The sequence below is a fragment of the Mercurialis annua genome, linkage group LG6, assembly GCF_937616625.2.
Source record: "Mercurialis annua linkage group LG6, ddMerAnnu1.2, whole genome shotgun sequence".
NCBI lineage: Eukaryota > Viridiplantae > Streptophyta > Magnoliopsida > Malpighiales > Euphorbiaceae > Mercurialis > Mercurialis annua.
Window position 1 is genome coordinate 33,258,425 of NC_065575.1, and position 72,089 is coordinate 33,330,513.

Sequence of the window (72,089 nt, forward strand, 5' to 3'; positions counted from 1 at the left end):
AACTAATAATTTACAATGACATGATTAGTCGTTGTAAAATAATTATCTTTAAAAACGATACAATTAAGTCGTTGCTAAAAGTATAACTTTTAATAACGATTTTATTAGGCGTTGTAAAATACTTATATTTAGAAACGACATTAAAATAATCGTTATAAAAGGTATATGTATTGTAACGATTTTAATGATCGTTGTAATAGACCGTTGCTAAAACTCACTTTTCTTGTAGTGACAGTATTTTTATAAGGGTTAATTACATATAAAATCACCGCCTTTACACGATTTTTCAAAAATAACTCGACCTTTAAAACATCTCAATTCATATCATCACCTTTCATTTCTTTTCAAAAACAACATGCGCACATTTTTAGGTAAAATTTCGCTGACTTGGACACCTGATGGGTCTGTCACGTGTCCTGCCATGTCATCAAAAATGCTACCGATGTTGTTTTTGAAAAGAAATGAAAAGGTGATGCCCTGAATTGACACGTTTTAAAAGTCGAGTTACTTTAAAAATTCGTATAAAAATGGTGATTCTATATATAATTAACTCTTTTTATAAATATTGTTTTCTGGATAATTTAAAAATAATTTTTCAGTACCGCCATTTTTGTAAATATTTCTGGATACCTGCATTAGACTTTCTAAATGTACAACATAAATATAACATTAGTTAAATAAGGACATACAAATATGGTATTTTTTACAAATTGAGAAATTTTATTTAAATAAACTAAACTTGTTAATACAAGTATTTGCCCTAAGTCGTTATCAATTTGAGACCAATGGAATATTTCCGATGTAAATTTTGTCAAAGGAAATAATTAAAAAAATTAATTATTGTGGTGGTGGATGATAAGAGATGCACTATGTAATTAATCCATCTATCTGTCTTTTCAAGTTTCAACATAAAAGCTTTTACGAGGATTAAGGGTTTGTGCCAATCGTCCGCATGCAGTCACTTGAGCGTTTCTTGATAGTATCTTTGAGAATATAAATCAAATTAATATAGTACACTAATTTCAAAGAATTATGAGTCTATAAATCTCAATCCAGTAATCGACAAAGATTCCATTCTTATTTTCTCACTACAACAATTAATCCCATAGTCTGTAGCTTCCATGATTTGTCTGGTTAATCCCCAGTTCGAGTACTCTCTTTTGTCAGACCTTGAAATACTAGGAGTTGCTCCTAGAAAGATCCGACTGCCATCAAATCTTTCAAAGCTTGCTGGTATGTCACTTGAGTTCGAAGTGGAGTTTGATTGGCCCACTATTCTTCTTTGCTTCGGCTGTATCGTGCTACTACTGTTCGAAATGGAATCTTTTATGAGTATATATGACACATTGTACTTGTGCAAATCACCTATACTTAATGATTACCGCATCAAGCATGAGGTTATCAATCTTTACTTTGCATTCGAGAAGATACGCGAAGCTAAATATCCGCAATTTTACATGTACATGGAAGGATTGAACAAGCAGTGTATTTTGGAAAGAACAAAATTTCCGATCCTGTTGGCTGTGGCACAAAAGATCGAGAGAGATAGACAGAGTTCCGGGACCCGTAAAAAGTTTGTTGATAACCAAGGTGATGATGAGAATGAGTTAGTAACTGCCCTATACAATGATCACATTGGTGCTGCTGCCAACGAACCTGTGTTACGGGTTAGATATAACTGAGAAGCACCATGAAAATGTGACCCTAATATTGGAGTATAATGAAGTTGATCTGTGTTTTTTTTTTCTTTACCTATGATTTAGAAGATATCGTTTAATATGTCACTTAGAGCTCTAGCAAGCTTTTCTATCAGTTATTATTAAAATTTTAAAACGAAATCTCTTTGGATTTTCATTAATTTTTGTAGAGATGCAATATATTCACCATTGATTACTTTTCTGGCTAAAGATAACTGGATAGATTCTATCAGATAGAATCATCAATGCTATAATTAGTGGTTGTGAAAAGATTAATTTATTGGTTTTTTTACACATAATTATTTTTACATTTCATTTAGTAACTTTATAATTTTAAAACTTTAAATCTATTTGGAGGAAAGAAATTGTTGTGGGTCCATAATCAACGATTTAGAAACTTCAGGTTTTAGTAATGATACGGTATGCAATTTTTTCGCTGTTTTAATTTGATTTTGTTTTTGCTTTTTACTGTTAATAACATTAATACTAATAATGATAATGACCATACAGTTAGATTCAATTTTTCAAAACTTATCTGATTTCTTTCTGAGTTTTACAAATGTTTTGATTGAACAATTTTAAATTTTAATGGAAATATTTGCTACACATATCAATCACCATTTCTAACTAAATAATAAATGTCATTATTATCAAAGAAAAAACCGTTTTCATCATCATGTATCATCGTTCCGGTAATACTCACCAAACTATCCTTCTCTTTTTAATTGTTGAACGGTTTATTAATAAGTGTTCTTGATTATTTTGTTGATAAGATATTGATTTGATTTATTCAGCTGTTGAATTTTTCATATTAGGTGTTGGGTTTTATGCTTGTATGTGAATTTCTATTAAAATTTTGAAGTGATATTAATTGTTAATGCATTTAGAAGTGAGATGTTCAAATTTGTAACAAATTTGAGAGATAATATTATGGAACTACAAAGACAACAATTGATCGTTTGGTTCGCAATAAAAAATTATAATTATTAATAATTATGAATAACTATATTGTTATAGTGTTGATTTATGTTGATTCTGTGTTGATATTTTGTCGATTTTTGCATTAGCAGAAAAGACAATTATGATGTTGAATTATTTTAATTTTATAGTGTCGATTTTGTGTTTAATTTCGATTAATATTTTGTTGATTTTAGCATTGGTGAATAAGATGATAATAATGCTAAATTATTGTAATATTACATTGTTGATATTTTATTGACATTTTGTTGATATTGTGTTGATATTTGTTTTTTTTTTAACAGAGATATATTAGATGAAAAAACTTATACATAATACAGAGAAACAAAAGTAATATAATTAAGGTACGGTACTATGTTTGACTTACTGAACCCAGTTGTGTGTTTCAAAATTTTGTATACGAGGAACAGATTGGAATATACAAGCGTCGAAGGAATTTTGGAGATGCCAGATATCTTCACAAATACCCTGAAGTCCCGCCACAGTACAATTTTTTGTGGTTATCATACTGGTAACTTGTAGAGCATCACCTCCGAATATTGTTTTCTTCCAACCTTTTGAATTTGCCCAATTCATCGCTTCACGAAGAGCCATCATTTCCAAAATACCCGGGTCCCAAATAAATCTAAAGATAGCCGAAAATTTTCCTTTCAAAGTTGCACACAATTCCAACAAATCCTCTCTTCCTTGCAATGTCTACAGCAGCGTCATAATTTAGCTTTATAAATCTTGCTGGAACTCCATGAATATTAGATTGGTAAGGCCGATTCACTGGAGTGTGAGGCGGATCCATCATTGTTGGTATCTTAGACTGCTTGATGATATTCGGTTGATATCTGGATGATTTTAACATTAGTAAAAAACGATATTGCACGTGAAATAAAAAAATAAAAATTAAACTAAAATAATGCTGAAAAAATAAAAACTAAAAATAAAAACTAGTGTAAAAAATTTAAATTAATTAGTTTATTACATGTTGATTATTGGTTGATCTTGTGTTGATTTTATGTTGATATATGAAAAATAAATATGGTAAATAACAAATAGTGGTTAAAAATGAGCAAAAAATAAAAAATAAAAAATATTTAAAAATAAAAATCAATAAAAAAGATTTACAAATTAATGTTAATCAGTTTAATAAAAAAATCTAAAATTAAATATTTAATAAATATTAAGTGCAGAAATATAATGGTGAAAAAAATAATTAAAAATAATGAAAGAAAATGGTGGAAAATGAAAGTTATTATAGAAAGTAAAATTTTTATAAAAAAACATTATAAAAGAAAAAGAGGTTGGTATGAAAAGTAAAAATTTAAAAAAGGTGGTATAAAAGTAAGTATTGTAGAAAAATAGTATTTTGCATAAAAAGTCCAAAAACAAAACTGCATGTGTCAATCCAATCGGTATATAATTAAATTTCTTTTCATATACTCCCTCTGTTTCCTTTTAATTGTCCTTTTTAAAAAAAAATTGTTCCAAAATATTTATCAATTATAAATTTCAATGAAAAATTTTATATTTTTTTTTATTGTTGTCTTTTAATTTAGTTAGTGAAGTAGATATAGGATTTATCAACATGTGAACTTTTAGTATATCAATGTAAGGTTATTTAGTCATTTACATAAAATATTAATAATTTTTTTAATATGTGTGTTTTGTTAAAAATGAACAAATAAAAGGGACAGAGGAAGTATACTACTCCCTTCGTCTAATTTAGAGACGTATCATATTTTTAGATGTCTCATGTGAAAAGTCCATATTGTGTTTTTTATTTTAATTTACATTTAATTTTTATTTTCTTTTATTTCTCTTTTTTAAATTAATGACTATATAATTTTAAACACAACTTTCAAAACCACTATTAATAAGAATAAAATGAAAAAACACAATATTTAATAATGTTTTTTAATCAATGTGAAACAAACATGTATTTTTTAAACAGGACAGATGGATGGAATAATTTTTAATGATTGTCATATTTAAATTGGCTTTTATTGATAAATCATATTATAAATTAACAAATATTTTCAAATGATTGTCAAATATAATAAGTTGGCTTTTTTAAAAATATATTAATTAAATTAAATTTAAAAATGCAATTTTTTTGAAATATATTAATGCCATACTTCTTATATTTTTCTATATATAATTTTTTCCATCCATGCATCATGTATGTATATGAATTTTCCATTCAATTAATTTTTAATAACATTTTCCAACAAAAAATTTGTCATATTGCTTTTACACTAGTTTTCAATAATTTTACAATAAAAAATTAATTTAAACACATTGAAATTTGATTCTTTAAATTTTATCTTATTTATATCTCTTATAATTTTATTAAAAAATTTTATCTTTTTATATTAGATTTATTATAAATTTTATCCTATTAGTCAAAAAAAATTCATAAAATAAGTAGATAAATTATGTGTATCTATGACTATTTATATTTAAATAAATTCTAAAATGACATATCAATTATAATTAAATATAAAAAAAATGAGAAAATTGTAAAAAAAAAATTATTTACCATTTGATTGTTAGCCGTTTGATAAGTTAACAGTTGACTTTATTGAGTGGGCCAAATATTAATATCTATTAAGTGGATTTTAGATAAACTTTAGTTGAATTTAAATGTATAGTACTCACTTGATCATCTTAATTAGACATTACTCCATTTAATCTTAAGATTAACTCTAACTATATTATCATAAAATTAAACAAAAATTACTTTAGTTTTTTTATCGAACATGAATATAATTATTTAAAATTTATTTAGATCCATCTTAAATATACTCTAAAGATTTACTTACAATCCACGTCAAATTGATGTTAGGTGAGCACGATAAGAAATAAATCTACCGAAATCAACGTCAGATCCACCATCCGGCTATATCATATTATCATTAAATTTAAACTACAATAAAGACATAAACAATACACAAAAATCTCGAGAGATGGATGTTTGGTGGGTTTTCAGGTGTTTTTCTTTTGAAAATTTTGGTATTTTAATAAATATTATTTAGGCAATTTAGAAATTATTTTCTCGGGTCCATACTTTTGGATTTTTTTTCCTAATAGTTTTATAATAGGCTATCATCTCTTATCACTTTACGTCAATCACTTATATTTAATGGTCTAAGAATACTAAACTGTTGCGCTAATATAAACTTTGTCACGATTCGATATTTCGGGAAATTTTTACAAAAATGATTTTTAATTTTAAAATCTAAACTTAATTTGATAATTGTTGATTTCTAGCATATAAAAGTTAAAGTTTCATTATTTTTGGAAATAAATTACGATGTTTTAAGTTAGCTCAAGTTTAGGAATTTAAGTTAGTCGTATTCCGACATTAACAACCGGTTTAATGTTTAGATACGACCAGTCAGGAGAATTCGGACATAAGGATAAGAGAGCAATTTAAATATTCAATAAAATAATAATTGAAAAATAAATGTTGACATTATTTAAAGCTCCAATGCTTTAAAAAAACGACCTTTTAACTCCATTTCAATCTTACTCTCTGACGTTGAAAACTGGTTAATCTTATCTTATTTCGCATTTTCTCGTTTCAATTGTACCTCAATTTTTTTAATTTTTTGACGACTATTTTACTTAAAGGATGAAATCTTTGAATTAACTAAGTTTAAAGATAAAATTAGATTCATTTTCATTCAAAAAGTACAAATAAGTCATTTATTTTTAAAAACTAGCTAAAAGCCATAATCCAGTTAAAAATAATTTACATTCTTAATTAATTTAACTAAATCTAAATAAATTTTAAATATATATAATTAATATATATGCTAGACATGGAGAACGTTACGAATTTTTTTCGAATAAAAAAGACATCAATTTAATATTTCAGGGTACAATTGAAACATAAAAATACAAAACAGGATAAAATTGGTAATCTTCCAATGTCGGGGTAGGATTGAAAAAGGGCTAAAAGATCGAAACTTTTTAAAGTATTCGGCCTTATTTATTTATGTCAAATTCATACCCTTTAAAAATATAAGCTTTAATAGTTTATATCTAATTTTAATTTGATTAAATTAAAAATTAATACATATTTTTACACAATTTCTACATTTAAAAGTGCAAGGACCTAAAATTAAAAAAATTAAAAGTGCACTAACAGCGTCAATACTCGCCTTAACAGAGGGATCTCGGGATGATGGAAGTGAAAGTGCATGGATTTTATATAAAATATTTTAGTACAAGAACTTTATGTGTAAAAAGAACAAAGTGCAAGGACACACAAATAGATTAAGCCAAAAATAGAAAAGGACAACGTGACAGCCTCAAAATGTAAGTTGCAGGATATTTTTGTTCTTCATAATTGCTTAATTATCAAAAACCTGCATACCCTTCCTACTACATGCTTGACTTATCACCTATACATATATTTAGTTGTTTGCGTTAAAAATAATCTCATATTGTTTAGAAGAACATATATAAATAAGTTTATAAGTGTAAAAGTCATGGTTGAACCTATTAACTAGTTCAAGTTATTAGATCATGGTTGAAACTAAACACTTTTATAAACATGTGGATAGATTGTCACATTCTCACTAATTAATAATTAATTACTTCCACAAATATTTCTAATATGGTATCAAAGCGGATCTGGCCTGGATTTTTAATTTGCCGGTTGTCCATCTGGATGTTCAGTCTCAGCGGCCCGGTCTGGTGTTGCCGCTGCGTATTAAATCAAAAATTTCAATGAGTCTGGCCCGAATTTTTAATTTGCAGGTTGTACATCTGGATGTTCATTCCCAACGGCCCGGTCTGGTGTTGCCGCTGCTTGTTAAATCAAAAATTTCAGTTTCAGGGGGAGTCAATTTCAAGTGACAACCGGATGTCCAGTCCCGGTTGCACTTGAGGGGGAATGTTAAAGATAATCTCACATTACTTAGGAGAACAAATATAAATGAGTTTATAAGTGTAAAGATTCAACCACCTATTAACTAGTTCTAGTTATTAGGTAATGATAGAACCTAAACACTCTTATAAATATGTGGGTGAATTGTCACATTCTCACCAATTAATAATTAATTACTTCCACCAATATTTCTAATAGTGTGTTGCGAGTAGGATTTAAATATGGCACAAAATTAGGAAACCCAGGAATACAAGGTCCTATTTAATTGTAGAAAATATTTTCTGTTTTCTGTTTTCAATATTTTTTTCATTTTTTGTGTTTTTCAAATTTTTATTTTCCAAACAGAAAACTAGAAACGAAATGTTGTTTGCTTATTGAATGTTTTTATTGTTTTCTAGTTTTTCATTTTCTAAAATTAAACAACAAACTACTTCTTTATAACGAGTTTTAGTATTTTTATTTTTCTTAAATGTTGTACAACCTCTAAAAAATAAAAAATTCAATTTTTAACTATTTAATATTTATTTTAAAATTAAAACTTTTAAATATAAGGAGATAGTATGTGCTAAAACAATTTTTTTATATAATAATAAATGTGTATGAAATAATTTAAAAATAAAATAGTTGGACCATTGATCATTGACTATGTTTAAACTAACATTTACTAAGCGATAATTAACTATTTTTTAAATTATATACTAAATGTTTTTAAATAATTTATTGTTAATAGGTTAATGTCATAAAACTTCAACAACTTTACACGTTTTTTCAATTTAATCACGTCTTTTAAAACTTGTCATAAAAACACCAATTGTTTTTCAAATCGATACACAGTGTCGACGTGGCATTCATTCATTGGTTAAAAATGACCTCTACCTCAACAAATTATACCAACAGATGAGTGCTACCTCAGCACCTTATACGGATTTGAAAAAAAAATAAAAGTTGGTGTATTTTTATGATAAATTTTAGGCTTAATGGCGTAAAAAATCATAAACTTTAGCGTGTTTTGCAAATTTAACATAAACTTTCAAATTTTGGAAAATTAATACACAAACTTTTGATTTTTTGCAATTTTAGCACCAATGAATTTTCCTTCAAAAAAATAGAGAAATATGCTGATGTGGACGCCGAAATAGTGGTTATTCCGCTGTACACATCAGCATTTTTTTCACGAAAAATTGATCGGTGCTAAAGTTGCCAAATATCAAAAATTTGTGTATTAATTTGCCAAAATTGAAAGTTTATGTTAAATTTGCAAAACACGCTAAAGTTTGTAATTTTTTACGCAATTAAGCCAAAATTTTAAAAGGCGTGATTAAATTGAGAAAACGTGTAAAGTTTGTGATTTTTTATGATATTACCCCTTGTTAATATAATTAATTAATTGATTATTAAACTAAATTTTAATTTTAAACATATTTTAAAATATTTAATTTTAAAGTAATTTTTTTTAATTTTTTAAATCGACCGCAGCCGGAATTTATCAGTTTCAAAACGGCACGGAACAATTCAGGGGGCGGTTCAGGATCAGTTTAAGTGTTTCTTGAAATGTGAACAAACAGCAACTGTTGGAACTGTAGTTATGTGAAATGTGGCCATTTGTACATGCACGTGCTTATTAATAGTTAAAACAAGTTTCATCAATAATTAGATTAAATAAATTGTGACTCTCGTTATCGAATTTTTAAATTAAATTTTTTAGTGTTCTTTGAACTCATTAGATAAAACTATTAATCATAAAAGTGTGTTTTCTAAAAGTTACCTTTTATAAAGGAAAAGTTTGAAAACATTTTTTTGGTGTTTTCCAACCATTATTTATAAGGCTTAATTGCACCAAAAATCACCAACTTTTGCGTGTTTTTGGTATTTAACATAATCTTTTTTTCTTGACATAAAAAATCATCAACTTTCATTTTTTGGCATATTCGTCCACATAACCATTTTCTTTGAAAAATTAAACTCAAAATGATGTCGTTTTAGCGCAAAACGGCGCCACTTTACATTCAAAACGGCGCCGTTTCACATCCCGTGGACAAATATGCCAAAAAATGAAAGTTGGTGATTTCTTATGCCAAGAAAAAAAGATTATGTTAAATACCAAAAACACGCGAAAGTTGGTGATTTTTTATGCAATTAAGCCTATTTATAATATGGAAAATTATGAAAATTGTTTTCTAGTTTTCTAAATTAGAAAATATCACAACTAAACACCAAATTCTATTTTTCAATTTTCTTGGAGTAATTTTCTGAAAACAGACATTATTTGGGTTTTTTATGCAAAATACGGGATTTGATAGCCCATTTACTTTTACACTGTTGAACTGTAACTTTTACATTGAGCATCTTAAAAGTTTACAAAACTGACTTTATTTATCAAAAATATATACAGATTTCTCAATTTTTCAATTTTCTTTCATTATTTTTTATTTTCTCTTCACCATTATATTTCTGCACTTAATATTTATCACATCATTTTTTTGATTTTTTTTATTTTTTTGACTCTTTTATGATTTTAATTTTTTTAATTGTTGATGTTTTTCGTCAGTTTAAATCTCAACATGCTATCAACATAATATCAACACAATATCAACAACACTTAATAAATTGGGTAATATTAGATTTTTAAAGCTTTTTATACTAATTTTTATTTTTTTTATCTTTATTTTTTAATTATAATCAACCAATATTTGTTATTTACCATATATTTTATTTTATTTTATTTTCTATAAAGTATTGTTTTTTTAAAAAACATCAACATAAAATTAACATAAAATCAGCCAAAAATTAATGCCTCTTTTTCGACAATTGTTAAAATCAACATAAAATCAACTTAATATCAACATAAAATCACCTATGTAATATTATAATAATTCAACATCATTATTTATATTTTTTACCAATGGTAAAATCAACACAAAATCAACTATATAATATTGTAATAATTCAATATCATTATTTATATTTTTCACAAATGATAAAATCAACACAATGTCAACACAATATCAACAACGATCATCAACCAATCGTGCTACAAAATAAAAAGACGCAGAAATACAATAAAACACAATAAAAATGCAGAAATAACAAAAATTTATTCCATAAAAACATAAAATTATTTTATATAACATGAAATTATCATTATATTCTTTAAAGATAATGTTTATACATGTTTAATTATGAAAAAAACAGTAAATAATGAACATATTATAGATCTGAAAAAAAAAACTTCAGATCTAAAATAAAAACGATAAAGAAAAGATGACGGCGAGACGAAGGAGGAACGACGGAGACAGAACGGCGACAAGAGCGGCATGGTAGGAAAAGAAGAAGAGAAGATGAGAATTGAAACCAGAAAAATAAATGAAGAAGATAAGGAAGAATAAAAAAATCCGTATAAAAGAAAATAATAAACCCGCGTACAGTAGTTTTGCAATATAAAACATGTGTCCGTATAAAAGTAATAATATGACAGATGTAGGTTGTTTATGAAAAAAGCCCATATTATTTCCCACAACTAAACAAGGCCCAAACATTTTTAGATAAACAGAAAGTTTTTTTTTATCAAAAATAGAAAGTTATATGTAAGTGGAGTGAAAATTTTGGCAGATTCCAATGTATTTTAGTAATATATAGGCAGAAGGTATAAAAAAACTCTCGAGTTTTTTTCAAAAATACAGATCAGTCCTTTTATTTTATCTGGGCACAATTAAGCCCCCGTGTTTTTAAAATTGAACAATTAAACTCTTATTATTTTAAAATCGAACAAATAAACTGTTTTAGTTTACTTTTAGGACACTTACCCCCTCAAATTTTTGGTAAATATTTTAAATATTAAAATTATTTTTGAACTTTTTTCTTATATGATTATGAGAGACATGTCAGCCATTAACGAGTGTTTCTAATGATGTTGGATGAAAGAGCTTATTTGTTCTATTTGAAAACAAAGAGGACTTAATTATATTCTAAAAAAATAAAAAGACTGATTGTACTTTTGTGAAAACTATGAGGATTTTTTTTATACTTTTTACCTATTATATATGTAAAACCTAGTGGAAGAATGACACTCGGAAGTAAATAGCCATCATATTTGTAACGTCTTATGTGACTAAAAATTACTCCCTCCGTCCCAATAGAGTTGTCCACTTTGCCTTTATCACATAGTTTAAGAAAAGCAATCATTGTTCATAGTTTTTGTAAAATTTTCCTTACTTTTCTTGTCATACCCCTATTTAATGTAGGGTCCACTTGCAATTTACTTTTATTAGTGGACTTTAAATAGGGGTAATGTAGGAAAATTAATTGTAAAGTTAGTTACTTTTTGAAAGTGGACAAGAGTTTTGGGACAAAAAAAATTCTCAAAGTGAACAACTCTATTGGGACGGAGGGAGTATGATTTAATTTTAAAATGCCCAAACCTATCTAGAGATTCCTGTATTTTATATTTTTTTCAGAGGTTTTTATACTTTATTTTTGTATTATCTGGTCCCTCGATTAATTTATTTTTTATTTTTCAGATTGTTTTTAAATTTTTTCTAGTTCTTTTATGTGACTGGAGGAAAAAATGTAATTAGAGGAACTGGAAAAAAACTCAAAAGGGAGTTGAAAATCGAAAATAGATAAATAGAGAAACCAGATAATACAAAAATAAAATATAAAGATCTTCGGATAGGGGTGTGCACGGATCCTGGATATCTCCAAAACTGAACCGAAAACCGGACCAAAAATATCAAGGACCGAAAAATATTTGTTGACCATTGACTTTCTCCGAACCGAACCGTACCGAAAATTTTATTGGTACGGTTCTGGATCTTTCATAAATAACCGTACTGAGAACTGAACCAAACCGTACCGAACTGAAGTACCGAACTTATACCCGAAGAACCGAAATTTTAATTTGATTACTATATTCGTATTAACTTTTAATTACTAAACATTAAAATTGTTTATTAAATTATATAAATTTGTCAAATATTTAATAATTATTAAAAGTATTTTTTAAAAATTGATATGAACAATTTACATATTCATTATCCAATTATTGACCAAATTATATAGTTTTAACAAAAAGAATATTGTTTAGACTTAAGAATAAATAAAAATACCCTCATCAAATAATCAAAAATTTAATATTAAATCGAACGATAATATACATGTTGTGCCCTTTTATTTTATTAATGATTATTTATTTGTGATAGTTGAAAATATAAAAAAAATGAATGAGTAGCTAATTAATTTTAAAAGTCAGAATAGTATATTATAATATAGTAGAGATCATATTTTAAATAAAATAATATCCGTGGTTTTAGTGATATCCGTACCGAACCATACTGAACTATTAGGACCGAGTCCCCGTACTGAACCGTACCGAAAAATAAAATCTCCGAACCGAACCGAACTGTTTATTGGTACGGATCTGGAGATACAATTTTCGATATCCCCGACTTTTGGTTTGGTTCTGGAGATTTGCCAATACCCGGATTTCCCCGAACCGTACTCACCGCTATCTCCGGAAAGAAAAAGTGTAAAGTATACGGACCTCTAGATAAATTAAGCCTTTGAAAATCTTATATATAACATTAATTGAAATCCTTCTTATCATTCCAGTTTAGTTAAAGAATGGAAGGTTTGGTTGTAGGTTCCCTCCTCTGTGTGGCAGTAGATGATCCCTTGAATGGAGGTATAATATTTAACGATTATTGTGAGATTCATTTCGTATTAGCTGCTTTATTTTATTTTATTTTAATTTCAATGTTCTTTCTGTAATAATTTGTCATATTACAATTGGTATTTCTTGTTTTTTCTTTTCTGAATTCTAGGTTCAGACTTGTTAATATTCTGGGTAAAAAACATTAGGGGTTACTATATTTTGCCCTAATTTTGAAAAGACCTAGCAATACAAAAATACTCCACCTTTTTCAACTTTCTAGTTTATGTCTTGAACTTTTAAAATCGTAAATTTTATTCGGTTCTCAATTTTTCATTTCAATTGTACCCATATTTTAAATTAGAGTCTTTTTTTTCTGAAAAAATTCCCATATATTCATATACGACACTTAGTATATACGTCCTTAATATTTTAAAAAGTACCAAAATTAGAACTATGTGCCAAATCTGAAAGACATTTGAAAATCTTTTTTCAAGTGAAAAAATTCCAATTCAAATAAAATTGGAACTGAAAATTTAAAAATGAAATCAAATTTAAGATATAAAAGTTTGGGATATAGATAAAAAAATTGAAAAAAAAAATGATTTTTTCGAATGATTAAACCTTTCAAAAATAATACTCAATATTGGTTTATTTCATTAAGGCTATCAAAGTTTAATACACTGATCACTTGTTGACAGTGTCTTAAAAATCGAGTCGGACCGGCAGTAGAACCAGGCTCCGGGCGGTGGGCCGGTTCAAAATATATAAAAAACCAGAATTCCGGTTTGAACCAGATTGGACCGGTTTTGACCAGGTCTTTAAATTGGTTTGATCGTTATTAAACTGGATGAAGAGAATTAACAACAAAAACATTTGTCGCTAAATACCTAAAATTTGTCGCTAATTTCATGATTTCTTATTTTTTAATAATGTCACTGAACCAGTTAAACCGGTGATTGAACCAAAAACCGGTGGCTTCACCGGTTCATCCACCTGTTTTGTTTTTAAAACACTACCTATTATATCACGTTTAGAAAGTGTTGACGTATCATGTTTAGACTTTAGAAAGTGTTGAAGAACCATCGCATGTTATAAATTTCTCATATCTTCTGTCAATAGAATCCTTTTTCAAATGGAAATTTTTTTCCATACCGCAAATTTGTCTTGGCGTATCCTTGATCCCTGCAGAGAGAATATATTCCATTTTCTTAATATTAAAAAGATAAGTAATCAAGCAACAAAGAAGAAGTTGGTCTTTTTTTAAATTTGAATAGTAAAAAAACTAGCGATTACAGATGTACGGGGTCGAGTGATTTCTCGGTCCTCCGCCGGCACTTGTGGATTTTGGGGAACAAGAAGAGAAACTCGTGCATGCTTACTAAACCTATTTAGATAACAGGTAATCATGCAGCTTGCCAGAATCTCAAGTCCAGGATTCAGACAGCATACCATCTGCATTTTGGGCGCTTAGGTTCATCCTCACCTTCGCCAAAGACGGGCTTCTCGGTCTTGTGCTTCATTAATAGGCTCACGATAGGATCAGATTCTATTCTAAGCACTTCATCACGAAAAAGAATCTATAAAAGGCAGTTTCATTATGGTGGTATACCAGGCACCTATAAGAATGCACTTTCTTGCTAACAAACCATTTTGTAAAAGAAAAGAGCTACTTCTATGTGCAGGTACTCTTGATAGAGATTGGGATAGCGTTCAATCATCTGTAGCTCTTCTAAGAGAAAAATGGATTATGGGAGTGTGTCACTTATTGCTTTGGGCGTGCAGAAATAGATTCTGGAAGCTAAAAAAGGGTATTTTGAGCAATTTCAATAATCGGGTTTATTGATATTTCTGGTATAGTAGATGCTACTCTTTCTTCTACACATTTATCCCCTCTTAATAGAATAGTGGGGAATGGATAATATTAGAACTCATTAAAATTAAAAAAACCCAAATTTGCTGAAAGAAAAACCTTATCCCGCATTAGGCATTAATTGATTTTTAACGTCTAATTAGATCGGACCTAGGGCCATGCGAGACAAAAAAATAGCTATTTTCATAGAATAGAATACTATAGTTGGGGCATGCAAAGGTGCAAGGAGATAGTGTGGCTTTCTTTGTTCTCATGGCAGAATGAGGGGTAAGTGAGGTTGTTCGCATAGGTACGATATCTAGTAAAGTCGGTTCATTATCTTTCTCAAAAACGGAATTAAAGACTCCTTTATTGATATGATATAAAACAAGCTTATTTACTAATAAAGCGGCATTCTTAAGATCAAAAAGTGCGCGGAAAAGGGGGGGCTCTCTGTTCCCGGTTTTCCTGCGTTACACATATAGCACATGAGTCAATAGAAGGAAGTAGATGGACCATAATCGGATGTGGCAGTTCCAGAAGAGGATGGTTCAACTTCTAAATGTGAGAGCCAAAGGCGTTTGCATTATTTTATTAAGGGATGATGTCATAAAAATCCAATAACTTTACACGTTTTCTCATTTTAATCACGCCGTTTAAAAATCGTCATTTTCATACACCAACTATTAATTTTTCCTAAATTCACATAACCGTTCAAAAATCCGGAAAAAATCGATGATGTATCATTATTCGGTTCGTTATGGCATGTCACTATCTAGTTGCCAACTAATCAATTTTTACTGAATTTTTGAACGGTATATGGATTTGAGAAAAATTGGTAGTTCGTGTATGAAAATGACAATTTTAAACGGCGTGGTTAAAATGAGAAAACGTGTAAAGTTGGTGAATTTTTATGACATTAACCCTTTCATTAAACATATTATTTGTTGAAAAGAGTGGTGTGTGGTTTGAAACAAGGATGCCTATGTGATAAGGCAAGCGAGAGATAAGTCCCTGGTTTTTAGTGTTACCACGCCAGGCTTTTAGAAAGAAGCGAGGGTTGAGATAACAGGGTTATCTAACCAGTATTTCTAAAAATGTATTTCGCTTATATGTATATTTCAGAAATGTGTTTACGTTAAACGAGAAAGGTTTTAACGGTACTTTCTGAAAACGGATCGTAGACGAGGTATGATCTAGTAAAATATTTGCGAAAAGTTTATAGAGGTTCTAGGTTTGCTACGAGTTCGGAATAACCGTTCTCGTACCTGACCGTCACGTGAGAAGATCTGCAGGGATCAAGGATACGCCAAGACAAAGTTGCGATTACTTAGCGCCAGTTGTGACTTTGTTAAGGTGGGAATCGGGTCGTGACAAAGGTGATATTAGAGCAACGTTCTAGGACTCGAATGTCCAAAGTATTGTTGCTGATACTGTTAAGTAAGTTATGTTAGGAGTTGTGAGAATTCCTAGTAGACTATTGCAGCAACATAGAATTCGAGTCGTGTCTTGGTCAGGTTTCAGTTGTTGAATACATTCATCTATAAGTAGCAATTCGTATACTTGTGTAGTATATATTGATATTCTTATCAAGAACATATAAGATGTTCTTGTGTTCAAGATATGTTATCTGGTATAGTACGGAATGGTTAAAACAACTGACCAGTACTCAAGGAAGTTAATTTTGTTCGAATACAAAACAAGCAAGGATTTCAGAAGAATCGTTTGTTCGGGAAAATAATTAAATTTTCTCTGAACTACGTGTGTGATTGTTATGTGTTCTGTTTATACGTGTTCATACGGTGTTACGTGTTATATGAAAAATATGTTTTCTATAACTATTATATCGGGTACTAACGTTATGGCTATATGTGTTTCAGCATGTTTGGGCCTAGTAAAATTCAGCCACATGTTGTGCCTAATCCACATGGTTTACCCAATAAGCATTTACCATTCTAAGCGCTTCGGTTTATGATATGGACACATATATTGATGCTATCAGATCTGAGGATATAAAAGGATTTGACAGCTACATTTGCCTATACAAGGTTTAGACTATAACAGTATTTGGCAGAGGTGAACCATCTAAGAAGGGTTCAACAAATCATATCATTCCCGAAATCAAAGGTGGGAAGATGTATCTGCTAATAAGGAATAGAGTTTGGATAGAATGAGACATTATCTTTGTAATACCCTGAATATTTTTATCGTGCCACGTGTCGTAAATCTCGATAAATTAAATCAGAATTGATTTAATTTAAAATATCAGAAATTAAGAATAATTTATATTAAGTTATTTAACGGGATATAAGGAAATAGCTGAGAAAATTCATATAAAATAAATTACAAATTCCGAGTTGATAATTATTTCGCCAAAGTTCGCGAAATATTTTAAAGTATCTATGGTAAAAAAATTCAAGTCAATCGGAGACTGTTTAAAATTTGGACGCGAATACGTTTTGGGCTAAATTGCAACTTTGAAAAGTTCAAGGACCAAAGTGTAATTTATCCAATCAAGCCTCGAGAATAGTAATTAGAATATTCTTGAGGAAAATTGATAATTATGGGTTAGTATTATTTATTTGAAAATAAATAATACGAATGTATTTGAGTTAAAACGGATAATTTACCGATTAAGTTAAAATAAAAAGTTTAAAAAAGAATTGGTTTAAGTTAAAGAAACGAAGGGTTGAAGTGGAAAATTTGCCAAGTTATATATAAACATTTCCTTAAGAATAAGGAAATGAGAATGGATCAGATGGATCTAGAAATAAAGAAGAAGGGAATGGCGATCATCGTCGATCCGCCGCCATTTCGTCGTTTCTCGTCCGAATCGAGCGATTCTCGCGCCGTTGGATCAAGAATTCGATCCTCTATCTTTTCTAAGGTTCAAATGAAGGTAATTTTGTTGTTTTGGGTGCTGTAATTGAAGAATTCGTGGCTGTTATTATACGCTCGAATCGTTTCAACCGTAATCACGTCGTTTTTGACGTTTTTGATGATTATTGAGTTGAATTTTGTGTATTATTGATGTAGAAGCAGGTCGGAATGAGTTAAGGGTGTCGGGAGCATGTCGAGATGATGTTTGGGGCTGTTGGAAGGTGTCGCATGACGTGCGACAATGTCTCACGACGTGCAACATAGCCCCGCGACGCAATCAAACTTGCAATCGGCATAACTTCTTCGTTCGGACTCGGAATTGATCGATTCTCGTTGCGTTAGAAAGAGGAAAGCCGCTCGCTGTAATAGCTTGCTTCTCGGGTGGCTCGCACCCGGGGTGGTGCGGCTGAGCCCAAGGTAATTTTGATGTTTGATTCTCTGAAAATCAAGAGTTTTGGGCTGTTACGTCACGAACGTGTCGAACTAATCGTAATCGTATTTTTTTGATGTTGTTGATGGTTTTCGATATGGGTTTTCTGCTAAAGTGATATGAGAGTATGACGGAATGGATTCAAGGGTTTTTTGTTGGAATCACATCAAGACAAACTATTGGTCCGTTTAGGGTTCCTCACGGCGTGAGGGATGATCCTCACGGCGTGAGGGATGATCCTCACGACGTGAGGAAGGGTCCTCACGACGTGAGAAACCATGCTCACGACGTGAGGGAGGCTTGGCACGATGTGCCAAGCCCGTTTCTTCATGGGAATGCCATTCTGAGGCTCGACATGAAGAACCATATCCCGATAGTGACTTCCGGACTTTGAAAACGTGATTTTTGGACGTAAAACACATCGCTGACGATTAGGGTTTTAGTATTCAGATGACGTTTATAGATTAAACGTACATGTGATTTGAATAGGTAACCGATGTATCGACGAGCTACCAGGCCGGCGAACTAGAATAGCTACGAGATCGAACGACGCATAGAACTTGCGTGATTGAATAACGATATTGCAGTTTTTGGATAGCGGTCACGGTGAGTTGCATTTTACTTTCGCGTATTGTTTATAAAAGTTATTTTCATATACTATGATTTTATACATCGCATAATATATGGTTTGAAGTATCGTTTATCGAATTGCTTTTATCGACTATCGTTTGCTATTATTATTGATTATAGTATCGTTTATCGAATTATTATAGTTTTTAAACCAGTGTATGATCCGAGGAAACGTGCTACTTATTAGGCGTCAATAGGACTGTGTGATCACCGGTGAGTATGTCAGTCTAGCGTGTCTAGATTATTATCGTGTTATGGAATTATATCGAATATCAAACATTGTTTATCGTATCGTATCGTATCGAAGTTGGAATATATATCGAATTGGATACGAGGTTTAACTCGGTTGAACTATCTCGAGACTCGTATCCAGTGGGTTTAACTCGGTTGAACTATCTCGGGATCCACATCTTGGGATTAAGAGATGGCAGAGGTTTAACTCGGTTGAACTATCTCGGGACCCTACCAATTGGATCAACCGAATCGATTGTTATTGTTATGAATCGTATGAAATTATAGATCGTATTGAGTATCGTGATTAGGGTTTCAATCGGATCTAATACTTGCAGTATTATCTACTACATTATGTTATATTTTGATATCGTGTATCGATTTGTATATATGAGTTTTTATCGTATGCGATATTATGTTATTGATAATATCGTTAGTAGCTTGCAAGCTCACTCAGTATTTTCCCAAATACTGACCCCTCACCATTGATGTCTTTCAGGTTATTGGAGTCGGATCAGACAGATCATCTCTTTGTGCCAGAAGTCTGCTTGGCTTGCACAAAGCACGGGTCTCTCTAGTGCTGCAGTAGTATACAATGATTATTAGCGACCTAGTATAGAAAGATCTTTTCACTTGGGGTATGAGCCCTAAGTTAGGCTATTATATTTACGATTATGACCCCTTTGTACGAGTTGACAAGTGGGCTAGTACGTACGTGGTACGGAAGTGAGACGCCAATACCCAAATGCGTACGAGGAAAAGGTTCGATGATTCGAGAGGCAATACAGCCTCAACAATCTATAAAAATCTATGAATTATTTTCATTATGATAGCATGCACATTACAAATTAATACTCCCTCCGTCCCATTCTAATTGAATAAATTTTCTATTTTGAGTATTCCATTCTATTTGAGAACTTCTATTTATAAAATATTTTTCACACTACTTTTCTCCTTTTGCCCTCCTCAATTAATACATTTTAAAAGTATATTTTTAAAAAACGGTGAAGCATTTAATTTAATATAAAAATATAAAAGTAAAGTTACTAAAAAAATTTAAATAATATGTAATGAGAATTTTCTCAATTAGAATGAGACAGAGGAAATATATCATTATTTGTTTATAAATAATAAATCTTTCCTATGGCGTCCATATTGATTTAATTGCCCTATAACTAGGTTTCACCTAACCAAGCAGAAGCTAGCACAGAATAATAAAATTTGAACAAGGTACATGATTGGCTTAACACGTACATTACATACACAAATATTCACAAAATTAAGGGGAATTCTAGTGCATCTAACATTAAACACATTAAGAAACTAAATTAGAGGTGAGTGATGAATGTCATCAGAGCTCTGAAAGAATGGCGGGGATGTAATGGGATAATTCAGCTGTGAGAGACTGAAATCCATTCACAAGTTGTGTGTGAAAATCTTGGTCCTCCTCCCCAATCAATCTACCGTGTACACGAATAGCACGCTTGCAAACAGCCATGAATTCTAAGAGCGCAGCAATGAGCTGTTGCAATTCTTGTGATCGTAACCTTGTTGCTGGCTCACCAGACAGGAAGGCTGTGCAAACACTCAACACTCCACTGTTTACCTGCAAATTTTGCATATTACAATAAGAATCAAGATTATCAGGCTTGCGTATAGAAATAAGTCAAAATGAAACAGTTCAGATCCAGCATCTAGAAAAGAAAAAACATTTAGTTAAGATAAGAGATTTGAAGCATATCAAGTTGATAGAAAAACAATACTTACTTGAACTGCCACACTACCCTGAAGAATCCTCTGCAAACTCTGGAGACGTGGGAGTTGATCCCCTTCAGAGCTACGAGGCTCCTCGAGCTCATTTCGTAATGCAGCTGTCCGAGTTTCAATCATCCCAATTGCATTCTCCACTGGGGAGAACTCGAGAGATTCAGATTTAATCACTAAAAGTCTATTAACAAGCGCGGGAAAAGAACCTTCTGTCTGAAGAACAGTTCGCCTCTTCCATTGGTCTTCCAGACCTCCTTGGGTTTTACCATTTTTCGTAAAAGGGGTGTCAAATAAGAAGCGGTCAAAGACTCGTGCACGAACACTTCCTGTAGAAAGAGAGAAAATTCTTTCCCGTCTACTTCCTAAATCTTCATCTTCCATTACCGCATCAACGGCAGTTATCTGGAGGTAGCAGACTCCAGGCTGCAGTTCATCTGCCTTCACTTGTCGAGAATCAGGTATGATGTGTAAAGTATGATTGCCATCCATCCGAGACTCGTAAATATGACTTAATTTCTCCATTATGTCACCTAGCCGTACATCGCGGGGTTCTCGGTATACATATTCTTTCCTATTCAGCTTCCCAAATCTTTCACCATAAAACCCCACTCTATAGTATGTGGCATCAGTGAACGGAATTGGGCTCGACTCCTGTTCAAGAATTGATTCATAGATACTAGTGAGCAATGTATGACATTTAGCCAGCTGTCCATATGCTCTCCTGCTTTTGTAAACGGGAATTACAAGTTCCAAAATGCTTGCGCAGAAATGGAAGAGCTCAGCTTGAGAAAAAAGTTTATTTGCAAGCTGTAGATATTTAACAGCTGAATCAACGGTGAGTTTTGATGCACCATAGCCCTCCACCTCTGCTGCTGATGCCTCAGAAGAGATCTCACTGCTGACCATTGGGCAAATTTTACGGAGAGCAGTCACGTGATCTTTGCTCCAAACACCATCTTTTCTAGCAACAAGGGCCTACGAGAAAATAAAATACTTATTAGCAAAAAGCATATGCCATATTTTGGAAGAAATTATTGACAAAGATCAAACATGCAATAAATCAACAGCACAATTCAATTTTATACGCAGTGGGCCAAAAGGAGATTAAAACATGTAAGAGATCAATCAATCAAACAATGTAATGGACTTCCAAAGTTTCTGCTTTGGAAACAGACATGAGGATTGTTTAGTAGGTTATTCAGGACTTCATTTTTATCAACTGATGATATGTGTTTCATAAAGCGGATAAGTAGATGAACTACAATCATGCAGAATTAAAGATCACCTGCATTACAACACCGGCAACAGCTACAGCACACTGAGCAGCTTCAGCCCAGGATTGCATTTCCTGATGAGCATCACATAAATGCAACAACCACATTATGTGAAGATCAGGTACAGGAGCAAATGCCATTGCAAGTTTATAGTAACTCTCAGCAGCTGCATATCTATCAAGAGTCATTGCAGAAGACTGTAAAAAATTGCAGCACAAGTTATAATCTGGATCAGACCAATGGAATATAGTCATATATATCTCATGTATGATAAATGAAAAGAGAGGAAGCAGGGCATTGCAAACACATCCAGATCCATTCTGGAAGGACTACATAGCATCAAGTGCAGAGTAACTGCAGAATCCCTGGACAATTTAAACATACCCTGTAGAAATCATGCTACAGCATGACCAGGTAGCAATACCCAAAACAGTAAGTTGTAAGAACCTACCAAAAGTGCATGCTCCAGACTAGCATCAAGGGCCAGGATTAGCTTATCAGAGAGAGATTTCACATCTGACCAAGACCACCGATTTTCTGATAAATTATCAAAACTTGCCACCCATGCATCTTCAGGTAGTCCACATTCCTTCAATAGGCTAGTATTCTTAGACTCATCTGCCATTGCCTCCAAAGAGCTGCGCAGACGCCGTGTTTCTCCACTCTCTTCCAGTGTTCCATCTGATCGCATTTGAGCCACTTGCACATCAGACATCAACTCTGATAATGTGATAGTCAGCATGACCTGCAACCTTGCTGTTTGCATAAAATAATGGAAAGAGCTCTGCAAAAATGAAAGAAAATTTTAATGTTCGGATATAAAACCAAAAATGTCCAAAAAGCCAGAAAGCGTACCCTCACAAGTATCTGGAGACCAACCACAGCTCTTCTCCTGATACTTTCATTTCTAAAAACAGCAAGGCGAAGAAGATGAAAAGCAGCCTGCTTTAGAAATCGATCATTCTCTCTTGCCATTAATGTTGCCCCATGAAGATTAAAGACATTGTAGAAAACAGGAAGCAGCACTTTCCAGAAAGCAAGGGCTTGATTTCGAGAGAATAAGCTCATGAAAATTGCGGTGATGCAGTCAAGTTTTCCATAGTCAGTAGCAATGCTTTGTGACGCTGCCATTACAGAAAACTTTTCAGTAATTTCCAGCACCTGACGACTCACAGCAGCACTCAAGTTTTCTTCCCAAAGCTCCTGGAGTGAATGTGAAGGTTATCAGCTGCCTAATTATGATTAGCATATGCATAGAGTTCAGCCAGAAAATAGTATATGAACAAATGAGAGCTTTTGCATTTTAAAAGAAATGAAATTTTACAAAACGCACCAGTTTTTGTCTCAATACTGGATGCAATGATTCTCTAAGTGCTTGGGATGAAGCTCCAATTCTTGAAGATTGTGCCTGAGCAAGAGCTTCTCTCAAGGAATATGGCTGGCTAGGGGAGCTTAACTGGGAGTTTACTCTCTGCCACAGATATCCGTTATCAGGTGTTCCCTGAGTCTGCAATACCAAAATTCAGAACACCAAGGAACATATAACATATTATGCTACTAGCTAAAACTTTTAAGCCACATGAAACACAGCTATACATCATGAGAAAGACGTACATATTGAGCACTGAATAGAAAGGATCAATTCTTTATGCATAACGAGTGTAAATTTCAGAAACCCAGAGGTAGAAAAAAAAAGACTTACTCTGACTTCTTGTCGTGATGCTTCAGACAAATAGTTATTAATTGCAGGAGAGAGCCTTTCAGAGTACTTAGGAGAAGAAGGTGCATCTGTGATGGGGCTGCGAGAACTAGAACCCATGAGCATGCCATCAGCAGATTTTCTGTGCTGTAAAATACATTATTCAGAATTAGTAATAGGGTGAAACAAATAATAGTAGTGACTCAAACATATAACACGTCTAACATTCATGGATAGTAATAAGACAGCAATACCCATTTTCAGAAATGAGATCGGCCATATTATAACAAGAAATCTGAAAACCAGGCTGCAAACTAGAAATGCCCGTCAAATATGGTGCCCATCTGCCAATCACATAACATGGCATATTTCTAGCATTCGAATAGTAACAAGTGATATTTACAGTTCGAGCAACAACCAATGATAAAATACAATGGTACATAGTAGCAGACCCTGCTACCACATTAGCGCATCTCATCTAAAAGTTAATGCTGACCAATGAACCCTATACCATAATCCTAGTAATACAGTTGAATAGCTTCTCTTCCAATTGATATGTAAATAGACTTCATTGTACTCAAATATCTTTATTAGTTAAATGCTACATTTCATATACTTTTGGTCTGTGGTGTATGTTTTTGAGGGTACAAGACAGTTTCTACATTAGACAGCAAAAATTGGCTCAATTTCCAGATGGGAGCCTCTCAAGCATTGCAAAACAGTAAGAACAGAAAAGAAAATCTATAATGATAAATGTGATGCATGCGGGACTGTCCACATCAAATAGTTAAGCTTCAATATTGTGTTCGTAATAAGTAAAATAGCTATCTACATCAAATAAACAAGAAAAAAAAACAACTATCTCCAACAAATGAACAAGAGTAAAATAATCTATTCAGGAAGTGTACTAACCTCAAAAAGAACAAGACACTCCTCCATCAGTTTGAAGAACAATCTAGTACGAGCAATGCTTTGTTGCCACACCTTAACAAGTGATGTGTCATCCAGGTTGCGCACAATTTGTAGAATAACAATCAACACTTCACGCTTTTCAACAGCATTAAGGTTATAGAACACGGGCATCTCATCTAGAATCTGCAGACACGAATAAAAAAAATACTCAAGAAAGTGTGGAACACTTAAAGACACTAACAGCGAATATAACACCGCAGGCCATGAGAGAGCATCCTATTCCAGTTTTTTCCATTACTATAAGCAATAAACTTTGGAAAGTAGGAGGCATAATAACTAACTAAGAAAATGCTGGACGGCAGATTAATCCAACGAATAGAATTTATTGCACTATAACATTAGTACAAAAACAAAAACAGATTACAGAGGCATCAGCATTACATCAAGGATTGTCTATGCAAACATTGCTTCCTTGTATCACCTAGGAAACAAATTAACAGTATCTAGTAAACGCGCAGGATAATATATATATATATATATATATATATATATATATATATATATATATATAGGTCATTTCTTATCATTGAGGTTTTCAAAAGACCGGATATCCTTACTCATGAGCCAACAATTGGGAGATTGGAGCAACATGCTACGAAAATTTATAAAAAGGAAAATGTTCTTGACCATACTAAATATAAATATCTTATTCTTAATTGAAATTCATGTCATATGAGTTCAAAGGAGTATCCTCCAATATCTTCATCTTCCAAATGGGCCTATCCGAGTTGGTGGCACTACATTCCATGAAAATGGCCCAAGTCTCTGACATTACATTTCCTACAGGCTTCTGAGAACTGTCCATCACCGTATAACAAAAGAATAGGAAAAAACTAATATACGAAAAGAAAAGGAGGGAGATAAAGCCTCCTCACAGGAGTGTTTACTTCCAATAGGATTCTAATACTTCATTATAGTTCAAATTTGCAAATGAAATATTTATGATTTGTTTATTGTAGTAAGGCTAAATCTTCAATCTCTGCAGTTGCATTTGATAATTTAATTTATGTCCATGAACAAATTATAGTGTCAAAAGGTCAGAACTGTTACTAACACAGTTGTGAATCTCTCACATACGACTGATTTAAATCTCTGAGCAGAAAGGCTATCGAGAGTTCAATTTGAGCTACTCTATGAGAGAAGCTGCAGAGTTGACAAAGATAAGTCCCACATATTCATTCAAATGTAGGCAATGTCCAGGAGATCCTTAAAAAGGAAAGTAAGTGCACTTATATACGTAAACAATAAAAAACGAACGAAGGATCACTTTACCCCTGATCTTGGCACAAAGTATTAAAAACGTCCAAATTAGCAAAACAGGATCACTTTTACCCTGAACTTGTCAAATTTGGTACAACAACACCCCTCCCCACTCTACCTAAGAGAGTGAGATACACTTTCCGAGTTTGATATTCCACGATGGTTTTTTATGGTAAAAAGTTTAAAATGGTCTTAATTTTTGTTTAACATTTTAAATTAATACCTAATAATTAAAAAAACACAATTTAATCCTCTTAATTTTAAAATTTTAAATATCAATTTAACCCCCATATAATCTATTTTTAACAAAAAAAAATTATTTTTTTTTTAAATTTCCGTTCTCAGCGCCTCCTCGCCTGAGAAGAGGAGTTGCTGCTCCAGTGAGGAGCAGCAGCTCCTTCAAGAGGAGATCGTGGATCTGTTCTTGAATCAAGAACAGACCGATCCGGTGAGGTGGAGGGAGCTCCTCCTCGCCGGAAATCAAAAAAAAAATTAAGTCTTTTTGAAAAAGTTCAAAAAGGCCCTGTATTAATTAGTGTTTGATTATGGTTAATTAGAGTTTAATTAGAGTAGATTATGATATTTATAAAACTCACTTTGTGCTAAGCTGAGGAGGTAAAGTGATCCTTCGTTCAATAAAAAACATGATGCAATCTCACAATTAAACGGAATGCTTTTAATTTCACAATGCTTCACTAAATTATGCATTAATTAATTAACAATTATGCATACAATTGTTATGAAGGAAGATAAATGCATCAACTCCCAGCCAGTTCCAATTCAATGCAATTAGATATAACTTGGGAGTTGGGAGTAAACAAAATGTAAAAGTGAAATTAGATCAGTTGAATCTATCAATAAAATAAAGAGTAAAATTTTAGATTGCTGGGACCTGGCCAATAAGAGGAAAATATAGCTGGGCAATATATAATTTATCTTCAGGCTTTTGGTACCGAGCATCAAACTCATGCTTGCATAGAAGAACTACCAACATTCTAGCTGCCTGCGTATGCCAAAAGGCAAATTTCATTACTCATTAGTTGGCAGACATGTACATGCACACAAATAACAAAGAACTAACTGTGAATGTGCACACAAATTAGTAAAGCATTGTTTAAAATAAAGGACACTAGGGTGTACCTTGTACAGAACTCACCTTTGATCGTTGAGATAGATCATCATGATCCCATGTAATGAAAAGCTCTTGTATCAAAATGGACGAGAGGTAGTTTCTACAATGTGAATATTAATACATGGTCAAGCAAACATTAGTACAGATGCTTAAGCCAAATTGACTTGTAGAATTTACACAACAGAAAAATTAAGCATCAGTCAATGCATCTTTTCTAATTTGATTTGAAAACATGTTATCTGAATAATTTTAAACAAGATGGCATCAACCTCGAAGGATAACAAATAAAGAGGGATATCTATTATTTGCAAAGAGAAAAAAAATTAGAATAGTTGTTACCTCAATGGAACATATGGATTGGATCATATATACATTATATAATGATTAATTAAGTTTAGACAACAACAACAAAGAGAAAAAACTGCAATGAGATTCTCACTTCTCAGAAGCATCAACATGCAAACTTGTAGAATGCAGCATTGTCTAAATGTTAGGGGAAAATATAAGAACTTGTATCCCAGAGTAAGTAAAAGAAAGATTTAACTTTTAAGAGTGAGTCGAAGAAAGCAGTTTATTTGCGAAATTTGCAATGCAAATCAAAACATCAAAATACAAAAACAAGGCAACACACTCGTGAACTCTACCATGACATTGGAATGTTAAAGCATCCTGCACTGAAAGATTTATGGCTAAGGATGAGTCAAAGAAAGCAGTAAATTTGCAAAACTTGATCAAAACATCAAATACAACAAGGCAACATCAACTCTATCATGTCATTGGAATGTTAAAGGATCCTTCATTCCACTGTACTCTAGACTACAGAAGTTTGAAAATTCAAGTTCTCAAAGCCTAGAAATCAAAATTTTAACAAGTGATGCTTCTCAGATTTGTTGCAAAAATCTGAACATTAGGTTGCTAAAGAGCGATCATTAAAATATTGACACTGGATCCTTCATATCTCCATGTAAAATTATTTCCCTTTCCCTATGTCTGGAAAGCAGACTCGTCAAAGTTGAACATTGTGCATCATGAGGGCTCAGTGAGAGGACTGGATCTATCAAATAGTGTCCGTACACAGCAAGGGTGATGTGTTAGTTTCCAGGACAAATATTCTTCCAAATTCTAATAAAGTGTGCAGTCTGTTTCCAAGGGCCATTCTCTATCAGCTTGTGACACATCACAGTCTAAATAATGCAAGGAAGTTTCTTCCTCAATTATCTTTTCATCTTTGTTTACAACAATTCCCAACATCACATTTTAGATAGTAATTTTGGGGAAGTAATACCTTGATGCTACCGACTTTATTAATAATGTTGGTACGGGTAAGAGGAACCCAAAAATACTAGTAAAAGAGAGAAGGTTTGCCTACCAACTTCTTATTGATGACCCCATTGATGCATTAATGACCCAAACGTTGTGAAGGTCAACCAAATTGAGCATAGCAGTTCATCATATTGCATGTTATCAAAGAAAATACTTAGTTTTTCTAATTTTCACATTGTGAAACATAAGATATAGAGCTATAAAATGCACCGCTTATCTACAATGCCAAATTTCATAGCACAGAAGTGTATTAAGAAATTTGACTATTAAGCTACCTATCTGAGGGATCTCTCCCAGGCATTTCCACAAAAAGATCATGATCGCATACAATTTGCAGAAAGGTAAGCTTGCAGTCATGCAAAACTGATTGACATACTCCAGAAAATTTGTCCAGGTACAAGGATACCTGCAATGGAACAAAAAGTAAGTTCAAATGCTAGCTATAAAACAAGCGACAACAACAAATACCTAAAAGCCCCTCTTTCAGTTCAAATTCCACTTTTAAATCTACTGGGGCACAATCTGCACCAAACATGAAATGACGATAGAGAAGCTAACAATTTTTCATTATTGGAAAAGGTCCAACAAATTGTCATGTCAAAAAGTAGTCTAACTTGTACGTATATGATGTTTGTACATAATTAGAAAGAAAAAAGAAACAAAGGTTCAGCGAGAAGGATTCGAAAAAAAAAGGATTCATTTGATGAGTGTAAAATTTTAAGCCATTAATTTGACAGGTAACTAGTTGATCCTCACCCATACTCAGGTGATGTCATCAAGGAATTAGGCATTATTGCAATCAGTCCATCACTTTTTATTTGCAACATCATAATAAACTCATAACCTCCAAAAGTTTTTCCTGAATTCTGATATTACTTTTGCTTAAATCATATCAAACGTTTACTTCTTAATCCTATCCCAGGACATACATTTTGATTAGCTCTCAAGTGTCAACCATAAAATCCTTCAATAATTCCACACTAACTCATTAGATAAGAACTTAGGGAAAAATTTAAAATATCAAAGTATGTGAGGAAAAATGGACGAGTATACCTCATACAAAAATACTAGGTTTAAGATTGATCGGGAGACAATAATAGAGATGCAACTTCCTCTCAAGTCACATCCTATGACTTTTTAGGACAGGTGGTAAGAACTGTATCATCTCAAGATGGCTGGATCTCTCTCGCTCAGCTAAAGAGAACTTATTCAATACTTAATAATTTCAATTTTTAAGTTTCAACTTTTAGAAAGAAATTTATAATTTGTTCATGTTAAAAAATTACGAGAAAGAAAAAACCCATCCAGTCCTTGGCACTTGCATTTTCACAGGTTTCAATATGGTCACTCTTGATTGATATTAAGCTACAGCAATGTCTAAAAATATTTCAAAAAGGTCTAAAGTTAAATGGCCAATACAGCTGGAACATGTTTTTCTAGTTAGACCATAAATGAAAAAAAAAAAGGATTAAAGAAAACAGATTCTACATAAGAAATTTAAGAGCTAATACTCTATGTCATAGTTATTAAATGCGAAAGGCGACCCGAGGCGACAAGGGTCAAAAAGCCTGAGGCGCAAGGCGTGGGGCGAGGCGAAAGCCTTTTGGAGAAAAGGCGAATAATTAATATATATATATATATATATATATATATATATATATATTATGTAAACCCTATGCATTTTAAAAAAAAAATCAAATATAATTCAAAAGTTCAAAAGTACTAATCAAATTATTAAAGTCTAAGTTAAAAGATAACTAATTATCAATGCAATAATGGCTTTGAAGAAGAAAGGACCCGTTGAAGAAGAAAAGAGAGTCTTTGCGTGAAGAAGAAGAGTTGGAATATGTATCGTTGTGTTTCTAATTTTGTTAATCTAGTATTATACTTATACTAGGTTAAAATATTAGAAAAATAGGTTAAAAAGGTGGCCCAACAGCTTTTTTAAATGTGTTTAGGGCTTAATTACACTTAAAAAGCCCATAAAAACAGATTAGCATTTAATTTTTTTAGAAAAAAAACACTAAACAGCCCTGAAATCACAGAGGCGAGCGCCTCTGGCCTCTCGCCTCCCAACTGAGGCGACAAAGGCGGTCGCCTTTGTGACATCGCCCGCCTTTGGCCATGTGAGGCGACTCAGCCCTCGCCTGAGTCGCCTCTCGCCTGAGGCACGCCTGAGGCGCGCCTTTAATAACTATGCTCTATGTGTTGAACAAAAATAGTATTATTGATTTTCAGCTCTCTCTTCATAAATTTGAATTTTTTATACATTGCATTCTTTGGTTCAATATTCCCCTCTGTTTTCTCTTTATACTCCCATTCTCATATAAACAATTATGTCCTGTCTCTTTCTAGTCAAACCCACACCAGACATATTGTCTACAAACTAATTGACTAGCCAATACTTGAATATAAAGCATACCAATTCAAACACTTGGCGAGGTTCAACAATTGACAGAAGATCATAACAGAAGAAGGCCAAACTGCTATTCAAGTGTTTTGCCAAGCTTGAGCCTTTCTTACAACGCTCATGGACTTCTGTTAGGAGGCAATCATACAATTGCATAATGCATCTGAAAACACCTTCTTTTAATAGCATTGGTGGAACATCTTCACCTATACCACAAAAGTAAATATCATTACAATTCAAAAAAAAGGATAATTATCATGTATAAAAGTTAATTGCAACTGTGTTTCAAAGCTAAAATGTATCATACAAATGCTGACTAAAAGTTCTGTAACATTTAATATACCTAGTGGAAGACTGTGATAGAATAGACGAGTTTGTTCTAATGCCAATGACTTGACAATTAACTCAAGGAAAAACCAAGCCATTGCCAAAACATCATCATATACAGGCCCAACACGATAGCCTTTAGCCTGCAGAATTGACAAGCTGTAAGCAACTCTTCATAAAGAAAGAAAAGAGGAGAGAAATTCTGAGATAGATGGAAGAGCAGAAAAATATATCACATATGCATCAAACAATGACATACATGGTTATCCTACAATGACCAAACCACTTATAAACAGAGAAAGCTATTTTCAAGCAAAGCATGTTTCTAACAATGAGAAGTAAACCAAATCCTATTCCTAATTTCCAATTTTGAGAAGGAAAATCAGTTATTTATTGAGCTTTTGCATGTGGGAATTTCAGCATTGTAAAGGTTTGAAGGAGATTTTCCATGCTCCAATACAAGATCAAATGAAGTTGATGACACAAAGATTATGTCATTAAGAATCATATAATACTTTGAGCAAATTACTCTAAGGTACCTCATATTTGTCATAATTCACAGTTTGGTACCTCTTGTTTGAAAATCAAACGATTTGGTACCTCAGTTTTGATTTTATAAACTATAAGGCCCTTCTGTTAGTTCCGTTAATAATTTGAAATTTATTTTCAAACGATTTGGTACCTCAGTTTTAATTATTTAAACGATTTGGTACCTCAGTTTCAATTATGTAAACGATTAGGTACCTCATTTGTAAACTATTTGGTACCTCACATTTCATTCCGTTAACGATTAAGTACCTATATTTAACAGAAGGGTCTTATAGTTAACAAAATCAAAACTGAGGTACCAAATCGTTTGGTTTTCAAACAAGAGGTATCAAACTGTGAATTATGACAAATGTGAGGTACCTTGGAGTAATTTGCTCCAATACTTTCCCCAAGATGCAGTGAAAAATTGGATAGTGATGGTTTCCCAGAAATGAGAATTCTAAGGATACATACTAATCTACAGTACAAAATAAAAAATTGCTAAAATGCCTGAAGAAACATTTAAGAACAAATTACTCTAAGATCCCCTACATATGTCATAATTAAAATTTTGGCACGCCTTATTTGAAAATCAAACGATTTGGTACCTCACTTTCAATTCCACGATTAGGGGCTTCCGTTAATATTTTTCTGTTAAATTAAGTCAAAGGGAAAAAATAGTCAAGGATTAAATGAAAAACTTTTAACCCAAAAGTACCCTTGAATCATATTAAATTTAAATAGAACTCAGGTATTAATTAGTACTTTTTTCCTTCCATCTTACTAACCACTCCGCCGGCAACCACTGCATGCACCATTGCCACCCCAATGATCTGTTCGTCTACGAAGAGAATCTCTTCGTCTGAGAATCTCTTCGTCCGAGACGAAGTGTTCGTCTCTCAGACGAACAGATCTGTCTCCTCATCTCTCAGACGACGAGCCTCTGTTCATCCGAAAGGAACCCAGACATTTGTCTAGGTTTGTCAACTGTGGCGACAGAGTTGGGTGGCTTTTTTGAATAAAGGGTATTTTGGTCTTTTCATTCGTATTTAATGGTAACAGCACACGAAATTAGCACAAGCCCCTAATAGTTTATAAAATTGATAGTGACGTATCAAATTGTCTGTACCAAATTATGACATATGTGAGGGGCCTCAGAGTAACTTGCTCAACATTTAATCTAATATTTAAAATTCCAACTACCGAAGGAAGACTACGTTGTCAAGACTTTCTGTCTGAAATTAGCTTGGTCATTATCAGGAATTAGGCTACAATTGTAGGAAGGAAACAACTCAGTCTTACAATGATTCTGGATAGGTAAAATGCTGCACTATTAGTTTGGTAATGGTTGGAGTAGCAAACTCGGATTCGGCAAGAATCTCATTTTTTGGTAGTACAAAGGGGGAATTGGCCCAAAAATTGGATAGGGGTCAAGACGCAGTCGGATTAAAAAATGTTAACAAAATAAATCAAATAACTATAAAGCAATAATAATCAAGGTTCACACATATAACCATGTTTCCAACTAGCAAGTCTTATACATGTATGTACTGGTATACAACACCTTACTGCGAGCCAAGCTTCCCCACACAGTAGATAAACCAGGATATACTGGAGGTTGACGACCACCAAAGTCATCAAAAGCATAATCGACGTAGTTAACAAGGAAACGATTTCGCTCAGCATCATCAACGGATTCCTGCTGCACCCTAGTAGGAAACTCCAAGTATTATTAGTGACCAGATTCAAAATGAAACCAGATGCTTTAATATATTTAGATACTTTTGCCAAAAATAACTAGTAGAATATATTCACACTAAATTTACTCCATCAAATAACACAAATTGTATTGCCAAGATCACAAAGACACTGATGAAAAGAAAAAGAAAAATGAGTCTATCAGCCTGCAATCCTTTTATCTTCAGATCCTTCTGCTTCATTTTAACAAATGCAAACGTTTTCGCAGACAATTGTCAACATTCTAAAGTCTAAAATCTGTCTAAGCAAGTTTTATACTTAGAGAGTACAAAAGAATGATCGATGATAATTAAGCCCGAGAGCAAGTCGATAATATGAGTAAGGAGCACACCTAGTTAAGATATTGACCATAGCTCTGAAGGCTGCAACCTGAAAGAAAGAATGTGATGATCGAGTTAAGAACCCAAGGATAGAAAAAATAAAAAGACCAACAACTAAACATCCAAGCAAATGTACCAGAGCAGCTACTAAAAATCATCTCAAAAGATAGATATTAGCAAGTTAAAGGACAAAATGTATGCCGACACCTCCCAACAAGACAGACAAAGATACCTGTAGAGTTTCTCCACCACTACCAATAAGATGGAGAAGCATATTCAAAATAGGGTGAAGAAAATGAAGCAACGCAGTGGAATCGACATTCTTCAAACTGTTAATTGCCTGCATATGACGATTACAAAACTTGAGTAAATTTACCATATACACATGCTTAAAATGTTCATACCCTAAAGCATACTATTAAAACTCCTTACAGCTTAAGCTTATAATGGTCCTTTATTACTTTAAACTATGATTTCTTTGCAACATAGAAGAGACTTCTGTCAAAAGTATAATTGGAATAAAGTATTGAAAATCCATTGCAGCAAAAGACCTCTTAAATCTATCAAAAAGGAACTGTCAGTTTCTGACAGATGCATTGATGGTTTTCGAATTAGATTCAAGATAAACCCTCTTGGACATCTGAAAAGGTAGGTATTTCATCTTTCAATTGTAACAGTTTCTGGACAACTCAGGGATGCAATTTAAAAAAATGGAAGGGAGAAAATCTTGTCCACAAATCCAAAGTTCAAGGCTTTCACCATCCCAAAACTTCAGTTTGACTTAGACCAACAGGGTGTCATAAAACTAAAGGATAAAGAAGAAGATCCATCTGGCTTTAAAATCGTATTTCATCAAATATGGTAAGCACTTGTTTGTCATAATTTATATGGTACTGAAATAAATTGATGGATCTTAAACAACAGACTGATCTATGTTCAAAACAATTTAAAGAAGCGGATAGTTTATGTAGGAAAACAATTTACAAAAATGATCAAGGAGATCTAAAATGTAACTAACATGATGCAAGGGTTAGAATCATACCTCAAGAAGTTCTGATCCCCAAGGAGGACTAGTTCGAAGGGTGTGCCTATCATATTCAAGGAAAAAATCTCTAATGCGCTCATTAATTGGATACAAGGACGAACAAAGTCGCAAGCGCAATCTAAAAACATTTTTTCCATCCTCTAGATAATCCAGCCTCTCCTACCAAAACGCAAAAAATAAAAATAAAGGCTAGGGCCATGCTGAGTTCAAAAAGATGTAAACATCATCTTAAAAAATATAATTAAAGAGTGAAACAGGAAAGAAATAATGTATCTATTTAAAAACATATACGTCTGTCTCAACACACCTTGCCAATATCTTGGAGATAATGTGGAACCAGCTCTTTCATGATTGGTAAAGAAATTTCAGATCTCCACCTGAATACAGTTAGAATTGCTGAACCTCTTAGTGCCTATTGGCCAAAATGGTACTTGCTAACAAAAATAGCTGAAACCTGTGAAAATTTTAATAAGTGCATAATCACCAAAACTCGTCAAAATAATCCAAACTTGCTGCTTCTATTTCAAAAGGAGATTCAGATCACAAGGGATAAAATAAGATCAAGCCCATACCTCAAGGCTCAAACAATCATATGAAATAGCACCTTTGAACAATTTTCCGAGCATCATCATATGCTAATTGTTAGTAAATTGAGGTTCAATTTTTTTAAAACTATAATGCTGCTGACTTGTGTTGTTCAATTCTTTGTCTAAAGTTCAATGATAATTTAGAAGAACCGGAAGAAATCAACAGGCGAGAATTCTATCAAATTATAAAGAAGGGATGCATAGGTAGTCAGTTTTTGTAAGGCTGATGAATTCATTCTGAGGTTGAGCATTTTAAGCATCCTCCAATGAACAGTTATAGAAACTCATGCAGCACGGTATCTATTTAGTTGAAATATAGAAGAACCAGCAATCAAGCATACAAAAGAAAATGAAAAAGCAAGCACTGTACTTCTAGTTTTCTTTTTCTAAGAATACATGAAAGGAAGAAAAAATTTGAGAATTTACATACTGATCGTGTGTAGATAGTGGAAGTGCTGCATATCCAATTATCACCTAAAGAAAAATAAATGAAGAAATGTCAGTCCAACATAGTAAGAACTAAGACCCATGGCAACATTATCGAAAACCAAAAGAGGAAAACCCACATGTAATGAAACGCAGGAAAAAAATCAACAAAATGTTAGATCTGATCAGCCAGCAGAATCCAGATTCGCAGGTAAGAGCATGATATGAAAATGAAACTAAGTTTAAATTACTACAATATTTCAGAGTAAACATATCATTTTGAGTTTGAACTAGGCTACAAGTGTAAGCAGGTCAATCTCCTCTGCTATACTTGATTAATTTCTTTTAGCATGAAAAGATACTGCAATAATCTAGCCAACATCTTCTTGTCAAGGAATTCTAACAAAATAACAACACAGCGAAAAAATTATTAGTACTTTTTAATAGTTACAACTAAGGCTTTAAATTTCAAGGAAAAAGAATCTGCTAAATACAAATAACAAAAGAGCATCTTAATTGCCTCATAAATAAATTTGAATTAATTCTAAAAAAATAAATTAGTCTGGTATAGTCTAAGCAAGTAGGCTATGAACTACCACTATCAACTTAGTTTTCTCCACCTTTTTGTCTTGTTGCAGTCTTTCAAAGAATATCACATTTAGGGTGAGAGGAAAGAGTCGTTTGAAATGGTTCCTCTTTTCAAATCCAATTGAAGGTTAAACATTTTACAATTTAGGAATATATTATCTTGTAATAAAAACAAGAATGACTACAAATAATTTCAGCTGAAAAACATTCGAGCATCAAAAGTTTACTTGCTTTTTAGGCATACAAATAATATTTTCCCATGCATAAAAATTAGATTCCAAAATAAAGTGACATAAATATAACATCCGAGATATCACTTATCAGGATGTTTGCATCAATGTAAGTGCACATAACTCTGCAAGGAAAAGATTAATAAATGATACTTACTGGCTTTGGAGCTTCCAATTTTGTCTGAAGATCAACATGGAAGAAAGTGAACAAGAGATGATGAAAAGACGTCCATACAGCAGGAAGTGATACTTTAATCTCATCATGGAAGCAAGCCACTCTAGCGCCAACAGCGACCTGTGTGTGAGTGCACGTTTGGAGTGATGCTCCTGGCTCCCTTCGATACATTGCCTGGCAACATTACTCAATACATGAAACAAATGAACTATAATTTTGAAACCAAAACGCTTAAATATCCAAGAATATTACACATCACCTCTAAAGGCTGTCTACGAATATCAGCGTCATCCTTTCTTAGTTCCACTCGGATGAACAAATTCCTCTTTCGGCTTAAAGTAATGGTTAAAGGATAAACATATAAGCAGTGGAAAAGCTGCAAGAAAGGCTCATTTCGCATTGTTGTCCGGAAGTCAAAAGCTTGGAACTGCATGTCAATTAATAGACATTTAGACTTTCGTTTACATATTATGTTCTTGTTAATAAACCCCAAAAGAGGTACAAAGAAAATAAACAAAGAAGGGTTGATCCATTTCTCAGAAGAAGAGAGGGGATTAGAACAACAGGAAATCAGAAAATGTAGAATCATTTATAAGACACAAAAAAGCATCAATAGCATGCGCGAAAGAAAAAGCCTATAGAACAGACCGCAACCTAAGTCCTTAGCTGAATTGCTCTGAAAGCAGGGGACGCTTTTCTGTGCTCTCCATTAAAAGCTTTATCTATTGTTTTCCCCAGGCTATCCAAAGAAGTGTAAGAGGGATTCAAGAAAAAATTTATTCTATTCAACTTTTACTACGCAAAAAGATATGCTATTCTATCAAAGCCCACAACCTATCCTTCCAAGTCTAAATTAATCAAGGCAAGATTACCAGTTAAATCTTTTCTTTTTTTAGATAACAGTAGTTTAAGACAAGTGGAACACTCAAAAACCATGCACTTTGACAACCACAGCAGCATCAACTGAATAATCAGAAGCAGATCCAGGCACTTGGGAAGAAGAAGAAGAAGAAGAACAAAATAGTCTCACCTAGGAATTAACATCCTCCATAATCCTTCATTTAAAGTCTCACCTAGGAAGTGAAAAAGTTTAAATCTATTATTTTTATGGGTGATGGATTGTTATTATTCTATTATTCCAAAATTATCCTTATAAATTCACTGATTTTATTTTCAATCTAAGATGGAATCTTTAAATTCATGGATTTCACACATTCCATAGATTTCGACTTCATAGATTTTACTAAATCCATTAACTCTAAAAATTCTCAATCCAAACAGTGCCTTAGATTTAACTGGAAAATTTAACAGTAAGAAAGATTATGTTATACACCTGGGAAACAAACCAAGGATGCTATTTCCTTGGATATTACCTGAACCTCCAAGGTTTAAGAGCCATCTATCTTCATGACAAAGATCACAATTCCAGCACAGAAAAAAGGAAATTTGATTTCTCCTACCACCCTTTTCTTATTTTTATGTACATTCTATGATAGTTTCTCGTTGGAAGAAGCATCTTATACTCAAAGTGATTGTATGTAGGACACAAAATTGCCAGTGTTATTGGTAGTAGTTAATCTATCCTTTTACTAAAAGTATAAATGTTTTAAGATTATTAACCATTATCTGTAAAAGTTCAACTTGATGCAGGACAAGTTTGAGAAATATGTTTTTAAGTTTGGTATAGTAGGAAGTCAGCATAGGCAAATTTTAAGAGTATGATTTCAGGTCTAGAAATTAAGAAAACAAAGAAAGAATTGATAGTTACCTAAAGTCAAACTTAAGAAAAAAGGAGTGAATTAAACAACACAATTCTAATTGACAGGGAGCTTTATTTTTGTTCAGCTTAAGTCTAAAATAAACTTACTACCCGCCTAAATATTTAAAGAAAAATAATCCAACACATCCAAGAACTTAGATTAGTCCAAATAAAAAAGGAACAAAACTAAACATAATCAATCAAAAGGATATGAATATGACTCAACAATTAATTAAAGACTCTTAAAGAAACTAGAATAATCTGAATGTTTTTCTGAAAATCATAAAATTTCCAAAACGCCCTTGACCTAACAATCTTGAAACCTGCAGTAAATCAAGCTTCTTTAACTTAATTTCCCATTCAGCCTCTCCATCATCTCTCACATCCCAAATTAACGCTCGAGTATTGGACCTGCATTTGACACGGCTTTACAGATATTTGCCACTTTCATTGCCCATTGCAACCCAAATCACAAGAAAAGCAAAACTTGCAACCCAACAGATCAGTTAAGTTTTATGCATTTCCAAAGGCTCATTGGAAGGGAACCACCAAATTGTGAAGTATCGCAGATGATAACATAAAGTTAAAATCCTTATGTAATGACTGATTTCAAAAAGACAATAGCAAAAGAAGGGTGCAAAACTTACATAATCAGCAGTAAGCTCAGAATTTCCATGACCACTTGGACTAGTCATAATACTTTCTTTCCCATCAAACATATTCTGCTTGGAGCTACCAATCTGAGGCCAGTTGGAACCATTGCTAGGGGATTTTGTGAATGTGGAATCATTAACCCTGTCTCCTGGATCAATTGACTCATTGGACATGCTTCCACTTTCTGACAGGTTTTCCAAGTCTGCATGGCCTGTTTGGTGCTTCTCAATTTCTAGTCTTAGAACACCTTTGACGGGTTTATGAGCCTTGCGTTTAGGATCCTGCAACATTTGAGGGAGGAAACAAACACTGCTGAGTGTAAGATAAACAAAAGCACAATTTACAATCTATGTGATAAAATGACCAAAAAATCATCAAGTAATAATGTGATGTTGTAAATTCAATTAAAGCGAGTAAATAGTCTAATTAAGCAGCAAAGTATTGCAGGCTGTTATTGAACACATACATAGCTCAAACACAAGCACCGGGCCATGAAGCAACAACAGAGAAAGATCTTGCAAAACACAAGTTTGCCCAAACAAGAAAAACTTAACTTTCAACAAAAAATAACAAACAATTTCCAAATACATCATGCATGAGCAGCCCAACACAGTTATCAATATAGTAAACATATCTGAATAGACATTTGCATCAACTATAATAGGAAAGTTTTACACTTAAATTTAACCATTCAAAATTCCATCCATGACAGCATTCATGCTTTCAGGATCTGTTCATGTAGGCAGTCCACTTACACTGATAATACCCTGTCCAATTTTTAACAATTTTCTCTTCTAGTATCCACAATGGATACATTTTACCACCGAAACCAATCTGGTTCAGTACTGGTCAAACCCTGACTGTGACTGGTAAAACTGGAACCAGAGTGTAACCAGCTCAGAGGCCATAACCTAAGGAAGTTCATTCTAGCATGGATCCTCAAAATATTGAACTGGAACCGCAATCATAAACCAGAACCAGTGGTTTCGAATTGTAGAATAAATAGCTTCATAATAAAATTATTTTTTTTCCCACTTCAATAACTACATCAACTAGTTCTACAACCATTTTAGAATGAAGATTGAAGAACATAATTTTTTCATAAACATCTAAACTTAAATTGCCATTATATCCTCTTTATCTTTTACATGTATACTCTCTATTCTCTAATACTAATTCACTCCAACCCCAAAAGTATAAGTAACTTAGTTTTTTCATTGGAAGAAGCTGTTTCAATAATTTTTTCCAAAAATCTTTCAATAAAACATTTAAGCCGGAACCAGAACCAGATTTGCCAATACCAAACTGAACCGGAACCTAATTGAATGGTCCCAAACTAATTCCATGAACCAAACAATCTATTCATGAATCATGGCCACTGCTATCCAGGGATACATCAAGAGCCCACCCAGATAATGAAATAAAATTGATAGTCTGGGTATATACTGAAAGTGATGTGGCTTCGACTCTAAAACAGCAAATTGAAGATTGAAATATAAAAACATGAAAAAAGAACATAGTTGACATAAAAAGACACATTTTACAGTAAACAACACCGAGAGATATCATGAATGATTAGCAAATTGTCAACAGAAAGCAGAAGGATATTAAGAGCAGATCTTATATAGCACCTGAAGGGAGTCCTCCATGTAGCTTTCTTTAACTTTATTTAAGTTTGAAATTTCCACCATAACAGAGCTTCCATTTGAATAGCCCAACTTCCCATCCAGTGTGATATTGGTGATAGGCTCAAAAACACCCTCATGGGAACTTGAGCCAGATATACTTGGAGCAAGTGGGCTGCTTGGCGAAGCAGGTCCTCCAGAAGTTAAACCAGCGCTGTTATCAAATAATGGAACTATAGCCCAGGCAAAGGACTGTCTATAAGGCATAATTCGAGACCACACCTGCAATTTCTGCTTCTCTCTCTCACTCAAATGTACCTGATCAGGTAGATGGAATGTGAGAAATGTATATGAGAATTTTTATTCAAAATGTTGGATTGATGAATATAAGTGATTCACATACTTACAACAGTCCATCACAACAAGCCCCAGACACCAATTCTAATTAACTTAGAAATATGCAAATAGTCAGTCAAAAAAGCCATTGTATTGTTCAACATTGCTACCTTAATTATTAATTTAATACATTAATGCTGAAACTGATAAATTTAGGTTGTACTCATTAAATCTTCCTCATTTAAACCTAACACATTCAGGTCAAGGCCCTTGAGAAATTATGCCCATAAATATTAGAACATTTTCATTTTTTCATTAAAACTTCTAGGGATATGCCTTATACGATGCAAACCTTACAAAAGCAGAATCCATGAAGCATATTTCGCTTGTCTCCCAGGAATAGGCCTTATACAATTAAGCAGATGGCTAAAAATAGAATACTAGTCATAAGAGGACTAGAGCACTTGATTCTTAAATTTTAATTGCTTTTTGTTTCATATTATAACTTCTTTTATCAAAAAGAGATGATGGAATTGTTTTAGATTTGATCAAATATCCTTCTTAACCGCCAATTTGAGGCCATCACCTATCACATAAACAACTAAAACCCACATATTAATTGCTAAACTTTTTCAGCCACAAGAACATGGACAGGAGAGAGTTGATGAAAGAAGACACAACAAAAACAAACTATTGGTGATCAACAAGCCACAACAGTAAAATTAATAGGTGCGTAAAATAAATGAATAAATTATGAAAAGATGCATAAATCATATGATCCTTCACATATTAATTGCTAGACTTTTTCAGCCACAAGAACATGGACAGGAGAGAGTTGATGAAAGAAGACACAACAAAAACAAACTATTGGTGATCAACAAGCCACAACAGTAAAATTAATAGGTGCGTAAAATAAACGAATAAATTATGAAAAGATGCATAAATCATATGATCCTTAGATGTAAATTCCAACATACAGGTTCTTTACGTGAATAAACAGAAGGAGTAACACCGCCTTCTTCTGTAGCAGGCTTCTCTAACTGGATTAACAGGCAAACTGATGCTGATGGAGCATCTAAATAAAAAATTCCATGAGGTTCACGTGAAATTTTTTCCTGCCAATATGGAGAAGAAAATTACTTAGGAAAACTCAAATATTAAATCAATATACAAGTAGTATAGTTATAATCACCATTAAAAGGAAAACAAAGATGTTACATCTGGAATTCAATTTTCAATTTGAACTTCAGTTCCAAATGACATTCAAACATTTCGAACATTAAGCCTTAAAGAATTTAGAAACTTCAGTTCAGACCCTGACGTCTTCAATATTAAACTTCACCCATTTTATCTATATAATCCGTATGTCAGGTGCTAAAAAATTCCATGAAGAAAAATAAGCTTGACTTATAACTTTAAAAACAATAATAATATAACAATAGATTCAGCTTTAGCTTTATATCTCCTCCCAAAATTTCTAAATCTCATAATTTTGTAAGTCACAAAGATCATCCTACCACATAAATAGAATTTCAAACCATGTGAAATAGATCATAATAGAAGATACAATAAATTCTACTATGTAAATATTTATGCCCATAGAATATTTCATTTGCAGTAAATATTATAAGAAAATTCATATTGGTTAGCTTACATCTTGCGCATCTGTCGGCAGCACTGAAAAATAAAAATCCTCTGATAGCTTTTCTCTTCTCTCCTTATTATATATGCAAATAGTACCATAAAATGGTTCTGAGATAGAAAACAGGTCAAAATTTTAGTAAATTTACAAAAAAAAAGGAAAGAAAGAAGAAACAATTACTGCTTAAGACTCCTAGAATCTCTATCTAAGCTCTTTACAAACAAAAGAAACAGGTAAAAACAAGAAGCATTTACATTGAAAAATTACATGTCAATGCTTTTGAAAATGGGTTTAGTTGTCTAATTAGCTTAAGGAAAGATCATTCTCAACAGTTATTTCTGTTTACCTTTATCTGCAATGCAACTTCATCGTTCAAAGAAACTGAACATGAATTTTTTTACAAATTACCAAATTTTAGTTATTGCTGTTTAAATTTAATATCCATTAGCTGCAAATTTACGCAAAATCAAAGATAGGCAGAACATCAATCAGACAGCTTCGTCTGACACTCACCAACAAGTCCTGCTTGGAATGAAAGTGACTGCACTTTCACAGAGATCTTCAATCCCCTGAGACACTCCATGGCCAATAAAAAGAAAGTGAAAACCCTAAATAAAATAAGAATGTGTTTAGAAAGAAACCAAAATGTTGATATCTGCAAACCTGCCAAATGGTGCCATTGCAGTTTCTAGAGTCCGTTGGCCAAATATCATCGACCTCTCATTTTCCCAATCAAAAACTGGTTCATATGCAGGCAGAGGAGAATGGCCAAAATGCTGCAAGCACATCATTGTGATAAATGTAAAGGGAGTTATATGATGGAATTGCAATGTGGAAAAAAAACGTGTGTTAAGCAGTTAATTTAACCCAAAAAGTACATGAATAGAGTAACCACATCATGAAGTTAGAAAAAAAAAATCAACTAAAAATTGTTTGCGTGGAAATAAAACAAAAATAAAAGCCAATAAAACTAGTACAACCTTTGAAACATGTGACTGTGACAAGTCAGAGGTAGCCTCTACAAATTGCCTCCCAGAAGTGCTCGGGATGTCATCATCAGTAATATTGTCAGCCTTAGTTCGCCTTGAATTGGCAAGCTGCATTTCTGCAGAAATATCAAGGAATGCTTTAAAATTTGTGTCTAAATGCAGATCACATAATCAATTTTGTCATGTCCACTGTAGCTAAATATCTCACAAGAACGAAAATAATTTTCTTTAGGGTATTTTACAGGGAGGGTCAACGTCTGGGTCTGAGAAGTGAATCCCATATCACATAGCATCCAGCATTGAAAGGACAGATGTGTCAATCATTCCTGGAACATATAACTTTCCTTTGCACCTACCTAGAAAATTTCATTCTCTAACATTGTGTTTGGAATAATCAGAGAAGAGAAGGAGAATGAAATAAAGATGTGTAGAGAACAACAGTGATAAAATATAGAGAGTACGAAGGAAAGTTTCGCCAACGTTTATGTCCTTACTAAATTTCTTAGAAGATTTTGGCTTTATTTTCATTCACACTGTATTGTTATCTCCCTCTCTGCCTAAAAAATAATCTCTCTTTTATCGGCGTTGTACTCATTAGAAATTTTCAAAGCCCGTAGATACACTCATCCCAGGAAGTATGGAATAATATTAGAACCTCTCTTTTTTCATGAGATTCAAAATAAAACACACTTGTAAAATTGGAAGCTAAAATTGATTAAATTTGTCATATAATTAACTACATATTTCAAAAAATTACATTTACTCCTCTTAAATATAGATGGCATATATCTCAAACTTACCAGTCTCAATATCGGTATCAGGGCCTTCAAAAATCTGGTTTTGGAAAGAAACCGGAGCAATGCTTTCAAAGTGACCATATTTGTTTTCATCCTTCACCCAGTCAGTTCTATAGCATTCAACAAGTTCATTCAGATGAGGCCACTGATCCAGATTTTCATCAAGCTGCAAAACAAAACCGAGGTACATTACTATAACCTTATGCTATCCATTGAGCAATTAACCATTTTGCATTGGTAAAAAATCAAATGTACAACTTCCCAATATCAAAAAAACACTCACCAATGGGTCTAACTTCAAACGAGCAAGCGGTTGACGAGGTATTCTGCGAAAACGCTGCCCCCCACTGCTACTGCTATTATTCTCCATCAATGAAAATGCCTAAGCCACCTGCATTAAATTAGCATTTTCAAACTCCATTCGTATCAAAAGTTAAGAAAAATGTGCCAACAATTACCTCTGTTACTTAACGGTCCAGACGGAGTGAATCAAAGATTTAAAACAAAAAAGAACAGATCTGAAATGCATGCAGAGCCAGAGCAGTGGCGCATCGGATTGAAAGTTTGTTGAGAGAAACCGGTTTCTAACTGCTCGGCTCTGCTCCCGTCGGCGTTAGGGTTTTCTTCTGCCTTGTAAAATTAATAATGCTGGCTGCCTTAATTAGAATGACATGAAACCAAATGCTGAAACTTGAAATGCCGAATCTGGTGACATTTAAAGAGAGATTTAGGGTTCCGGTGGAAATGGAGTTAGGGTTTGGATTTGATTTGATCGGAGTAGTAGGTAAGGTGCGAGTTTTTTTGTTTTTTTAATTTTGGTGAAGTGAAGTAGAAGTGAGGTAAAAAGACGTATAGCTGGAGTGGACGCACACTGACCCTTGTTTGTCTATTGGGTGGTTGTTTTTTCTTTTTTCTTTTTTCAAAAGGTACAAAAAAAACATCGAGTTTTTTAAGTAGGTATAAATAACCCATTATATTAAACAAAGAACATATAACCACCTGAATTCCATTTTTTGGTACAAATGACCCATTGCCGCTAACTCCATTATAGTTTAAAGTATAAATTACAAAAAACTATTATACTTTTTAAAAAAAGCAAATAAAATCCTATAAAATATTAAATCTTATAAATTTTTTTAAACATTTTTATTATTGCCTTAAAAATGCTATATATCCGTTTAATTTTAGAAAATACCATGTAAATTGTATATATAGTATTTGAAATATAAAAATATTTTTCATCCGCTAATGTCTTATATACATTATTAATTTTTACACATTCTTAAAATATCTATTTATATACTAATATATTATAAATGTATAATAATATTAAATTCTAAAAATATAATATGTATATATATATATATTATTTTATATATTATACTAATAAATATTAATATACTAGTCATATGTAAATTTAATATTATATATAATATATTTTTTTATAATTGAGGGAGGGGGAGTGTTTGTGAGAGGAATTGAATCCACGATCTTGACAGTTTTGTTGTCCAATGGATACCGAATCCTACGATAGTTACAATGGAGCCGATGTAATACCCCGTATTTTTGAAAAAGTATTTAATTGGATTAATTATATTATTTTAGCCAATGGGAGCTAAAATGAGGGAATTTCCGTAAATGAGACGGAAAATGGCGTTTTGCCGAGGGATTAATTTTAATAAAGTTGGATTATATATTAGATAAAATTAATTGGAATTAAATTTTATCTCGTGTTTGTATATCGAGATAAGTACATTGAGATTTAATGGGAAAATTGGAAAAATTCCCATTAAATAAAATAAATGATTTTAAAATGGATATTTAAATAATATCCGCAAATTTTATTATTTGGATTATTAAAAGAGAATCCATAAGTAATTGGAATATTATTTAAAATGGGTTTAAGCGCGACATATAAATTATACGGCTAAATAGTAAAAATTTAAGAAAAAGGCAATAATAAATATTTTGGACTTAGAAAAGGATACTGTAATACCCCAAAATATTTAAGTACCTAGTTGGACCACGTGTCCAGTCTGGGTTCGCCAGAGTGGCGAAATCAAAAAGAGTTCTGATAAAAAAAAAAAAAAAAAAAAAAAATTAAAAAAATTAAGATAAATAAGTTTTAGCAGATTGGTTTTGTAAAGGATTATGGTGAAGGATTTAATAATGTATTTCAATTCTAAAGTCAGAATTGGAATTGTAAGGAAAAATGTCAAGAAAAAACCCAAAATAAAGTATAGGGACCAAAGTGGTAATTTAGCCACTTTGGGACGAAAATGGAATTATTTCGCCAAGGTCCGCGAAATGTCTTATAGTATATGTGGTAAAAGTTTCGGGTCAATCGGAGACCTTTTAAAATTTGGACGCGGATGCGTTTTGGACTAAAATGCAACTTTTGAAAAGTTTAGGGGCTAAAGTGTAAATTAGCCAATTAAGTCTCGAGAATAGTAATTAAAAGATTATTGACGGAAAATAATAATTTTGAGTTAGTATTATTTATATGAATATAAATAATACGTAAGCAATCGAGTTAAAAGAATAATTTAACCATTTGGTTAAATTAGAAAGTTTAAAAGAAAAATGGTTTGAGTTAAAGAAATGAAGGATCAAAATGTTAATTAGCCATACATATATAACCTTTCCTTAAGAGTAAGGAAAGAAGATGAGAATCAGAAGAATGAAACAGAGAGAAGAAGAAAGGTTTTGGCGATCGATTCGTTCCGCCGCCGTTTCGCCGTTTCTCGCTCAAATCGCAAGTTCTTTATATCGATTCGTTCAGAATTCGATTCTCTATCATCGCTAAGCTTCAAATCGAGGTAAGCTTGACGTTTTTATTATGAGAATTGATAAATAAGGATTATTTCGTTTTAACGAATTAAACGAATCGTAATCGCGTTTCTATTGGCGTTTTTGATGATATTTGAGATGGTTATTAATGGAAATCGTGCTAGAATCGATTTTGGATGTTTAAGCACGTCGGAATTGGCCCGGGGAATGAACCCCGGGGCTGCACATTGGCAGCCGTATGCTGCACGAACGTGCAGTACACGTTCGTGTAGCATACTGCACGAACGTGTAGCACACGTTCGTGTAGCAGACTGCACGAACGTGTAGCACACGTTCGTGTAGGACACTACACGAACGTGGAGCACACGAACGTGCAGCGTACTGCACGAACGTGCAGCGTACTGCACGAACGTGCAGCGTACTGCACGAACGTGCAGTACACTGCTGCACGAACGTGCAGTCCTTCGCCGAGTGAGGAATCCTGATTTGGGCTTTTTGGGCCCTGACGCGACGCAGAAACTCGATTTCAAACAATTTCAAGTCGTGTAATCAATCGTGATTCGATTGAATATCAAAACGTAAACTAGGACGTTCAAAAGAAAAGCGTGATTAAGAGATTATCAAGGTTAAGAGTCATATCTGAAATACGATTGTGTTAACCTAAGTTTATAACTTAGGAGTTTGAATACTAAGCCCACGTTTATGGATTAAACGTATAGGTAACTCGATTAAGTAACTGACGTACCGACAAGCTATCAAGCCAGTTAGCGGGAGTGGATGCGTGATTGGACAACGCATGGAGCTTACGCTTGCGGGATTATAATAATGCAGTTTTGGATAGCGGTCACGGTGAGTGGCAATTTACTTTCGCGTATTATTAGTATAAAAGTTATCTTCATATATATACGTATATTGTTTATACGCATCGCATTACCTATAATTGATTGAAATGTTATATGTTTACTTAATTTCTATTTACGAGAACTAGTATGCGATCCGAAGAAACTAGCTACCTATTGGGTGTCAATAGGCTGTGTGATCACCAGTACCGAGTCGGTCTAGTATATTTGCATATGAGTGATGAATTGATATAACTCAGCTGGAAGCTGATGATGAATATGATATTTACGATTGGGTTATGATTTAGATACGCAGAGTGAACTCGGCTACGGTGTAGCCTGGAAGTCCCCGTATCTAGTGGCTGGGCCACCAGCGAGTTGGACTCGCAATTGATATTTACGATTGGGTTGAATGATACATGATTATTCGAGAGATGTGTCGCATGCTAGGATATTAGTTTCGTACGGATCAAATACATGTTTATATGTTTTATAATATTGTTTTGTTAAGATGCGATGTTATATTTTTATAATACTGTTAGTAAATGTCAACTCACTCAGTATTTTCCAAAATACTGACCCCCTCACAGTGTTTCCTTTCAGGTGACCGGAGTCGGATCAGACAGACCATCTCCTTTGTGTCGGCAGCCTTTTGGCTTACACAAAGTGCGAGTTTTTATAGAGCTGCAGTAGTCAGTAGGTGTCAGTATAAGATTTATGATTTAATTTCAAACGGTATTGGAAAAATAAACTCTGATATAGTTTTATAAATAAGTTGTTTATAAAGATGGTGTTTTATCCGTTTGAATTGTGTACCAATTGCCTTAAGAGGAATTGGTTATGTTTGTGATCAGAAACAGGGCGGTGTTGGATATGAGATATCGCTCGGTAAGACCCTGGTTTCTAAGAATGTGTTCGCGAATGTTTTCAGAAAAGAAATACGATGTTTTAATAAATGTATTATATATAGTAATATGTTTTAATCGCGAAAAATTTATAACGGTTTTAGGCTTGCTACGGGTTTCGGAGCAACCACTCCCATTCCCTAGCGCCGGTCTCGGCTCAATAATTTGGGTCGTGACAATTGTGGTATCAGAGCAGTTGGTCCAGTTACCTCTGCTAATATATGTTTTGTCAGTTAAGTGATCTAGGAACTACTGCAGCTATAGAGTTGAGTTCTGTCTGATCCAAGTAGTTTGCATTGTTGTTTTGCGATAAGTATAATTGATTGATTTGTGAAATACTTATGTGTTTCTTGTGACACGTATATACGAGGTATATACGCATATGTTGTTTTGATGAGACATGCATATAAGATATGCTTTTTGAAATGAAGTTTCTAGGAGAGGTGTTGCCTCCTATGACTAGAGTATAATTGTTGTGAATGTGATTTGATGATATGTATGTATGTGTGTTTAGCATCTTATAACGTAAGAGATGCTATTGACTTCGATCGATCGAAACTTTGGGAAGAGTATGAAGAAGGAATGTAAAGTGGCAGAAGTTGAAGAACTTTCTAGATACAGAGTTTGAAGGTCTAGAGAACTTACAAAACTCGATGTTTATCATTTTTTTAAACAAAAGTTATTTGTTTAACAATTTTGAAAGCATAATTGTGCCTAGACCCGATATAGAAATGTATGATTGCCACGACATTGATAGAAGTGCATCACTACATACATTATTAATGAAAGAATAATCAATGAAGACATGCATTAATAGAACATGCATCATATGCATTACGCTCAGACCAAAAAGGTGAGCTGTGGCAACTCTTTGGGGATGAGAGACGTCATCACCCTAGTGCACAATTTTGCTAAAATTTCAATGGAATTTTGATTTAAATCTCGAAATGAGATGTTTTATTTGAGAAAGTTTCCAAAGAGTTTTGTTTTTATGTAAGTATACCTAGACCATAACTCTGTGAAGGAAGTGAAGTACTCGCGAGCAAGCTGCGATCAAGGCTACGAGAAGATCGAATAAGTATAATTGCGAGAACATAGAAGTTATGCTTTTAGGATATGAACTTAGCCTTGATTAAACAGAATAATATATGAATAGAATAATATATGTGCCCAGATAATGAAGCATATCTGATTAATGACGTATAACACATGTGTGTTATACGTAGACATTCTAATGTTTGATTAAGTCCATGTGAGTGGAATGCTCGCAAGACTTAAGATGCGATGCGTAATCAAGAAAATCTAGGGGACACTGATTTTCTTGAATTCGGTCAATATAGATGCTTATAGCTACGATAGTAATATGCGTTTAACATATACAACGCGAGTATATGTTTTGGCAATTGGCTAGTCTACGATGAGTCAGAACACTCAGAAGACTTCCAATAAGAGACGTAACCCTAGAAAGTTTAAAGGAAGGAGACGTCTCTAGAGTCCAACGTACGTGGGCGTCGATTAGACGTGAAGATTAGTAAGGATTATATTTTAAGGAATTTATCAGTATTCCTTTATATAATCGCTATACTATGAACAAAGAACTGCACGATCGCGTGCTGTTGCACAACAAGTATATGAGGCGCGGGAAGAAGATCGAGGTAACAAAAGTGAATGCACCATAATCCTATTGGCTAGTAGAGGTCAAGAACGAGATAAAAGTCAACGAGAACTTAGTAAAGTAAAGTGAGAATATATAGGCATTGGAAATGACGTAATAACCCGACGTCATTATGGATTAGTTAGCTGTAAAAGCAACTGATATAAGTAACTATGTGTCAATAAAAGGATGATGAGTACAGAGATAGTATCAACGTAAAGAAAGAGACACCTATAAAGGTTTGATAATGGTATGGATAAGTTAAAGCTAAAGGAGTTTAGCGGATCAAGTGGTATGCCAAAACCTTTAGAAAAAGTAAAGTAAGATGTTGTATACATCGAGCGGATGACGGACAAACAATAATGTCAATAAAGATGTCGATGAAAGGTTCAACCTATAATTAGTTCCGACATGCAATTGGAGCGGTGAAAGACCAAATAACATGAACTAAGTTTGTGACCCGATTTGGGAAATTCTTTCTACCATTAATTCCGATAAGGAATAATCGGGAAGAATCAAGGTTATTAGACCAGAAGATATGGTGTAAATGAACAGTTGAAGTATACGATAAGAAAGATCGAGACATAAATAACAAGAACTGCAATCGGTGGATTAAGAGTTGAAACTTCCACCTCAAAGATTCGATTATGAAACGAATTAGTAAAGCGTAAAGGTGTAAAGGATTAAAAGGTGTCAGACAAGATCAAACTTGTTTGATACATTCCCAGAAGCGGATCCTCAGGAAAAGGACTTCGGAGAGGAAGAATTATCAGACGAATCTGATATTGAAGAGTACTGGAATGAACATTCCTGATCCAGTGTACGGAAATATCACAATCTGAGGAAGGATGCAGAGATAGCTCTGAATCATATAAGGAGGTAAATGCGCTCCTCCTCACAAGGAATGCTACCGGTAGGTCCACTAATTTGCGGCGTACGGTCAAGGGATTACCAAAGGTACATGACGTACATGATAAAGTATAAAGACGCAAAAGAAGGTTATGAATAATAAGAAATCAGTTAAAGTAAGCAGAGTTAAGGAAAGTACGGATAACCGCGTATATCGCAAGAAACTTGATAAGAGTTATTGAGGAATGAAAAAGAGAAAGTCACGTGAAAAGATGACGAGAAGATCAAATGAATTGAATTCTATGTAGTCGTTAACGCATAGAAACAAAAAGGGATAAAGATGATAGAGTCATATGAATGGATCCACTGACAGTTAAGATGTCAGTAAAGGGTACAGTATGAAGATATATAAGTAATCGAGAGTGTACTACGTCGATATTGCAGGCAAAAGAAGCTGCGACCATTACTAATTGGTAATCGACGTTCAGAATGCCGAAACAAGAAATATCAGAAATACGAAATGCGATAGAGATGACATCAGCATATGATCGGCTTACAGACGGCCATGATGACAGTACGAATACGATAAGACGATACGTATACGATTAAGAACGCACTACGTCGGGAAAATTCAGATAAAGAAGGCCACAACTCTCAATTAATGATCAATGTTGTAGATATTAAAAGCGAGTAGTACATGATGTACGAGATGCGCTGAGGAGGAAAGCAAAGACTGCACTAGAAGATGATTAAGAAACACGATAAGAACGTGAATTAGGAACGCAATAAGAGTACCATAGGATCATAGCATTTAGACTATTGATCCTATTGGTTAACTAAGGACAAGAAGTCAAAGAAAGTAACGAAGAAGTATACCTACGATATGGACAGAAGTAGAAATTAACAAGTTGGAAATGAATACACAGTGTACATTGAACAAATCAGGAGTAGGACTTCAACGCGGCGACAATTGTTGTCCCACTATTATGAAGATCGTGTAAGTAACAGTTACGCTCAAATCAAGAAGATTCGCAAAGAAATTGAATATCTCTTTCTTATAGGATATTAAGCAGTAATGTGCAAGTATCTGTAGTATAAAGAAACATCACGTAAGACTAACAATCTTTAAAAGATGTTAGCGATGATCGTAAAGTAAAATAGAGGACCGGGATAACAAAGACAGTTATCCAATATCGTAACGAATGAAAGATGAAATAGATTAAGGTAAAATACGAAGAGGTAAGAAATTTCAACGTAAGTCAACGAGGATACGACAAAGGAAGCAAAGACATTATAAAGATGCAACATGAGAAATATCTCATATATGACAGTCGATAAGCGACAATAATAAAGGATGAAGTTGCATAAGATAAGTGTATAAGATATACAAAGAGGATAACGAATAATGGGATGAAGATCCCAATGCAATGATAAACAAAGATCAAACCGTGATAACGGCCATATGAAAGAGACAACACAAATAAAGAAGCATGAGCTAATTGAGTATTTACATTACTCAACAAGGAATGATAATGGGGTTAGACATATTGAACCAAAGTAAAGAATTAAGGACAGAGAATGGTAAATATATATAAATACTACTAGTTTCGTCATCTTTGATAATAAGACGTCATTAATATGAGCTAACATTGAACATCAGTATGGAACTGAAAATTTAAGTACGACTATAAGAGTTTATAGTAATAAATGTCAAACACATGGATTGTGTTGTAGAATAAAAAGAAGAAATTAAAAATAGATTGTCAATGATACCTGAAGTCAAAGTGCAAAAGGTACAGAAAGTGAGATGACGATTCCTTACGCTAATCAGTGTCGTAACGAACACGGTATTCCTATTATGAATAAGAATTCTAGATGTAAATGGAATTAAGGTGAGAAGAGTATATGAAAATTCGAGGACGAATTTTTATAAGGGGGGAAGAATGTAATACCCCAAAATATTTAAGTACCTAGTTGGACCACGTGTCCAGTCTGGGTTCGCCAGAGTGGCGAAATCAAAAAGAGTTCTGATAAAAAAAAAAAAAAAAAAATTAAAAAAATTAAGATAAATAAGTTTTAGCAGATTGGTTTTGTAAAGGATTATGGTGAAGGATTTAATAATGTATTTCAATTCTAAAGTCAGAATTGGAATTGTAAGGAAAAATGTCAAGAAAAAGCCCAAAATAAAGTATAGGGACCAAAGTGGTAATTTAGCCACTTTGGGACGAAAATGGAATTATTTCGCCAAGGTCCGCGAAATGTCTTATAGTATATGTGGTAAAAGTTTCGGGTCAATCGGAGACCTTTTAAAATTTGGACGCGGATGCGTTTTGGACTAAAATGCAACTTTTGAAAAGTTTAGGGGCTAAAGTGTAAATTAGCCAATTAAGTCTCGAGAATAGTAATTAAAAGATTATTGACGGAAAATAATAATTTTGAGTTAGTATTATTTATATGAATATAAATAATACGTAAGCAATCGAGTTAAAAGAATAATTTAACCATTTGGTTAAATTAGAAAGTTTAAAAGAAAAATGGTTTGAGTTAAAGAAATGAAGGATCAAAATGTTAATTAGCCATACATATATAACCTTTCCTTAAGAGTAAGGAAAGAAGATGAGAATCAGAAGAATGAAACAGAGAGAAGAAGAAAGGTTTTGGCGATCGATTCGTTCCGCCGCCGTTTCGCCGTTTCTCGCTCAAATCGCAAGTTCTTTATATCGATTCGTTCAGAATTCGATTCTCTATCATCGCTAAGCTTCAAATCGAGGTAAGCTTGACGTTTTTATTATGAGAATTGATAAATAAGGATTATTTCGTTTTAACGAATTAAACGAATCGTAATCGCGTTTCTATTGGCGTTTTTGATGATATTTGAGATGGTTATTAATGGAAATCGTGCTAGAATCGATTTTGGATGTTTAAGCACGTCGGAATTGGCCCGGGGAATGAACCCCGGGGCTGCACATTGGCAGCCGTATGCTGCACGAACGTGCAGTACACGTTCGTGTAGCATACTGCACGAACGTGCAGTACACGTTCGTGTAGCAGACTGCACGAACGTGTAGCACACGTTCGTGTAGGACACTACACGAACGTGGAGCACACGAACGTGCAGCGTACTGCACGAACGTGCAGTCCTTCGCCGAGTGAGGAATCCTGATTTGGGCTTTTTGGGCCCTGACGCGACGCAGAAACTCGATTTCAAACAATTTCAAGTCGTGTAATCAATCGTGATTCGATTGAATATCAAAACGTAAACTAGGACGTTCAAAAGAAAAGCGTGATTAAGAGATTATCAAGGTTAAGAGTCATATCTGAAATACGATTGTGTTAACCTAAGTTTATAACTTAGGAGTTTGAATACTAAGCCCACGTTTATGGATTAAACGTATAGGTAACTCGATTAAGTAACTGACGTACCGACAAGCTATCAAGCCAGTTAGCGGGAGTGGATGCGTGATTGGACAACGCATGGAGCTTACGCTTGCGGGATTATAATAATGCAGTTTTGGATAGCGGTCACGGTGAGTGGCAATTTACTTTCGCGTATTATTAGTATAAAAGTTATCTTCATATATATACGTATATTGTTTATACGCATCGCATTACCTATAATTGATTGAAATGTTATATGTTTACTTAATTTCTATTTACGAGAACTAGTATGCGATCCGAAGAAACTAGCTACCTATTGGGTGTCAATAGGCTGTGTGATCACCAGTACCGAGTCGGTCTAGTATATTTGCATATGAGTGATGAATTGATATAACTCAGCTGGAAGCTGATGATGAATATGATATTTACGATTGGGTTATGATTTAGATACGCAGAGTGAACTCGGCTACGGTGTAGCCTGGAAGTCCCCGTATCTAGTGGCTGGGCCACCAGCGAGTTGGACTCGCAATTGATATTTACGATTGGGTTGAATGATACATGATTATTCGAGAGATGTGTCGCATGCTAGGATATTAGTTTCGTACGGATCAAATACATGTTTATATGTTTTATAATATTGTTTTGTTAAGATGCGATGTTATATTTTTATAATACTGTTAGTAAATGTCAACTCACTCAGTATTTTCCAAAATACTGACCCCCTCACAGTGTTTCCTTTCAGGTGACCGGAGTCGGATCAGACAGACCATCTCCTTTGTGTCGGCAGCCTTTTGGCTTACACAAAGTGCGAGTTTTTATAGAGCTGCAGTAGTCAGTAGGTGTCAGTATAAGATTTATGATTTAATTTCAAACGGTATTGGAAAAATAAACTCTGATATAGTTTTATAAATAAGTTGTTTATAAAGATGGTGTTTTATCCGTTTGAATTGTGTACCAATTGCCTTAAGAGGAATTGGTTATGTTTGTGATCAGAAACAGGGCGGTGTTGGATATGAGATATCGCTCGGTAAGACCCTGGTTTCTAAGAATGTGTTCGCGAATGTTTTCAGAAAAGAAATACGATGTTTTAATAAATGTATTATATATAGTAATATGTTTTAATCGCGAAAAATTTATAACGGTTTTAGGCTTGCTACGGGTTTCGGAGCAACCACTCCCATTCCCTAGCGCCGGTCTCGGCTCAATAATTTGGGTCGTGACAATTGTGGTATCAGAGCAGTTGGTCCAGTTACCTCTGCTAATATATGTTTTGTCAGTTAAGTGATCTAGGAACTACTGCAGCTATAGAGTTGAGTTCTGTCTGATCCAAGTAGTTTGCATTGTTGTTTTGCGATAAGTATAATTGATTGATTTGTGAAATACTTATGTGTTTCTTGTGACACGTATATACGAGGTATATACGCATATGTTGTTTTGATGAGACATGCATATAAGATATGCTTTTTGAAATGAAGTTTCTAGGAGAGGTGTTGCCTCCTATGACTAGAGTATAATTGTTGTGAATGTGATTTGATGATATGTATGTATGTGTGTTTAGCATCTTATAACGTAAGAGATGCTATTGACTTCGATCGATCGAAACTTTGGGAAGAGTATGAAGAAGGAATGTAAAGTGGCAGAAGTTGAAGAACTTTCTAGATACAGAGTTTGAAGGTCTAGAGAACTTACAAAACTCGATGTTTATCATTTTTTTAAACTCGATGTGAAATACTTGTTGTTTTGCGATAAGTATCATTTTTTGAAGGTCTAGAGAACGGTGGCCGGCGAGAGACCGGTCAGGCCGTGGTGGCCTGACGCGTCTCCTCTGTTGAGCAGACCCAAGTCTGCTCAACAAGAGCAGACGTGGTCTGCTTAAAAGAGCAGACCGGCTGCTCTTAAGGAGCAGACCAGCTGGTCTGCTCAATGGTCAGACCAGCCGGTCGCTCCGAACCCGCGCTCCCCGGATAATTTTTCGTTAATTTAGGTGTTTTCAGAAATTTAAATGAGTTAATTTAAATGTGATAACATATATTTAGGAATAAAAATTATTGCAAGTGGGACTAATAATATAAAGTAGTAAAGTGATGATTTAGAAACTAAGTTAAGCATTTAAAATTTTGGATTATTAGCATGAGTTACTGGTTAGTGAATCAAAGTGATATTAAGAAGGCAAGAATAAATAAAAGGATTTAGTATTAATTCAAGTTCGAATACTTGAAATTGTATTTGAAAAGGAAATGAATGGTCTAGTCTTAAATGGAGTGTTAACTTAGCATTTGTTAATATTATAGATCCTACACGTGGGCGGATTGGAGAATTAGAAGAATTGGGTTAATCAACGGACTATATTATATTTTGCTTTTGGAAAATTTGGATTAAGCGATCGAGGTGAGTTCGCGATTTACTTTCGTTATTATTATTTATATATATATATAGCTACATGTATTTAATTGAATGCTTTAATTCAAGGATTTATATATTTACTTATAAAACTAACTCTAGTGTTTATAAAACTTTATTGAAGTAATATAAAAAGTATAAGTTGTATCTTTTATTAATAATCCATTTTATGCTATAAACGATTAAAATAGGTTATATTTTATAAAAGGTCGCATACGAACAAAGTTAAAACTTTGGAATTTTACGTTTTACTTTATCACCGAATTATTATGTTCATTGAATTTATTAAGAGTATCGCGGGTAAAAATTAATCAATGCCATATAGTAGATACGCTTTCGAAAAGATGCTTATCATTTTAAGTAGCACAAAGCACATAATAAAGATGTCTATTTATTTTAAAAGCTTAAGGCTTATATCTTCGATTTATGAGTTATAACGCTTTAGTAAAGTACTTGTTACCTTAATAGTTTTACTTAAATGTATATTTATTATGTGAAGTTTTATTAGACCTAATAAGTGATCCGTGGGGAAACGAGCTACCTATTGGGCGTCAATAGGCTGTGTGATCACCAGAATTGATACGAGTTTAGGCGTCTATGGTCAATGATTTGAAATGATAATTTGTGAATATTGATTGGTTAATGGATTAAGGAGGATAAAAAGAAATGTGATAGACACAAGGTAACTCGGTCGAACTATCTTGGGACCTGTGTCTAGTGGGTAACTCGGTCGAACTATCTCGGGACCCACAACTTGGGATTAAGTAGTGGCATGATGTAACTCGGTTGAATTATCTCGGGACTATGCCACGTGGTAGCGGGTAACTCGGTCGAACTATCTCGGGACCCGGCCACTCGGACGATATGATTGAAAAGTGATTATTATCAATTATGTCCAATAAGTCCGTAGTACTTGAGTTTAGGGTTTCGATACGGATCCTATATTAGAAATCATTAAATTATATTTTATGTTTAATTTATGTTTATTACCAAATTATGTTTAATTGTAAGTTATTGATTGGTTATAAAGTAAAGTATATTTTATTAATAATGCGACCTCGTTTTAATTATAATAGCGTTAGTAAATTGTGAACTCACTCAGCTATGTCTGACCCGTTGATTTTTAATTTTTTCAGGCATCCAGTAGATAGCGATCAGGTCAAGCCTCCACTCCTTGTTTCGGAAGGCTCATTACTTTTTGCATGTACAGCTTCTGACTCTCTAGCGCTGCAGTAGTTCAGGCGTACACTTTTGTCGAGGTCCTATTAGCGGTTTAATGTATTTTGGTTTAGTAACCGCTCATGTCTATATCTTTTTGTTAGGCCTCGTTTTCTGATTAACAAACAAACATCAGAGGTAGTTATAGTTTAACTACTTAATATGTATATTTTGTAAATGCTTAGAATGGTACTTGGCAATATATATGTGGTTGTATAAAGTTTATCGTGCAGGGTGGTTTGAGATTTTACAGGTGTTGGTTAGTTAAAAGTACAACCGTTATATTGCCAAATTTTTGAAATGATTTATAAACGCGAAAATTTTTTAAGTAAATTTTAGGCTTGCTACGGGTTTTGGAACCAAAATTCCCATTTCCTAGCGCCAGTCGCGGCTCGAGAAATCGGGTCGTGACAAAGGTGGTATCAGAGCAGTTGGTCCCGAATGCCACTGCTTTAGGAGAGTCTACCTAGGAAACTACTGCAGCATAGGATTTGTATCATGTCTTGTCTTGAAATCGTTATTGTTATCAATTCTTACTATGTTTTAGGTATGAATTATAAATGTAGACTAAGTGCTAGGTATAACGAATCAAATTATGCATAATGCGTGTGAATAACGATTTAGAATATATATATAGTATCTTATCTTGGAAATTGTTATATTGTAGTATGCCTGGATATAGGAGAGCACGGGTTTATGCAATGTCTGATGAGGAGGACGCACCTCCTACTCAACAAGTTAGGCTATGAAATGGTGGGCTACCTGAAGTCCATCAAAATGGGTTCTTAGCTGATGGTGAAGGATCGCTGGAGATCCAACAGAATGAGGTTATGAATAACGGAAATGGAAGGGTTGAAGCTCGGGTTAGATCAGTAACACCTGAAGAGTTACCTGAAGAGGAGAAGGAAAAGCCTAGTGAGGAAAGTGAACAAGAAGAGGATCCATCGAAAGATCCTTCTGAAGATTCTGACACTGAGGTGTTTAGGAGAGGGCAGTTTTGGTCCGAGACTCAAAGGTATCGTGATCATAGGGAAGTAGCGATTCTGAGGGGGAACCAGGCAGAGGCAAGTCTGAATAGCCTCAGAGCAATGTTGAACATCTTTTCTAGGGGTGTGCTTTCTATAGAAACCTATACTAATGAGTTTCTTCGCATGATGCAAGCGGTCCCGCAAACTGGTAGGGATAATGAGGAAGTGAACCGTCGCTATGTTAGAGGCTTGGGACCGGACTTTGCTGAGTTGTTTGATTTCACAGATGAGCATATGGGATCATTAGCTAGTAGGGCCGCGGAGATAGTAAGCGAGCGTGAATGGAATGACAATCCTGTCCAGCCTTTTTATTTCCCTCGTGAGAGGCCAGTGCCTCCAGTCCATAGGGATGAGGCTTCTGGATCGGTAGTTAGGGGAGTTAACGCTCCAAGGCGAGCTAGAGGACCTAGGATGAGGGTAGCGGCTCGAGGACGTAGAGCACCTGGTCAACCCGCACCAGGTATTATTTAAATATGTGCACAATTTATGTTTATGATAAATGCTAATAGATATGATAAGTAGGATGATGCGTGGATAGAAAGCGTGAATTGAAAGAAGATTTAATTAAGTAGAAACCTTAAGCACGTTAATGTAAAAAAGTAAAGGTGACTACTAAAACTAAACTTAGAAAGATTACTAAAGAACACAAGAATGGAAGCATAATTTATTAAATAAAGTATGATTAGGATTATAGTATGAATAATAGATAGTAAAGTAAATCGTACAAGAATGACATAGTGGGATTTATTTTAAGATTAAAAAGAGAATAATGAGATAAATTATAGCTTTATGTTAAAGAATAACAAACGACCAATAATAAAAAATCTAATAAGCCATAATTTGACAAATTGAATAATATAATGCTTAGGCGAGGAAGTTAAGCATAACTCATTTAGTTGGTATAAGTAAACAAAAATAGGAACGTCACGGAGTTTTAGTCTGGAGGACTTACAAGTTTGTTATTATAAAACTATTTTATGATTTTTAATGGTACAATTGTTCGCAGACCCTGCATGAGGCATGTCATTCAAATCACCATAAAGTCATATTGACATTAGTATATGTATATATATTTCTATATAAAACAATCTTTTAAACGATAGATCATGCATCATACATATGTATATTTCAAAGACAAGTGATTTGAAATTGCAACTCTTTAGTGATGAGAGGTGTCATCACTCTGTGGCACAATTGTACTAAAGATTTTTAATATCGATAAAGTGATTTATGATAGTTTTGCAAAGAAAAGTTGAAAATGCCGGCAAAGAAAAAAAAAGTGTTTGAATTGTTTCGAAACGTGTAAGCTAATTCGGACAAAAGACTCTGTGACAATAATAGCTATGATTAGTAAATTTAAAGAAAAAAAATATTTAGAATCAAGTAGAAAGGAGCCTCTAAGAGTGAGAAAACAATAAAATAAATTAAAGTACGAGAAACCTTTAAAGAGAAAATTAGAAACAAAAGCAATAATGATTAAATTATAATAATTGTATATCCAAAAATTTGACTAAGGTAGTTTTTTTTTTAAGATAACGTTTTCTGAAGCGAAGGGTAAACAAATATAGAACTATACAATAATGGTATGGTTAATTAAGCCACTAGGAAATAAACGATTAAATAAGCTATAAATTAAAAGGGGAGTATACAATACGGCAATTAAGTGCAACGTGAAGGAAATATCTAAGAATTGGGGTAAAGCGAATTATAAGTTATTTGATATAACAAAATGAATATAGAAAAACAAAATTTTAAAGTCTAATTTTACCCTATAGGTAAGATTATAGAGAGTGGAATAAGAAATAAGATTGATGAAGTTTGAAACAATATGAACGAATTTGCTAGGTCATGAAAGACATAGTAGACGGAGGGAGATTCAAGAAAAAAAATTAGATGCCAAAGGAGGACACTACATAAATAATTTTTGACACATTAAATATGTCGAATTTAAATTAAGTTAAAATGGAAAATGGAAATGGGATTATGAAGTGTGTATTTAAAGAATACAGTCGACCCTCTAATAGTTAATATTCTATAAATTAATAATTCTAATAATTAATAAAAAATTGAGAGAACCAACTTCGTTCCACGTCGGATAATTAATAATTCTATTATTTAATAATTAATAAAATTTAAAATATATTCTACATGAATATTAATTATTAGAGAGATTTTTTTAAAGAAATATATAACAATTGATGATTTATTTGAGGCAATACTAACCTTAATTCATAAAGTGAAAGTTAAAATACAATCAAATTATGACTTTTTTATTCTTTTAAAAGAATTTAAAAGAAGTTATTAGATAAATAAATTAAAGTAAGTAAAGTATCTCTAATATAAAAAATATTAAAAATATTTTACTCTATGAATATAACTTCTTAATAATTATTTTTTAGTTTGATATCAATTGATATTTTTAAATTGAATATAAAATTATTATTTTTAAATTGAGTGATAGTAAAGTGTATTTAGTTAGTTGTTCTATAATATAATATTAATATTAGGTCTATTAATTCAGATGTTTTAAAATATTTTTTATAATTTTCTTGATACAAATTCAATAAATTAATAATTCTAATAATTAATAAATTTTTGATCCACCATGTGTATTAATTATCAGAGGGTCGACTGTATAATAAACAAATAGATAATTTTAAGTGATTTATTTAATGGTTTAAAGTTACCATTGAATACCCCAATTTTTGGAAATGTATTGATTTTGATAAAATCCGTAATACCAGGATTTCGATGATTAGAATACCCTGAGTTTAATTGTAGAAAAGATCGTAGCTCGTTTAAACTGGAACACAACTTTATATTGAGAATTAATTAACAAAAAGGGAGTTATTAAATTTAAGAAAGGAAAGGGAAAATTGAAATAAAAGACTAAGATAGCTACTTTGGAGGCAATTTTGAGCGTGTTCGCGGAAAAGTTTTGCAAAGATTTTTAATGACACGCAAAGAGGGTATGTCGGAATGGATAACGACAAACCTGGATCGATCCTAAGAAATAAAGACATGCCTTAGGCAAGCGGGTGAACATATACCCTTAAGTAAGCCTGTAAATTAAAGGGTAAGTGTATTTTAAAACTCACCTAGGAAGGCTAATTCTGGATCAATTCCCGATCCCAAAAAGCGTTATTTCGAACGTAAGACCAAAATGAAAGTTGTAGACGGTGTTACATAGATTGAGTTTCAAGTGATAAAATAAAATTTGGATAGATTCTAAACGGTGGTTTTGTGGCCTGAAGTGGGCTAAAAACCTAAATTTTACAGAGTCAAGAAAAAGTGAATTTTAGTTAGTTTGAAAAACTAACTACGCGATGAATGGATAACATAATACGAAATAAGTACAGGTTTAGAAAATCATAGAATAAAATATTCTATGAGATTGTACCTTAAAGGAGTGACGAAAGTAGTGAGCACTACTAAAGAAAAAGTCAATATTGACATAATTGGACGATAAGCATTATAAGAAAATTCGAGGACGAATTTTTTTTAAGGGGGGAAGAATGTAATACCCCGTATTATTGGAAAAGTATTTAATTGGATTAATTATATTATTTTAGCCAATGGGAGCTAAAATGAGGGAATTTCCGTAAATGAGACGGAAAATGACGTTTTGACGAGGGATTAATTTTAATAAAGTTGGATTATATATTAGATAAAATTAATTGGAATTAAATTTTATCTCGTGTTTGGATATCGAGATAAGTACATTGAGTTTAATGGAAAAATTGGAGAAATTCCCATTAAATAAAATAAATGATTTTAAAATGGATATTTAAATAATATCCGCAAATTTTATTATTTGGATTATTAAAAGAGAATCCATAAGTAATTGGAATATTATTTAAAAATGGGTTTAAGCGCGACATATAAATTATACGGCTAAATAGTAAAAATTTAAGAAAAAGGCAATAATAAATATTTTGGACTTAGAAAAGGATACCGTATAATTTATAGTCATTTAAAGTTTGGATTAAAACCCGATATGTTAACGACGTGGTTAATTGATAAGATTAATTATTATGAATTTTAAATTATAAATAAGTAGAAATAAGAGATTTAGTGATTTGGGTTAAGTTTGAGGATTGGATTAGTGAGCCCAATTATAATTAGGAAGCCCAAACCATTCCTTTTGTCTAGACAAAATGAATAATCCAGAGAATTCTTTATTTCATCTTCTAGACATAGCTCTTTCCAGGTACCTCATTTTCTCTCAACATTCATCATTTGCACACTTCCTCTTTCAAGAGCATGCCATGGAGAAAAGATAGGCTTAGTGTTTTTGACTCAATTTCAAGTAATTACTCCTAAATAAGATTGAACCCATCAATTACCATCAACCTTGGAGCTAAATTAGAGGTAAGAATTCTTAATTCATGGCTGGAAATTTGGGTTTGATGCTAGGGTTTATGGTGATTCAAATGGGTTTTAGCTTGCATGTGTTTAAATCAATGATTAAATGTTATTTGTTGAAATTGAAGGCTAATTAATGGATCAATTGGGGCTGTAAATTGATGGATTCAAGTGATTAATTCATAATTAAACATCAATTAGTAAACTTAAAAGATTGGGTTAGGTTAAGCTAATAAAGATTGAATTGGGATGAGTTTCAATCAACTAGTGTTAGGGAGTTTATAATTTTCAAAATGTGAAAATTTTCAAAGTTTTAATTAATGGTGAATTGAGGCGATTGAAGTCGGGTTTTGGCGAGTGAACGGTGGCCGGCGAGAGACCGGTCAGGCCATGGTGGCCTGACGCGTCTGCTCTGTTGAGCAGACCCAAGTCTGCTCAACAAGAGCAGACGTGGTCTGCTTAAAAGAGCAGACCGGCTGCTCTTAAGGAGTAGACCAGCTGGTCTGCTCAATGGGCAGACCAGCCGGTCGCTCCGAACCCGCGCTCCCCGGATAATTTTTCGTTAATTTAGATGTTTTCAGAATTTTAAATGAGTTAATTTAAATGTTAATATAAAACCGAAATTGAAAATCTTAAGGAGTTTGACAAATAGTTTTCAAATAAAAATAAAAGGGATTATAATATAAAAATGTTATTAAACTTAAAGCTTTAAAAGTATGAGATTTGTAGATGTTTAAATAAATTTAATTTAAGTAAGAAGGATTAAAGAATGATTTTAGAAGGTTTAATAAAATAAGTTATGACATAGATTAAATTTAAAGATTAAATGCTCGAATATAAAGTTTAAATTGGGTGTAAGCGGATTTAAAATGATTAAAAAAGTCGAGTAACGGGGTTAGTGCGATAACATATATTTAGGAATAAAAATTATTGCAAGTGGGACTAATAATATAAAGTAGTAAAGTGATGATTTATAAACTAAGTTAAGCATTTAAAATTTTGGATTATTAGCATGAGTTACTGGTTAGTGAATCAAAGTGATATTAAGAAGGCAAGAATAAATAAAAGGATTTAGTATTAATTCAAGTTCGAATACTTGAAATTGTATTTGAAAAGGAAATGAATGGTCTAGTCTTAAATGGAGTGTTAACTTAGCATTTGTTAATATTATAGATCCTACACGTGGGCGGATTGGAGAATTAGAAGAATTGGGTTACTCAACGGACTATATTATATTTTGCTTTTGGAAAATTTGGATTAAGCGATCGAGGTGAGTTCGCGATTTACTTTCGTTATTATTATTTTTTTATATATATAGCTACATGTATTTAATTGAATGCTTTAATTCAAGGATTTATATATTTACTTATAAAACTAACTCTAGTGTTTATAAAACTTTATTGAAGTAATATAAAAAGTATAAGTTGTATCTTTTATTAATAATCCATTTTATGCTATAAACGATTAAAATAGGTTATATTTTATAAAAGGTCGCATACGAACAAAGTTAAAACTTTGGAATTTTACGTTTTACTTTATCATCGAATTATTATGTTCATTGATTTTATTAAGAGTATCGCGGGTAAAAATTAATCAATGCCATATAGTAGATACGCTTTCGAAAAGATGCTTATCATTTTAAGTAGCACAAAGCATATAATAAAGATGTCTATTTATTTTAAAAGCTTAAGGCTTATATCTTCGATTTATGAGTTATAACGCTTTAGTAAGGTACTTATTACCTTAATAGTTTTACTTAAATGTATATTTATTATGTGAAGTTTTATTAGACCCAATAAGTGATCCGTGGGGAAACGAGCTACCTATTGGGCGTCAATAGGCTGTGTGATCACCAGAATTGATACGAGTCTAGGCGTCTATGGTCAATGATTTGAAATGATAATTTGTGAATATTGACTGGTTAATGGATTAAGGAGGATAAAAAGAAATGTGATAGACACAAGGTAACTCGGTCGAACTATCTCGGGACCTGTGTCTAGTGGGTAACTCGGTCGAACTATCTCGGGACCCACAACTTGGGATTAAGTAGTGACATGATGTAACTCGGTTGAATTATCTCGGGACTATGCCACGTGGTAGCGGGTAACTCGGTCGAACTATCTCGGGACCCGGCCACTCGGACGATATGATTGAAAAGTGATTATTATCAATTATGTCCAATAAGTCCGTAGTACTTGAGTTTAGGGTTTCGATACGGATCCTATATTGGAAATCATTAAATTATATTTTATGTTTAATTTATGTTTATTACCAAATTATGTTTAATTGTAAGTTATTGATTGGTTATAAAGTAAAGTATATTTTATTAATAATGCGACCTCGTTTTAATTATAATAGCGTTAGTAAATTGTGAACTCACTCAGTCTGACCCGTTGATTTTTAAATTTTTCAGGCATCCAGTAGATAGCGATCAGGTCAAGCCTCCACTCCTTGTTTCGGAAGGCTCATTACTTTTTGCATGTACAGCTTCTGACTCTCTAGCGCTGCAGTAGTTCAGGCGTACACTTTTGTCGATGTCCTATTAGCGGTTTAATGTATTTTGGTTTAGTAACCGCTCATGTCTATATCTTTTTGTTAGGCCTCGTTTTCTGATTAACAAACAAACATCAGAGGTAGTTATAGTTTAACTACTTAATATGTATATTTTGTAAATGCTTAAAATGGTACTTGGAAATATATATGTGGTTGTATAAAGTTTATCGTGCAGGGTGGTTTGAGATTTTACAGGTGTTGGTTAGTGATGGATAAAGGACCAGAACAAGGGATAAGACTCACTACAACGACCCTGAATATGGACCCAGAGGCTGATCTATTCAGGTCCCTGACCCAGTACGCAGCTATAACAGCTAAAGATATCAAGATAACACCGAAATCCCTTAAGATCAGGGATAGAGACGAATCTCAAAGAGATAACTGAGACTAATAGAGAAACAATCCCATTATGATACAAAGACTATACAATATATATATAGACGAAGCCTAAGCCAGGTAACTCTCAGATTCACTTCTCATCATTACTTTCGCTGACACCTCACCAGAGACTGACTTAGGCATCGGAGGGTGTTCGAGCCAACACCGGCTCGAATCCTTCTAACCTGTTGATCTTAGCAGGTGGGAGCTCAGCGACAATAGTGACAAAGACGATCATCAAAACCATCATTTGGCGCCGTCTGTGGGAACGACATTCGTTTCTAATATAAGTTTTAATCTTGGTTTTGAAGACGGAATGGAGGGAAGAGAAGAACCACCACCGCCGGGAGTGGTCGTGACTACAACAGGCTTACCAGCAAGCAGTGGTCCGATCATCCCACCCCTGATACCCGAAGGAGGAATCAGAATTAGCGTTCCGATCTCCAGTGGGACCATACCAGCAACCACGGGGGTCGCGTACGACATCACACCACCACCCATGATGAGAAACGTTCAGGGAATACACCCACTGAGGAACACAACCTCGCCGTGGGGATATTATACTCCACAATACCAGCCACCTATGACCTATCAGCAACAGGCAGGAGGATGGTATCCAGGTTACTATCCGTGGAGTCAACCTAACCAACCAGGGTATCCGCGACCCGTCCAGCCTATTCCTTTCCCGTCTCTGGACACAGAAGGGACAGTGACGTCAGCGGCGCAGATACCCCCATACGTACCCCAGGGGGTGCCTATGCCACCCCTCTATCATGAGGCAGTAATGAAGAGCATCAATGACTTCCAGGACCACCTGATAGGACTAGCAAGAGATCAGGAGAAATTCGCAGAAAAGCAAAACCAGGGAGTTGACGTAGGAACCAGACGTGGAAAGGACCCCCCAGTCACCAAGGAAAAAGAAAGAGGAAACGCACCGAGAAGAGGACAATCGGAGCCCATACTACAAAAGGAGAAGGAGCAGCTAGACAAAGGACCAGGAGCAGTCCCGCTCCTGGGAGATAAGACGGCCCAGGAGAAGGTCGCAGAAGCAGCGGCGCGGAATAGCGGTCGAATTCATGTAATCGAAGACGACAAATCAAAAGGAACCAAGATGCCAGGGAAGCACAGCAAAGACGCAGAAAGCCATTCATCCAACAAGAGGAGGGGAGCGGACGAAAGGAGCAACATTGACGAGAAAATTAAGAACGCCATGAAGAAATATCAGAAAGAAGGCAAGGGAGCAGAGGAGGAGCGAGAGGACGAAGATTCCCCACTTAACTCAGAGATACAGTCGGTAAGGTTTCCTTCGAGGTTTAAACTACCAACTTTTGAGCCTTTTGATGGAACAGGAGATCCGAAAAGCCACATCTCAAAGTTCAAGACGATCATGATGCTACAAGATGTGACTGATCCCATGCTCTGTAGAGTGTTCCCTGCGACGTTAAAAGCATCGGCGCAAAAATGGTACTCATGTCTTAAGGCAGGGTCAATAAGTTCCTTCTCCGACTTAGCATCGGCATTCAAAGCAAGGTTCAGGACAAATATCCCCATGCAGAAGAGTTCCAGCGACTTGAGGAAGTGCAAGCAAGGAGAGCAGGAGACCCTCAAAAATTTCGTAGAAAGATTCAACAAGGAAGCAGTGCAAATCGAAAATCTGAACCATGACACAGCCATCGAAGCAATGAAGATGGGAACAAAGTTTGAAGAACTCCGTGACAAAATCCTGATGAAAAAGCCAACCACCTTTCAAGACTTAATGCTGATCGCTCACAAATATGTGGAACTAGACGAAGCCAGACGAACCCTCACAAAACAACAGGAGCACACCAAGCAGGATAGTTCCAGATATCGAGGGAAGAAGGAGGAAGAACGGCCACGGACTCAGCGATATGGCGCAGGACACAGACCCTATGACTTCACCCCGTTGAATAAAGCCCCAGTGTACATACTCAGCTGGATGAAACAGAATCGAGTGATGTTCAACACACCCCGGAAGATGGACCCGGACATCCAGAGAGACAAGAGCAAATACTGTCGCTTCCATGAGGGCTATGGCCACGACACGGACAGATGTTGGGACCTCAAAAGAGAAATAGAGCAGCTAATCCAGTCTGGACTCTTGAAGAAGTTTGTCAACGACAGACCAGGAGACAAAAGAAAAGGGGAGTTAACAGAAAAGGAGGAACAAAACAAGAAGCAGAAAGAGGTCGCAGGCGTAGTAAACGTGATAGAAGGAGGAGAGCCCTACAGCAATAATCAAAAAAAGAAGAGAAACAGAAGAGGATCAGCCGCGGTGTTCACAATTGAAAGAGAAGTAATCCCAGAGATATCGTTCGGACCAGACGATGGACATCACGTGAAGGGACCACACAATGACGCGTTGGTGATAGAAGCCATAATCAGGAATCACCTAGTGAAACGGATACTGGTAGATGAAGGCAGTTCCGTGAACTTATTAACCTTGGAGGCATTCAAAGAGATGAAAGGCTCAACAACAGACCTGCGGAAGTCCTCAGTCCCACTAGTAGGCCTGGGAGGAGCACCAATACGTCCGGAAGGGACAGTAAGTTTATATGTAGAATTGGGAAATAGAAGTGAAGGGCCAGTCAAAAAGATGCATGCTCAGTTTAATGTAGTAGACCTTCCACTGGCCTACAACAGCATACTGGGCAGACCATTCTTGTACCAGACAGGAGCAGTAACCAGCATCAGGCTGCTAACCCTGAAAATGCCAACACCATCTGGGATAGTAGTGGTCAGAGGAGACCAGGAGATGGCCAAGGAATGCTGCTTGGTAACAACAAAGGAGGATGAAAGTTTAACTATCGAGGCGTTCCCAGGAGACGCAGTAGAAGAGGAGGAGTCACGAGGAGCAGAACCAGTAGGCGTCATGAAAGAGCTTCACCTAACTGAGACCAAGATGGTCAAAGTAGGCACAGAAGTACCAGAAAAGGTAGCACATGAAATAACAGAGATACTGAAAAAGAACGTGGAATCTTTCGCTACTGAACCAACGGAGATCGTGGGAATCAATCCCAAAGTAGCGTCGCACAAACTGAACGTGACCCCAGGCAGTGTACCCAAAGTCCAAAAGAAGAGGAGGTTCACTGAGGAGAGGCAGAAGATAATCGCAGACGAAGTAAACATTTTGGAGGCAGCAGATTTTATCCGCGAAGTTTTCTACCCTGAATGGGTGGCAAACGTCGTCCTAGTAAAGAAGGCAAACGGGAAGTACAGGATGTGTGTCGATTTCACAGACTTGAACAAGGCCTGCCCAAAGGACAGCTATCCGCTCCCCAACATAGACCAGTTAGTGGACTCAACAGCTTGTTATCTCCTATATAGCTTCGTAGACGCAGCGCAGGGGTATCATCAAATACCGATGGAGGAGAAGGATCAAGAGAAAACATCATTCGTCACAGACCGAGGGACATACTGTTACAAAGTCATGCCGTTTGGATTAAAGAACGCAGGAGCCACCTATCAACGTCTGGTCAACTTCATGTTCCAAGACCAGCTGGGGAGGAATGTAGAGGCCTACGTGGACGACATAATCGTGAAGAGCCTAACAGCAGAGGAACACGCCCAAGACTTAGAAGAAACCTTCAAAGTCCTGAACAAGTTCGGAATGAAACTCAACCCGGCAAAATGTGCTTTCGGTGTTAAAGCAGGAAAATTCCTAGGCTATCTGATCAGCCAACGAGGAATAGAAGCAAACCCAGAAAAAATCCAAGCAGTGATAGATATGAAGGCCCCCCAGAGTGTGAGGGACGTACAGAAGTTGAATGGCAGAGTCACGGCACTGGGACGTTTCATTTCTTCCTCAGCCAAAAAATGCCTGCCGTTTTTCAAACAACTCCGGAACATGAAAAAATTCAAATGGGACGAAGACTGTCAAGTCGCATTCGAAGAATTAAAGGCATTCTTGACCAACCCGCCCCTACTGAGTAGGCCCGTAGCCGGGGAGAACCTGTACCTGTACTTATCGGTAGGGAGAGAGACCATCGCCTCAGTACTAGTACGGGAGGAAGAGGAGGAGCAGTGGCCGATATACTACATAAGCAGAACGCTAAAAGGGGCAGAGCTCAATTACCCAACCATAGACAAACTTGCACTGGCCGTCGTCGTAACCACCAAAAAGCTCAAGCCGTATTTCCAAGGACACACAGTCATAGTGCGCACAAACCAGCCTTTGAGGAAAGCATTGCACCGACCTGAGACTTCAGGACGATTGGTCAGTTGGTCAGTACAACTAGGAGAGCACGACATCAGGTACGAGCCAAGGACAACTTTGAAAGCCCAGGCACTTGCGGACTTCGTGGCAGAGATGACAGAGAAACCATGCGACTCAACAACCGAGGAGTTGACATGGAACCTATTCGTAGACGGAGCCTCCAGTGACCAAGGAGCAGGAGCAGGTGTAGTCTTACTAGGACCTCACAAAATCGCAATTGAGTATGCAGTACACCTAAGCTTCAAGGCTACCAACAATGTGGCAGGTACAAACATGTTTTATTCATTTCTCAGACAAATATTTCTGCCATATGCTAACAATGTAGCAGAATATGAGGCCCTCTTAACAGGACTCGAAATCGCGACTGAAGTAAAGGCAGAAAAGCTAAAAATCCATAGTGATTCCCAACTAGTCACTAGCCAGGTGCTGGGACAATTCCAAACCAAGGACCAAAACATGGCGAAATACATGGCAAGAGCAAAGGAACAACTCAAGAAGATCGAAAAAAACGGAGGACAGTGGGAAATCATACCCATCCCCAGAGAAGAGAACACTAGAGCAGACGCAATAGCCAAGGCAGCCGCAGTGAAAAGCCAGCTATATGTATCACTCCAAATGAAGGAGGAGCGGTCAACACCAACG

General features: G+C 34.1%; 1 protein-coding gene and 1 long non-coding RNA gene across 2 annotated transcripts; one reads left to right on the top strand and one right to left on the bottom strand.

Moving 5' to 3' along the window:
* Nucleotides 1-20,448: 20,448 nt before the first annotated feature.
* LOC126653489 (guanine nucleotide exchange factor SPIKE 1) lies at nt 20,449-45,730 on the bottom strand. The gene is made up of 31 exons (XM_050347393.2): nt 45,315-45,730; nt 45,140-45,247; nt 44,860-45,022; nt 44,051-44,175; nt 43,734-43,846; nt 43,584-43,639; nt 43,083-43,180; nt 42,406-42,543; nt 41,099-41,410; nt 39,461-39,748; nt 37,314-37,481; nt 37,037-37,228; nt 36,066-36,109; nt 35,356-35,425; nt 35,046-35,207; nt 34,236-34,343; nt 34,015-34,052; nt 33,490-33,634; nt 31,414-31,540; nt 31,083-31,276; nt 28,936-29,066; nt 27,362-27,437; nt 27,098-27,208; nt 24,886-25,068; nt 23,977-24,120; nt 23,608-23,781; nt 23,130-23,477; nt 22,726-23,058; nt 22,286-22,471; nt 21,001-21,975; nt 20,449-20,839 (listed from the first exon to the last, which is right to left on the bottom strand). Exons 2-31 carry the CDS (start codon nt 45,224-45,226, stop codon nt 20,585-20,587), a joined length of 5,544 nt encoding a protein of 1,847 aa, XP_050203350.1. The 5' UTR covers nt 45,227-45,247; nt 45,315-45,730; the 3' UTR covers nt 20,449-20,584.
* A 19,744-nt stretch (nt 45,731-65,474) lies between these two features.
* On the top strand, nt 65,475-67,042 carry LOC126686172 (uncharacterized). The gene is made up of 2 exons (XR_007643807.2): nt 65,475-65,552; nt 66,696-67,042. It is a non-coding gene; the product is annotated as an uncharacterized LOC126686172 (long non-coding RNA).
* Nucleotides 67,043-72,089: the final 5,047 nt, after the last annotated feature.

What these genes read in the sequence shown, in the direction of transcription:
- LOC126653489 (XM_050347393.2), bottom strand. Translation starts at nt 45,226, where the DNA reads ATGGAGAATAATAGCAGTAGCAGTGGGGGGCAGCGTTTTCGCAGAATA. An exon ending in ATTCCAAGCAGGACTTGTTG is followed by an intron (nt 43,181 to 43,583) that starts GTGAGTGTCAGA and finishes TTTCTATCTCAG; the next exon opens with AACCATTTTATGGTACTATT. An exon ending in GTCTCCAGATACTTGTGAGG is followed by an intron (nt 23,059 to 23,129) that starts GTACGCTTTCTG and finishes TCATTTTTGCAG; the next exon opens with AGCTCTTTCCATTATTTTAT.